The following is a 53872-nucleotide window of genomic DNA, read 5'->3' as shown; positions in this document are numbered from 1 at the left end:
GTTGTTGTTGTTTTTGTTTAAAGTAGGATTATTATCGGTATAAAATGGCTTCACTCTGTGGCTCAGTTCAGACATGACCTAACTATTCAATATACTGTGGTATCTCTGGTTATGAACTTAATTCATTCTGGAGGTCCGTTCTTAACCTGAAACTGTTCTTAACCTGAGGTACTTTAGCTAATGGGGCCTCCCACTGCCGCTGTGCAGTCACCATGCGATTTCTGTTCTCATCCTGAGGTAAAGTTCTTAACCCGAGGTGCTACTTCTGGGTTAGTGGAGTCTGTAACCCGAAGTGTTTGTAACCCGAGGTACCACTGTATTTTGAAGTGCTTCCTGAGCTTTCTCTTTCCCCCTGCCATTTTTTTTTTTTTTTTGCTAACCATCATTTGCTAGAATATCAGGACTGATGAACCATATTAGACCCACAATCGCCCCACCCATGAGGCAAGGTGAAGCAGATGCCTTAGGCAGCAGAAGTACAAGAGGTACCACCTGCCCCACAGCCTCCGCTGCTGGAATGCATCCCCCTCTCACTGAATTGGCAAGAGGGGAGTATTTTGGTGGCAGTGGAAGTGGTGGGGCAAGTAAGGGGTGGGAAACAGTGGGAAGAGCAGGGGCAGCAAATTCCTGTTTCACCTCAGATGGCGAAACGGGATGGGCCACCCCTGATTAGCCCCATGCTTCCAAGCCCAATTTGAATACGGTTTCCAAACCATGCTGTGGAAGACACGATCTGTAGTTTGCCAATTTGTGACAACTTGTGGTTAGCAAAAGCGAACCAGTAATGGAAGGAACCTGTACACGAAAGGGTAAGAAGTAGTGTGGGAGCCCAGGGGGGCATTCCCAAGAGCAAAACTATAGTTTTGCATTACGTCAAGCATACTAGCTGCGCTTCTGCTAGGTAGAGGTTAACAGAGAAAGTTTCCTTCCTGTTATGTGCACACAACAAAGCTGGGCTACCCTTCATACCATGCTCAGTATAGTGCAGAATCCTTTTATATAGGCGCACTCTCCTAGCACCCTTGCCTATTGTACTTGAGGCGCTAGAACTGAGATAGGTGATACCCCATCCCACCTGCCACAGACAGATATTGCTCTGTAGGGCCCACAGCACCAAACAGACGTAATCTTCTCAAAGAACCATACGGAAGAAAAGCAGGGACTTTGAAGTAGGCCATCAACAGTTGGTACTTGGCAGTGGACTGATCTTCCCCACCACTGGATTTCTATGTGAATTACTAATTGTTTCTAATCTTGCATCTGTACATACTTATTGGAATGTATCATTTTCATGCAATTTGGGTCCACTTTCCTCTTCTTTGTAGGTGGTGCATTTCCTCTTTTTCTAGCAAATTCTAAGTGTCCAGCCTATTTTCTCCTCCACCCCATGGCCAAAAGTGAAAACCCAGTGGGAGCACCAAAGCGAGGCTTGGCAGAGAAACAGTCAGGCCCAAGGGGCTTAGAAAACAGCAATGCTTCATCTCAAAAATTAGAAACACTGGTCCTCAATCCTGCCTGGAAGTTGCACTCTCCAATAAGCAAGGCCTCCTTAACAAACTACATACTCAGATACACACTACTGTGCCGTGTCTCAGTCCTAGAAGAAAACAGATCCCAGTGCTAAACCCTTGATTCACTTTAAGCAAAAACTTCCTGGAATTGCTACTGTCTGCCTGTCATCCTTCCCATTAGCTTCAGGGTAGGGAGAATCCAACATTAGACTTCGCCCTGCTATGTGGAGGAAGAAGCAGCTTTTATAGTGCCCTTCATTTCGTTCTCCTTCTGCTGCCCCAACTCTGTGAATCATGGGGGAGCAGTCGTCAGCACACTCATTGTGGCAGCCAGCTGCAGCTTAGAACAGGAGACTCCACTCCATCACAGCCAGAAGTTATGCATGTAAGGAAGAGCCCTATAAAAAGAGGATAATAGAATCGTAGAATTGGAAGGGACCTCGAGAGTAACCTAGTCCAACTCCCGCCCCTGTGGCTGATGAAGGATACTCATTGCTACTGCACCCCTGAAATGTCAGGGGGCCCATCCAGTCTTCACTTTAAAACCTCTAACAAAAATAGAGTCCAATGCATCCTGAGGCCGTCTGTCCCACTGTCAAACAGGCTTGAGCTGCCAGGAAGTTCTTCCTAATGCTAAGCTGAAATCCACTTGCAATTTGAACCCACTGATTCAGGCCCTACCCTGTGGAGCAACAGAATGCAATAGCAATGGCTTCTTCACCTGGCTGGTTTCTAACACACCCAAACATGCTTAGCATGGCAACCTGGCTATTTGTCAGAAGAGCATCCCTCTCTCTCTCTCTGTCTCTCTCACACACATTTATGCTCATTGAAATTTTTGAGAATGAACAAAAACACAAGAGAACAAACAAACAAATGGCCGTGCATGATAAACTGACAGAGAAAGGAAAGAAGCAAAGTGAATACTTGCAGAAAGGCCATCCATTTGCCTCCCTGCAATCCACAGTGAAGTAATTATAGTTATGGCATTAACACTCCTTATATGCAGAGAAGTCATTACAGATGATTTATCTTGAATAAGAGCACCAGCACTATTTAGCATGTATAAGAGGCCTCCCAAATGTTTTGCATGCACACTGTATTCAACTTTACTTTTATTAGCCCTGGTTTCCCCATAGGAGAAACTGGTCACTGAGCCAACACTGGAACAGGACATCATTGTATTTTATCTTTGGGGGGGGTGCATGAATGTACATGCATGGTGAGGGCAGAGGAAGACAATTCAAAGAGATATTTGTGTGTGTGTGTGTGTGAGAGAGAGAGAGAGAGAGAGAGAGAGAGAGAGAGAGAGGTACCTCAGGTTACACATGCTTCAGGTTACATACACTTCAGGTTACAGAGACTCTGCTAACCCAGAAATATTACCTCGGGTTAAGAACTTTGCTTCAGGATGAGAACAAAAATCATGTTCCGGCAGCACTGTGGCAGCAGGAGGCCCTATTAGCTAAAGTGGTGCTTCAGGTTAAGAACGGTTTCAGGTTAAGAACGAACCTCCGGAACGAATTAAGTACTTAACCCAAGGTACCATTGTAGGTTCCTTCAGTCTTGTAAGATTTGGTGAAATGGCAGCTGGTCTCTGGGGAACAAACAGGCTTTCCTCCTCAAGGCTTAAAGACCTCAAATCCAGCTTACTGCTGCCAGGTCAGATTTTGAGTGAAGAAGGGGAAAACATGCACACATACATTCAATATTATTGGGAGAACTCCAGGATGCCACAGCAAAGCCTCAAGATATGAAGAAGCAACCATCCCAGGAACACGCAGCCCTCTGCCTACTAGCCTGGAGTTGCCTAGAGTTTACCTTGAGTGAAGCTCTGGAATCCTTGACCACCATCCCTGCAGAGGAAGCTGGTGTAAAGAAATTTCTTAGAGATGCTGGAAATGGGACCATTGTTCAAGGCAACCTTTCAGGTACTCTGAAACGTCTTGTGTTTAAGTGTGTGTTTGTGTCCTCAGATCTTCAGCCAAAAGTCACATCTTGTGTGTCTAATACACTCAACTTGCTATCGAAAGGGTATTCTTCCTACCATCGCTCAAGGGGCTCATTACTAGGTCACTCATTACTTGCCCCTTGGCATCCCGGTTTAGCCACTCGCTCATATTAACTGCTACAAAAACCACAACGTTAACTCTTAAGCGTCACTGAGGATCAAAGCTATGGATTTTTTTCTCACAGACTCAATGCACACATATAAGTGGTATGAAGAATTTAACCTACTTTAGTGCATATAAATGTTGAGGGATGTGGTGGCAATTATTCTGTGCTAGTAAATGTAAAGTACAAGTGTGTCGTTTTGTAAGCATGGTGCAAATTCACTAGGAAGCACACTATGGCATCTTCAACTATCCTGTTGGAACAGGCAGAACTACCACATATGTTCTAGATGTTCTCTGAATCTCCTCTTTTTTGAGCAAAAATATTTCTTTTATACCATGCAAAAATCAGTGCATCATTACATCTTCTCCCCTCCTGGGGGGTGGGGATATTGGTAGTTTGATAAACTTTTCAGGAGGAGCAGAGCTGGTACCAAGGGGATAACATTATCTTAGGAGGAAAACTTAGGATTCGTTATTTCAGTTGTTTTCTCTGTAAGGCAATTGCAGGGAAAGGGGGCACTTGGTGGGGAATTGGTGAACAGGTCCCTCTCTCCCCCCTGCACTATACATACTATGTTTATTTATTTAAAAACTGTTTATTGAAGTGTTTTTGAAGGATTTTTAAAGATCAGCAAAGTATAATAGAATGGCATAACAAACTATAAAGGAGTAGGCACGAATATGTTGTCCCCATTAGAATGAAATCAACGCACAATGTAGAAACATGTCCAGTCCAAAATTGATGAGAGGTGTATATTTATATTGATGAATTGTTGTTAATGAATGCAATGAATGGAAACCATTACATGTTAAAGACATCTGATTTAGAGAAGCCATTGATCACATGGTCCTGGTACTTCACTTATGCCACTGAAGAACAGCCCAAAACCTTATTGAATTCTGCTGCCTCCAGTGTTATGAAGTATGTCTGGTTGAAAAGGCTTGTGATTGGGAGACAAATTATCTGTATTATTTTGTTAATATTGTATGCCTGAGTCCATCAGACTGCTCTACCACAAGCTTTGAGGTCCAAGTTTTCTCCAACTCCAAAGTGAGGGAAGTTTATGCTGTGAGCCTCCCTGGGATCTATGAGAATGGGGCAGTGAACAAATTTAATAAATAAACAAACAAACAAGCCTTAGAAGTAGCAGGTGCTTCTGGTGCACTAATTTTAATGTGGACTGAGATGAACTCTAGGCAAATTTACCTTCATGGCATATCTTTGCCAAATTTTCTTCTGGTCATCTTCAGAGATCTGGTTGTCTATGTCTCTTTCCCAAACTAACCATGGCCTCTCAGTAGAGACAAACAAGTAGCCTAGCAAAAGGATGTAAGTTTGAGAAACTAAGCATTTAGCCTTAGGTGAGCTGTTTACCAGCCAGCCAGTTCCATAGTTTTAGACTGCAATCCTACACACACTTACCTGGGAGCAAATTCTGTTGAACTTAGTGGGACTTACTTCTGAGTAGGCACAGAGAACTGTGTTGTCCCAGTTACACTGGATGCCAAATCCGTACTTACTGCTTAGTTTCCAGCCTGAAGGAATTTGCTAACCCTCTTATGAGCGCTGAACCATACTTACCCTCAAGAGGCAGCAAGTACAATAATGAAAAACCAGCATTTTCCTGGGAACACTTCAGACCTCACCATGTGCCCTGATTTCCTTCCCTTGCTTTAAAATGTGGTGTATGGAGAGAAGAGATGGAATGCACAAATGCAATACATCTGGTTTTGCTTGTCATAGTATGGACAGTTTGCACAGCTGTACAATACAAAACACCCACTTTTTTCAGGGAGTACCCTTCTTTCATACATACAGTTCAACATGAGAAGCACCAAGTTATAAGAGCCACTTTCCTTAGTCTGATTCAAAGACCTATCTAACCCAGCATAAAGTTTACCAGAGCAGCCAATCAGATACAGTGGTACCTCAAGTTACATACGCTTCAGGTTACATACACTTCAGGTTACAGACTCCGCTAACCCAGAAATAGTGCTTCAGGTTAAGAACTTTGCTTCAGGATGAGAACAGAAATCGTGCAGCAGCAGCGGTGCGGCGGCAGCAGGAGGCCCCATTAGCTAAAGTGGTGCTTCAGGTTAAGAACAGTTTCAGGTTAAGAACGGACCTCCGGAACGAATTAAGTACTTAACCCGAGGTACCACTGTACACAAGAGGGCAACAGCCCTCTCCCACTGTTGTTCCCCAGCTACCAGAATTCAAGGCACGCTGTCTCTGATCCTGGTGCTGGCATGTAGCCATCATGACTAGTGGTCACTGATAGCCTTATCCTCCATCAATTCACCCTCTTGTGATGCCATCACATTACAGCAGCTCCCATGCAGACAAAAGCTGCTGCTGCACAAGTCACTTTGCAGAACCTCATTTACAGACCTGAGCTGCCAATGCCATTGATTCATACAGATGTGTTCTTCAGATAACCCATATTTAGTTTCCCTGTGTCTGTTGCAGCTCAGTGCACAGCTCTCCTCCCTCCAAGCTATGGGTTTTATTATACCGAAGAAGGCTCTGGCAGCTCCCTGGGTTCAGTGGTCACATACTGGTGCAAAGAAGGCTATCAGCTTGTGGGCAAACGAAAACTGACCTGTTTGCTAGAAGGAAGCATCTTTTACTGGAGTCACCCCCCACCTCACTGTGAAGGTAAGCTACTGGTTAAACTTATTTCTGAATTGCTGGGCTTTGTATGAACAGAATATTGCGCTGTTCAAATGTGGATCAAGAAAGTATGCATCTTTTCAGATCAATCTCTCCTCAAAAATAAAGATTCTAAATGGAGAAACTAAGGAGTGAACTGGCAATATTCCAGGTGCCCTTCAGTTAATGCCATTTACAGTGACTCATAACAAGCATGCTTTGTTTTTGTCACCTTAGTGATCCCAAAGCCCCTGGACAAAGGTTTCCGGGTGGCAGTAATCGCCTCTCTCATCAGTGGAGTGATCATTATTACCATGTCAATCTCCTTCGCTGTTTGTTGTCTGCAAGACAGGATGTTGAGGGCAAAAGAACAAAGCAGTGACACCAGAAGAGGGTAAGTATTGACTAGATTCCGCCTGTAACCTCAGTCAGGCCCATTCACCACCATAATTAGGCCCTCACGTGAGAAATGACTCCACCACTAAGGCTGTTCGATGAGGAATGGCCAGATATCCAAGACTGAGCCAAACAAATTAAAGAAAGGAGTGCTGCATAGCCCTCAGTCTCCTTTCCATTCAGATTGGCAATGTTTTTATTAGAGCCCACTGAAAAATCTCTAGGCCGGTAATAGGTACAACTCTCTTATTAGACTTTATCAACCTATAGAGAGCGTGAATCGCCCATGTAGTTCCTGCCATCCTCTCCCTGACAACTGGTTGGGAAGTTGGGGTGCAACAACATATTGAGGGCCCCACATTGACTATTAGTGAGAGGGAGACATGTTTGTTTCTTAAGCATCTGCCTGTTCCACTGACTGCGCTGGGAAGATTATGTTTTCAGTGTGAAGTCTTTTAGCTCTGGAAACTGTGGCTATGGAAGTTGTATTCTGTCAGTAACTTTCCCCACGTGCATGCCAAGATCCTGTGAGAATATCGTACAGTGGTACCTCAGGTTAAGAACTTAATTCGTTCTGGAGGTCCTTATGAAACCTTAACCTGAGGTACCACTTTAGCTAATGGGGCCTCCAGCCACCGCTGCGCGATTTCTGTTCTCATCCTGAAGCAAAGTTCTTAACCTGAGGTACTATATCTGGGTTAGCGGAGACTGTAACCTGAAGCGTCTGTAATGCGAGGTACCACTGTACTTTGCCCCAAAGCAGCAAGATGTGAAGTAGCTATTCTTACACCACCCATTTTCCCCTCATCTGTGCCCTGCAGTCTCTCTAAGTAGGAAAACACAAATTTGTCAGGGGCAGGTGTGCGTACATATATATATATATTCTGATTGCTGACTTGGATATCTCTGGTTAGGTTCATTCATCCAACTCCTGATCCTCAATAGTTTATTAAAATTAACTCCCTTCCTCTCTCAAATGAGCAAAATTTGGCACAGATGGTTCTCTCCTTTCCGAATGACTGGGGCACCTCTTCCATATCTCCCCCATTAATTGTGCCCTTGCACCCTTTGATTGTTGCTTCTGAGGGAATCCACTGCTATCCCGTTCCGTTGGCATGTGCCCATAAGAAAGCTCTCCATACTTAAATTGGGTAAGCATTATGTGTATGTACATGTAATGGCATGGCATGGCAGGAATGCATGGGAACATTAGGAAAGATGGTGGCTGAAACTTGGCAGCTACAGGAGCTCAGGAAAGGGAGAAAGTCTGGGGATCAGATTGGCTTGTTGGGTTATTTGAAAAACAGTCCATTCGGCAAAAATAATATTTGTGGCAGGGAGTCGCAAGGGTGGTGGCTGATGAATTCAGCAGCCAACTAGCAGGTGTTTCCAGAGCCAAGCCCTCACTTACATTTTGAGGTCCAGCTTCATGAGCTATTTTACCACTCCAGTGATTCAAAGCAGTTTGATCAGTTGCAAGGGCCCCACATCCCCTCCTACACTTTTTCCAGACTTGGGGAGAGGAAGGGGCAGGGCTGGGCCCTCATCCAAGAACACGTATCTTTGGGTTTTGGGTAGACTGTGAAAAGCAAGTTCCCTTTCTGCAACCAACGAGGCTGGATCCAGTGCAATAGGCTTTCGGCAGGACATTTATTTAAGCATTTGTCCTGCGTATTATGGTGTGTATAGAATGAAGCTCCCTCTGGTGATGGAGAAATGGAGCCCAGTTTTAAAATGAGTCTCTACAATCTACATGTTTGCTCTTCTCAATCCCTTGCAAGATTTGCCATATGGATTAGGAGTATTAGAGCAGCACCACACTGCTCTTGGCTTCCTATCCCACCTTTATGGGCATAATAAATCCCACTAAGTACAATAGGACTTCCTTCTGAGAAAATATACATAGTCCTTGATGGTTATATGTTCCCTATGAGACAGCTATATAAATGTACAACCATCAAAATATATCATTCAAGTGCTTACCCTTTTCCCGAATACTATGCATGTATGCTCTAATAGACTCAGTCACTGTGCCAATATAACACCTCTGGTTCCTCCCTGTAGTTTGTTTGTAGTACTCACAGAGAAGGGTCTCATATTAACCAAACCCATCACATCTCTGGTAGAATGAGGTATTTGCAAAGGATATATATACAGAGAGAGAGTGTGTGTCATGGCAAGAATGTTGTGCTCTATTTTCTGTCATGGATGCTTTAGCTGAGAATCCTGTATTCCAGGGGGTTGTACTAAATGACCCTTGAGGTCCCTTCCAACTCCACAATTCTATGATTCTATGATTTCAGCAGCCTTAAAACACTAAGGGCAGTTGGTCAAATATATTTTTTTCTGCACTAGCACAAGATTCCCCGTTCTCCTTCCTCTGCACACACTCTGGAATCAGTGGTGGAGCTTCATATTCTGGCACGGGGGGGGGGGCATGGAGAGCAGGCGGGGGCATGGCTGGCGCGCATCCCAGGGGCGTGGCGCACATCCTGGGGGTGTGGTGCCCCATCTGTGGGGGCATGGTGCCCAGTGGGAGGGGAGCAGCAATGGCACCCCACCGGGATTGCGCTACCGGGGGTGTGACGCTCCCCCCGCATCCCTCTTCCTCCGCCAGTGTATGCACTGTCCTCAAATTTTCTCCAGGGGGGTTGGGGGGGGGGAGCTGTTCCTTTGTGCAAGGAGAAAACTTTGCACTGGGGGAATGTTCACTTTAGTGCTGTATTGAATATGACCGTAAGCCTGGGAGAATTCTAGATTCTGTTGTAGTTCCATTGCTACTCTCAATCACTTTTTCTCTTGCATTACAAAGTGTTACACCGTGAGAGGGGTGCATTTTATCGTATATTTCTCCTGCATCAAACTTCTTCTGAGTTACTGAGCAAATTACTAAGCTAGTGCTGCCATCTGCAGGCCAAGGGGTCAAATCTAAAACCTTCTCTAATTTGAAGATGGGTTAGCAGGAGCTGATGGGAAATGTGGTCCAAAACAGCAGGTAGGCCCTAGGCAGGTGAAGACAGGGCCAGGTGGTAGACAAATCGGCTTTATGCTGTTGTTTCCTGTACCACAAGAGGAGTAAACCAAAAGCCACACACTCCAAACTATAATCCCCACATTGAGAGTATGAAAGTCACCCCCCCATACATATGTGAATGCAGAATGACTAAACATCAGGAAGAGCTTTCTGACAGTAAGAGCTGTTTAACAGTGAAACAGACTCCCTCAGAATACGGTGGACTCACTTTCATTGGAGGTTTTAAGCAGAGGTTGGATGGCCATCTGTCAGGGATGCATTAGTTGAGATTCCTGCATTGCAGAGGGTTGGGTTTGATGACTCTTGGAATCCCTTCCAACTCTACGATTCTATGACAGAAACGGTGTAAAAGTGAAGGACTGGAATATGCTGTTGCCTAAGCACACAGCGTCAACTACTTGCTGTCAGACATGGTATAGATTTAAAGACTGCTTTTGTGTTTTTACTACATTTCATAATTTGGGGGTCTCCAAATACTTTCTCATTCACTGAAGGAACTCATAGCAAGGCCTGATGGAAGCCATTTCCCACCTAAAGGGAAAATGTGGGGGTGTTTGTTTGTTTGTTTGTTTAACAACTCTGTTGTTTACACCCACCAATCTGTCACTTCTTTCTAATTAATTGTAATTTTTTGGCATCTGCATTGCCTCTCGGTGCATCCAACATGGCGGCGAAGGTAGTTTCCGAGTAATTTCGCTTACCCTTATCAGAGTTTTTAAGTGGTTTTAAGCGGTTTTTATCCTCCCTTGTTTTTATCCGTGAGTTTTAATGATCTGCTGGCTGTGCTGGCTGTCTTTTAGTATCTTTTAGTACCCCGCTGCTTGTGTTATCTTTGTTTTCTTTTTATCTGGGTTGCTCTCACGCCGGACTTGCCGCCATGGTTGCCGCCGCCTCCCTAACTGGGAGAGATAAGTGAAAGGTTCTCCTGGGCATAAATCCTCTGCCCTGTCGTCCAGCTCTTTCCTTTAGCTTTTAGTTTATTGCATACTACGAAGTGAATTTTGCCCGACCGCTGGAACTGAGCTGTCTCAAAAATCCTAGGAACAAGGAAGAGGGGAAGGAAGAGGCTTGAATTAACTGCCTTACTGTGAGTAATTTTATGGCACCACTCTCCTGGAAGTGGTAGTATTCTTGTGAGGAAGACTAAAGGATTTAAGGAGCTCCCCAGCACAGTGCCCACGACGGTTCTCCTGCAAAATTGACTTATGGGTCATGGAAAACGTCCAAGAGACTCTGACGAGGCATTATCCTCTCCGAGGCCTAAGCAATTAAGAAAGGGTTCACCTAAAGGAGGGAGAGGCCCCAAGGAATGTACCTACTCAATAGCAACTCAAAATCGTTTCGATCCTCTAACCGCCCTTGAAACAACATCAGAAGATGAGGCCCCTGAGACGTTACAAATTGGAAACGCTAATGGTAACACAAATGGGGATGGTCCCTATCCGAAGGAGGAGTTGGTAGCCGAATCGGACTGCACAGGATGCGAGCAACTCCATCTAATAATTAGAACTCTAAACTGTATATTTAAGAGAATTGACGGTCTATCCTCTCAGCTGCATAGCCTTCAGCAAAAACTGGATGACCAGCCGGCACAGACAGCCCAAGATGGGGCAGTAGATGTTCCATTGCGCCGGCAGAAAGCTCCACCAAACACTGATTGTATGAAGAACTGCAAATACAATCTCAACCCCGCACTGAATCGCCAATCCCTGATTCTACATCCAAGGAAGATTTCCCTAACCTTCCGGGAAAGGGACCTAAGTTGGACAACGCTACATGGGTCTAAAGAGCACCTCAGATGGCTTCTAAAACTCGAGACATCACAAATAGATCTTTGTGCTGTGCTTCCCTTAGTCCGCCAGAACAGATATCAGAGAATAATGCTGGCTTTCCGCTCTGCAAAAATCCCCTCTCTTCTTATTCAGCAAAAAGTGTTTTTGAATAGTCTTGGCATTCTTCCAACGAGAGTTTTCATGGACTCCATAATTAGACCCCTCCTATCGGAGAGATTAATCAAGGAGACGATACAATCTTCCCATCCTGAACCACAAAAGAGGGCTGAGCTGTACACCTCATGTCAGGGCCAGTCCCATAGTACCCCCACTCCTACAACTAAACACTATGATTGTGCCAGTAACTCTTTGACACCCCAGGAGGAAAGAGAGCTTATCGCCTCCTTTGGAGAGTTACCAGCGAGGGAACAACAAGAAATTATAAATAGGCTGGACTCACTTAAACTTCAGCTCCTAAGTATCGCCTGCAACGGAGTTACTATGAATAATACCCACTCTAACTTAGCGGTGCCATGCCCCATGGAGGTGGAAACAACAATCCCCCAATATCCAGCATATAAGGTGCCATCGGCATTGGAGGGGAAGGTCTCACTGCTGGAGGCAGACTCTTCTCCCCCCCTTCACACTGGGAACTCATCCCTGCTTTTAATAGACTTATCTGTTCCCTCTGAGATTAACCGATCAAAGAATGAATCTCAGGATAACACTCCCCTGGATAAATCGTCACCCCTGCACCCCTCCATGCCAGACTTGGAATCAACATACATCGAAGACCATCCACGACCTGAGACGGTAGTGGCCACTCCAAGTCAGGCTTCTCCACCAAAAATCCAAAAATTACGTGAGGAAGACACTATAGTGTCGAGAGTCAACACAGAGTGGACTGAAGACCCAGCAGGACATATAAATCAAATGATCACAAGTGCTTCAGTTAGATCCCCAAAGAGGACGGCTCCAGCGGACTTGGCAGGAGCCTCTTCAGAGCCTAGTTGGGCCCGACAGCTAAAATTGCCAAATATTATCTCTACTCACCAGGATGCTAACTCTTTTCTGCCCCCCCAAAAGTCTGGCCCTTGCGACTTGATCGTGCCACAACCGGCTCGCACCAGAGCAAAAGACCCACCACAACCGGCGCGCACCAGAGCAAAAGACTCACCACACCAGGACGTCAACCCTCAGCAAAGGAAAATAACGGACTTCTTTAAGGGAGCGTCCTTGCTGCATAAGAGCTTCCCACAAGAATTTAAATGACGGTTAGCCGGACAACCCAAAAAACCACCAATATCGATCCTCTGTTGGAACATCGCTGGCTGGCGTAGGAAAAAATGTGACCCAGAATTCCAGTCGTACATCAATTCGTTTCATATCATTCTATTGCAAGAAACTTGGGAGGAGGGTGAAATTGTTATAAACGGATTCGACCTTCTATCTCTTCCAGCTTGCCCCTCCCAGAAAGGAGGACGGCCGAAAGGTGGTCTAGTAATTGGTATCTCACTGAAGCTGCATTTCAAATTTTCATTAGTTTTTACTGCTCCCCCCTATGTTTTATCCGGGTTGATGTCGGGGGGGGAAGTATCACTGCTAATCTCCAATGTCTACCTCCCGCCAGGGGGTTCGTCCCTTGAACTGCATGATAGATGGGAAATATTAGAAGATCATTTAGTATCATGCCGAGTTAAATATTCCAATAGCCAATCCTTAATTGGGGGTGACTTTAACGCACGCATAGCAGCAAATTGGGTCGATTTAACTAAAGCTAAATGGTGGTCTGCTCCATGCCTCGACAATTATGATTTGAGTCACGCCGTGAGGAGAACCTCAAAAGACTCTAAAGTAAACGAGGCGGGTGTACTTCTTTACCAAATGGCTATTCGCTTAAACCTAGTACCCCTGAATGGTTGCTGCCCTCCCGATATACCGGGGGAGTATACCCACCTAGGCATAAAATCAAACAGTGTACTAGATTACCTTTTAGCCTCGAGTGATCTGATGCCGAAAGCTCTCTCTTTTAAGATTGACAATATTCAGTTCAGTGACCACCTTCCACTTGCTGCTATGTTTGACCTAGACTGGCACGGGGACGAGTACAGTCATCCAACTCAATTAGACACTAACACAGAAAACCCAGAAGAGGGCATTAATATGGCATTACGAGTGAAGGGTATAAAGTGGTCTGTAACGCAGGCTCAAAAATATTCTCAATTTTTTCAGCAGGAGATCATACAAACCTATTCAGTCCTTGACATAACCTCATATGAACACGATCAAACTATTAATCTATTTGCCAATCTGTTGAATGACCTCACGTCATTCTTTACTGTCCCAACCCACCAGGTAAATCGGGCCCACTCCAAGACAGGTGCACTGTGGTTTAACCGTAATTGCAAAGAAGCCAAACAACATCTTTGTGCTATTTATAATGATTACAAATCCTCAGGGGCGACTATGCTTCCCAAGGAGTACTATCAGGCAAAATCAGCTTACAAATATGTGCAAAAAAAGGCCAAACAGGAATGGCAACTGAACCGCTGGCATGCACTTATAGCTGCCTCAAATACCCGTAATTCCCGAAAATTCTGGCTGTTGGTTAACAGAAAATCTAAAAGTTACCCACTAACCGTTATTCCTGCCCCAGTTTGGGAATCATTTCTAAGGAACTATTTTGCCTTACCAGACCTTAATATTAATAAAATCGATGGATTCTATGAGCAGCTCCCTCTTTGGCCACCCACTGACCCAGAAGAAATCCACGGACTCATTTCCAATCTCAAAGTTGGAAAAGCCCCCGGTCCCGACCTAGTCCCGGCGGAAGCTATAAAACTTCATGCACACTGGTGGGCAAAGGTCCTGGCCGTTACTTTTGATGCCGTAAACAACAGTGGGAAGGTTCCAAGAATATGGAAGGATGCGATTATTATTCCAATTCATAAAAAGGGCTCGACAGATGACCCGGGAAATTACAGGAATATCAGTTTATTGTCAGTAATTGGGAAAATATATGCACGGTTCTTGTTAACTAAGCTTACTAAGTGGGCCGAAGAGAACAACCTGATTGGGCCTGAACAGGCTGGTTTTAGACCGAATCAGTCTGCGGTTGATCATGTCTTAGTTTTATACCACCTTGCCCGGAAATATTCCGCCCCAAATAGAGGCCAACTTTGTGCAGCCTTTATTGATTTAAAGGCCGCTTTTGACAGCGTCCCCAGGGGATTACTTTGGGGAAAATTAGCACGATGGGGAATAGACAAAAGACTTTTGTGGCTAATAACTAAATTGCATGACGGATCAGCCGCAAGGGTGAGAATCACTCCGGCCGGCGACCTCTCAAATTCAGTAACCATCAATAGAGGTGTCCGTCAAGGATGTATCCTTGCTCCGACCCTTTTTAATCTATTTATAAGTGATATGAGGGCGCCTCTAATAGATTCTCAAGAAACAATCCATGCCCCCCGCCTTGCCCAATATCGTTGCCCCCTTCTACTCTACGCAGACGACGCAGTGATCCTATCTTTCTCAAGAGTAGGCCTTAGGAGGGCACTGAAAATTTTTGATGCTTACTGCAAATCAAATTTTCTTACAATTAATCATGCCAAGTCCAAAGTTCTAATTTTCACCAAGAGTCGAAAAACCTATAATTGGAGAATAGATGGAAAAGCCATTGACCAAGTCTTTAAATTTCAGTACTTGGGAGTCCTTCTCCAATACAGCATGGGCTGGAAGGTCCATCTGGCATATGTATTGAATAGAGCTAAAGCCCTTTCCTTTGCACTACTGCGTTTTTTCTTTTCAGATGGGGCTTTCCATATTCCATCAGTGTTAAAAGTTTTCAGGGCAAAGGTGATTGCAACAATAGCATATGCAATTCCAATATGGGGGTCCTTTGTTAATCTAACCCAATTGGAGGTAATCCAAAACCAGCTGCTAAGAAGGTTGCTAAAATTACCCAGGTGTGTAGGCAATACTGCTATACGTCTCGAACTAAATGTTACATCTCTAGAAACCACATTATGGAAATGCATCCTCTGTTACTGGTTGGCATTATGGCATAAACTTCCAAATCTCCACTTGATACAGTGTCTCTGGAGAGACGACTTCCCTAGCCCTTGGGCAAAAATAATACATGGGAAACTTGTGTCCTTAGGACTATCTCCATCTGAACTACTAAAATTGGACTTAATTTCTGCCAAGAGAATTATAACTCACAAATTAGAGGAGATGGATTTACAATTTAATATTGCGACAGGTGGTGGCACCTGTTCGCCGATAAACCTTGGCTTAACACCACCAACGAAGCTTCCATCTTATTTAACTACCTTATCTGTGGTGATGCACAGGTACGCCTTTATAAAGGCTAGATTCAACGTTTTCCCATCAAATGTGTTGGGTAACAGACTCTCCAATGGACAGATCTCACTCCTCTGTGACTGTAAAAGTGGATCTACAGAATCGTTATATCATATAATCTTCTGTTGTCCTATACATTCGGCTTCACGGTCCAAGTTTCTGGCCCCATATTTATCGAGAATAGCTGACAGACCTCAGGAGGCCCAAATAATATACTTATTAAACGACGAAGACTCAAGTAGATCCCTTGCAGTCGCTAGATACCTGATAAATGTCTTATTTCATAAGAGGAGAAATGGATCACTGTATGACTCTGACAGCTTAGCCAAACTTAAGAACCATCAATAAGTGCCAGAACTAAGACGCATACCCCCCAAAATCTGAGGGATTTGAATTGCGGTTGACATAGAGGGAGCTTATTGTGTATAGTTTACTAAATTGAAGTAAAATTGGTTTTATAGGGGTGTTTTAACTTGGAACTGTTTAAATTGTATTGTTTATGTTTATTTTGATGTATTGTTTTTAGATATGGGCCAATGGCCGTAATAAACCAATCAATCAATCAATCAATCAATTGGCATCTGCATTGTAGTTTTGCATTTGCCTGCGTGTGTTCAAATTCTACGGGGCAGAAAAATCTTACTCGTCATTTTGTGAAAGCAAACGCTAAAGTAGTATTGAAAAAGGGAACCCAGGGACCTTCTTCTGCAGCACACGTTGCCATATTGTTAAAACAGCACAAGCTTCCTCTGGTTTAGTAGAAGCGATAAAGATATACCTCATAACCCAAACAGACTTTTCTCTTTCAGGTGTACCACTGAGGGAAGGCATCCATTTGGGGGGGGGAGGGGGACCGGACTAGCAGGATTTTCCAAACAAAACTCCACTTTGAAAGAACCAATTAAATGTCCCACCACAAAAACCCCTCTTAGGAGCTTAATGCTGTTAAATAGACTCTGAAGCCTGATTACATTATAGCAAAGGGAAGGAAACCCTTTGTTTTCATTTATTCACTCTTCTCTTTTAACAAGAAGAACATTTCAGTGATGGTATTGATATCCAACTGAAGGAAAGGGCTAGAATCTGCAGGACAGGCACCTGAAAGACAGGATGCTGGACTACACAGGCCACTGGCCTGATCCAGTAACCTCTCCTGTCCTGAAATATATGTTGCCATTGTAAATGTAGTGAATACCTTGATAAACTAGGACAAATGTAGCACATTTTCTCATATTCCAGGCAACGACCGAGAAGGAAATTCAAAGTTGGGAGAGGAAACTCAGCTAAACAGGAGATGGGGAAAAGCAGGACTCGCTTTGGGAAAATGAAGCAGAATCGCAGGCTTCAATATCGCACCTCTGCCCTCTACAGTTGTGCATACCCTGGGGCTCTGGCAGGATGCAGTAACCAAGGATTCCAAAGGTATTCCATGCCTCTACCCTGCAGTCAATTCTTCCCCTTAGGATGGCCGTGGGCTCCACTTACAGAGCACAGCGGTCTATTTGGAGGGCTGGCAGTGAACCATCTGATGGGCTGTCTGGTCTCAACCTGGTTTAAGAATGAAGAACCATAGGAAGGAAGAACAGGAGCCAGCCCCTACACAGCAGTGCGCAAACAGGTCGCCTAGCCAGGCTTTCCTAGTATGGTGAGCTGGAGTGTGCGTGTGCATGCACACATGGACATTTTGTGCAAACATTGGCTGACTTTTGTGGGAGTGCATTTCATTTTAGTGGGGGGTGGGATGTAATATACAAGTGTTTACCCTATCTTGCCTAGAAGCTTACACTGCATTAGTGAAACTGCTCTGCATGTTGAAAGCTACTATCACCAATTAATGCTGTACTCACTCCCCTTCCTTTATCCACCACAAAGCATTACAATCCTAATAGAGTCCCTCTTAGATCTACTAAGGACTCCTTCACTCAGCCCAGGCCTGTCTCTACTGTATTTTCTCAAGTAGACAAGTTTAAACTATCTGACCTGCTGAAGTTTTTCAAACCTTGTCTTGTATTACCATATTGATGTAGAAAAGAAGTGCCAATTAAAATTTCAGAAAACAATCTTCGGCAGTTGTTCATTCTAGAGACTGACCATGAAGGAATCAAGTGATAGGATTATCAGGGGGTTGGACTCGATGGCCCTTGTGGTCTCTTCCAACTCTATGATTCTATGATTCTATTTTTCTATCTTGAAAGTAGGTGTTCTTCCTAGTCTTTGTCCAATATTTAAGATCCTTCCATAGGAGATATCAATGAGAATATTATTACTTTAATTCTATTCCAAATTATCAGAAGCAAGTTATGCCTTTGACTTTCTTTTCTCCAGACCATGGTTGGTATAACTCAAAGAAAATTCTTCTTCCATCTAAATCCAAGTGACTGTTCTTGCCTTATCCAAGAAATCATTGCTTAAAAGGATGGGTTGTTTGGTAACTAGTCCACAGCTGGAGCACTGCTAGCTGAGACAACTCTTTAATGTTTGACATAATTCAGTGCATGCTAAACTGTAACCAGATTTGTTAAACATTTCAGGGTTGTTTAAAAAAAGAGAGAGAGAAATATTTCCTTGCATATAGACACAGAAAGACAGATAGACAAGTTCTGTCTCAGTCTTGCCCAGAAGATGAAGAGGAGCATATTGGCTTAAACCTTCTATGACTGCTGAGGGCTCTTCAGTTATCATAACCCTCAAATTATATTGCAGAAGGCTACTTTTCTTGTAATTTCACCTATTCACTGTTCAGCTGTATTGCGAGGGACCTATTATACAGAAGGGTGCTCTCAGGAGGATTTGAGAGTCCCTGCCACAATAGCCAGGAAATCTTATGGGAACAGTGTTGATCCCTGTTTACCCACAGCACACAGACCAACAATATCAACAAATGGGGCACAGCTAAAAATATATAAAATCAGTTAAATCATGCCAAGCTCCCAATACTAAAAGCACTTCTTATTTTGAGCTACATAGCTGGAAAAGCAGCTATCTAGGATATGGCATGGCTTGATCCTCTTCTCTGTATGGCTTAACCAAGGTTTTGAATATGTAGGAGGGATTCACCAGATGAGAGTAAGGGGATCCTTCCAGATGTTGTAGGACTCCAACTCCCACCAGCCGCAGCTGGTACAGCCAAGGGCGAGGGATGATGAAAGGTGAAGTCCAACATCTGGAGGACTAAATCACAGTGCTGAGAACACCAAGCTGGCAGGTTCGATTCTCATATGGGACAGATGCATATTCCTGCATTGCAGGACTAGATGATCCGCAGGGTCCTTTCCAACTCAACAATTCTATGATCCACACAGCAGGTGATTCAAATGTCCTTCTAAGCAGCAAATGACACTTTCACAGACTGGAGAGAGTGAAATTCATAATGTCACAAAAGCATGATCATTATTTTCCAGTGGCCCTTTAGTCTTAGAACATTTTGTTCAGAGTGATTTTGATTACTGCCCAACACCTCTCACCATCTCTTTTACTGTGTTCCATTTCTAATAGGAGCCAGGAGAATCTGCAGAAATGGGCACCGCAAAGCTTATGCTCCGAAATCCACATCTTCCCGCAGGTTGTTCTGAAGCCAGGAACTGCCCCATCTGCCTCGATGTTTGTTCATTTGCTTCAGAAACCAGGAGACGCCCCCTTGAATGTGAAACCTTGCCATCGCAATCTCCCCCAAGCCTTGCCTTCTGTTTATTACAGAAGATCTGAAGGACTGAACCCTTTGAATAAGACAGCACTTTGGAATCCGAGATAAATCGCTTTGTAATGAACCAACAGCAATGCACTCATGGAAGTCTGTGGGAACTGACTTCTTGCTCTTTTATGGCATACATAGCCCATTTATGAAACCTGTCATTATAGGTCAGTTTATGTAAAACACAATAGAGAAAATATGTATAATCTGAAGCATGCAACCCTATGATATAGGCTGCTTGTTCAAAATTGAAACATACTACTGAAAATGTACCATCTATTTGGGTAACAGTGGGAGCTCTAAAAAGGAAAATGAGTTTTAACATTTATTTTATTTCAAGGCATAGGTTCATAGTACTATTACTTAGTAAAGTGTTTCTTCTGTAGCCAGGTGGATAACTTGACAGAATAAAGCCACAACCTTTTATGTCATCTCTAGTCTTATTCACTGAGGAAGTAGGAAACAGATCGAATGTTATTTCTCCACAGAATACATGACTAGATCTACAGAATTCCTATACAAAGTGATTTATTGAGAAGTAATACCACGGGGCAGTATGCAACTAAATACTTCTCCTAGTGCAAGCACGTCTGACTGGGCAATGGAAGTTCATCTTCTCCTTCCCCTATGTACCCCCTAAATATGTACAGTGGTACCTTGGAAGTCAAATGGAATCTGTTCCGGAACTCCGTTTGGAAAACATTGGCTCCTGCAGCCAATTGGAAGCTGCGTCGGACGTTCGGGTTTCAAAGAACGTTCACAAACCGGAAGACTCACTTCCAGGTTTGTGACATTCAGGAGCCCAAACAGTGAACTCGCAAGGCATTTGGGATCCAAGGTACAACTGTACTGGAGACCGGATTTATGGGGTCTATAGCTGCCCTGTTTAGCTTGATACCACTCCATGGTTTAGTAAAACAGGTGACTGCAAGCCATATGACAAATACAAGATGTGTCTAAGTTCAGATTTGTGACCAGCAACAGGTTAAGTGGTATTATTACGCCTCAGTTGCTAGTTTCTCTTGATATCTGGCTTCTCATAGTCACTTACATTATGCTGGGATTATGTTGTCTCACCAGGGGCATACAAGTGAGGCCACTCCTAGGGATCCTGACAACATTGCTGCAGATATGCATCAGCATCTGGGCTGCCCCACAGAATTGTCACCACCAAGGGAACTCTGAGACTGATTAGTACTTTATCTTCTGCCTTCCTCCTCCCAAAAATGAATGTAAAAACTGGGGCTCAAGGGTGCTACAAAATACCAAAATGCTGCCAAACCTTGTAATTCCATACTCCCATAAAATGGGGCATGTCATTGATTTCCTCTCCCCACCCTCAGCAAAACAACATAACTAGCCAAGTAAACCATAAAAAGAAACCAGGGAGGGGTGTCTACAAATTTGCACAAAAACAGATAGCTGTGTTGGTCTATTGGAGGCAAAACCAAAAGACACAGAAGCTACCTTATTTAGGATCAACCAAAATATCAAACTCACAAGCAGTATTTCAAGTTCTCCAGATCTCTTATTCAGGCAGGAATTTTAAATAAAAGGTGACAGGCTGGGGAGTAGAAAATGTAGGGCAAATTCTTAAGGCCCAAAGTCATAAGATGGGGACAGGAAAAGATGCACAGGAAGATTAGTTTCTGCTATGTATTGATTCAGGCTGCACCAAGGACAACTGGGAGAAAGTGGTAGTAATGACTGTTGCCCAGTGACATTTCACTAAAAGCAGAAACGTAACTGGTATAAGAATTAGCGTGGTACCTTGCTACATCCTCAAGGAAAGTCCCTATTGAGATCATCTGCTAAAGAAGGGGTGGGGACATTATCACCCTCTAAATGTTGGTGAACAACAACTCCCATCATCCCTGAGACTTTATATACTGCTTAATCATTAGCATTCCTAAGCAGTGCACATGAAAATGAACCATACACAAAACAAATTCACCCCCAAACCAGCAAAAACCTGAACACTTATGATGCCTGCTGTAAAAAGAAAGTCTTTGTTACATGCCTGAAGTGCAGTAAGGAGCGTGTCTTTCTAATCTCAGTAGGGAGAGGCTGCCAAAGGCTTTCACTGACAACGCTCAATGTTTGCTGTGTTGTGCTTACTGGGGCTAAATGGAGTTTTAGTTCAGCAACATTAGGAGGGCCAAAAGTATCCCACTCCTGAACTAGAGATCACTTAAAACCAGAGATGGTAATAATGGTAACGTATTTATATTCAAGATGATGGATCTGACAGGGTACATTTGCTACAGTTAGAAAAATTGCATTTGAGACACACAGTCCAAGACATCCCTATTGCTGGCGAATACAGCACCTCACTAGCGGCAAGCTCAGAGCAAGTTTAAACACAGAGAGAATCCAGGCGTGTGTAGAGCCTTCCTTTCACACACTTCAACTGGCAGGGGAGAAGGCGATTTTCAACAGCAACTTGGAACTTATCTACATTTGCAGAATGCAAGCTATATACAACACATGAAGCAACCTTTTGTGAGGAGTCACATCTACACAAAGTGACTAAGCATTTGCCTTAGGGAGCAAAAATTATCTAGGATGCAACTGAATAGGTCCCTGCATGTCAACCCTTTCAGACACAGAATTTGAAATTCTGAAATTCACATTATATTAATGCAATAGAATGTTTATCATTTATGTTAACGCATTTTACTTGGTTACTTTTTAATCTCGGGACCCAGAAAACAACTCGTACCAAACCATGCATTGCGAGCAACAAGTGGAATTGTAGGACTTGGTTAAATACCTATATTTTCCAGAGTGATGTAGAATCCATTCATCATCTACTGAATGTACCACCATCTTTCTATAATTGTTAGGAAGAGAATGTAAACTGAACAGGAGAACTAAAACAGGTGTCATCCATTCCTTTCAAATCTATATATAGATATGCATCAAAGTCGGAGGAGAAGATGTACATCCTAAATTTATGCATAAAGCAATAAACAAAAGCAGGGGCCCAAAAATAATAATTCTGGTAATACCAAGCAAGTCAATTGGTGTGTAAATCAACTGCAGCTAAACAAACATGGAAGTTGTTATACACAGTATGTATCAAATGCTTATGCATTCATTATGCAAGGATTATTTTATATAAACTCGGTTTTCTATTAAATTCTGTTGTCAGTGCTAGTTCATTAGTAAGCTAAGATTACATGGCTTTTTCTAAGCATCTTCAATGGCTCTATGGCTGCAAGCACAAGTGACCATACTGGATAAAATGTTTTGGAATTCATGTAAAGAAAACTTGCTTTGAATATCCAGTATATTTGCTAATTTTATAGATAGTAGCTTATATCAAAGCTTGAATAGGAAAGACTGTATGTGCACATTCACACACACACAAATTTTAAGTGCCCAAATGCTTCACACATTCTCAGTAGTCTTTACAACAGGCTGAGAACTTTGAGAATTATCCCCATTATAGAAGATGGAATCAGATGCGAATGCCTAACAGCTTGTTTTAAGTCCACACAAAGTGTTTCGTGGCTGAAAATCTGATCTGAACCAGACTTTCTTTAACTTGTGGCCTGTGCTATTCAACACTGTACATGCACAGAGATAGAATACTGCATTCATGAAAAATGTTCATAAAAATGAATGTCATTACAAAAGTTAGACCTATAAATTGTGTAGACCAAATTAAAAATGTAAACAACAGAAATGCCTGGGTTTTAAATGTTAACTTTTCCCAAAAAGGCACACAATATGCAAATCTTATTTGCACACGGTGAGTACATACCAACTTTAAACTTTGCCATAGAGGTGGATGATGGTGGGATGTCCTACAGAGCTCTAACTATGCTCTATGGGGCATGCCATCCTGATATAAAACAATATATTCCTCATAACAGAAAGGCTGGGCTTACTCCAAGGTAAGATTTCAGTCTTTAGTGAGAGTTAAGTGGGTGCCTAAATGCAAGATGTATATTTTTATGTAGGATTATCAGACACATATGCAATCTCACTTTAGAATCTATGGATTAAAACAATACATAAAACTGCTTCACTCTTGCTTTCTCCTGGGGTGAAACTGGAAGCATAAAACATGGTTTATTTGGCCTTGAAACAAGCTATATAGATTCCTTGTGCTGCCTTCAAGTCCTTCCCCTTCCATCCTGCTTTCTGGGTTTGGAGAGAACCCTTTAAACAGAATTTCCTGGTTTGGAAGTTGTGGTTTAAGCAGCCTACATTATCAGACCAGGATTATGTCTGAACCAGGCTGCTGTGATGGAAGGCATTATTTTATTGTTTACAGCACAAAGGGCACACTGATTTTCTGAGCTCAAATAACGAGAAATTGAACTTTCTCCTGAATATATTAACCCTATTTCTCAGTGTATTTTAAATGCATATGTGCAGTTCCATGTAATAATCAACAGTCAGCAGTGTGTGAAAAGTGGGAATATACAGAACATAGTCTAGTAAGTATTTTTGGTCTATGTAAGCCCCCATATGCAATATACACTAAACAATTTTGTAATCTGCTTTGGAAATTCCCCTAAATTTAAAAACTCTGGAGACAGCATTGCCAAAAAGCAGGGTGTTAACTGAGGAAAATACAGTAAAGCTGGGCAAGATATGGCACAGAAAAGCTAACGTTGGCACTAGGGCAGAAAGAGCAACAGTCCAATGGGGCATGCACAGAGAGCATGTTTTCTGCCAAACCCATCACATGAACTGACAAAAATGAGCACAAAATCAAAGAAGGAGAACTCACAAAAAGCTGTCATCAAGTTTTCTGTTTTATTTAAGATTTTAGTTTTAATTCTGAAGAAAGAGGTACATTTCCTTGTTTTTAGTTTTAGAGTCAGGTTATAACCATGTTTAATTTTATCTGTTTCTCTTTTCCTGTCTTTCAATACTGCACAAACGTCCAGAAACTACAAGGTTAAGTAAAAGCTGCAGGCAGAGGTCGTCAAAGGTTGCGCTCCTGATGGTGATCATGTGGCCCCAATGCAGTGCTATCCCAGAGTGCCTTAATCAGGTGATTTTTTTTTTAAATAAAGAAAAGAAAAAAAAGAAAGAGAGACTGACAAGGAGACAGAAAGACTGAAGTAAATATCACTCGTGTTTCAGCTGCTTATAATTATATCATGTATATGCTAGGTATTAAATCTGTGAATATTTTTAAAACATTACGTTTACTTGAAATCTAAAGCCAAAATTTTAAAATATCCCTCTGTTAAACCACTTCTTAGGAACAAGGCAACATGTCAGTTTATTTCAACAGGCAAACTGTCCTTCAACCCACTTCATGACAAATCTTACTGACAATTCTGTCCCACCCTCCCAAACAGAGGGTGGGGGGCTATCTCCCTGCATACTGACACACAGAATGCAAAATAAATGCCAGGCCACTGGTTTTTTCCCTATACCTTGAATCTCTCATTTATATTAAACTGCTTTTACATCGCTGCATTTGATTCTGAATTTTATATTATTTCCCCCTACTTGACATTTTCTGCTAGGCTAAAGTAATTCCGTGCAAAAGATTTATGAAAATAATATTTTCCTTTTTATGCACTTTTGATTTCTCTCTCTCTTTTTTCTTTGTGTGTTTAAAGAAATTTCATCAGTGTATTTCAAACACTGGCTTAGCAGAATCTTAAAATAAAATAAAATAAAGAGATATGGTTATGACCCTGTGATTGCATTGCATTTGGAGGCTGGTGGGGAAGAGTTTTGATCAGGAACTGGATTCTTCAGAAAGAAAGAGGTTGAGGAGGGACCATGGGTGGGTGTAGGAAGTCTGGGTGGGGTAATTCCTGCATTTCTAATGTTTTTGAACTTTTCCTAATGACGATCCAGCGCTGAGCTCTGTAGTAGATCTGTGGGGGTTTTACTGGGGGGTCTGAAAGCTGTCTGGAAGCCTGGGGGAGGAGAGTGAAAACTGGCGGGGTTTGAAGGTGGGGAGTACGGATTCCAACTGGCTCTGTGCAGAGGAATCTGTGTGCTGAAGGGGTTACTGTGGGGGGTCTGTGTCGGGGCAGCACTGGGGCCATCCATCTCTGTGAGAGCCTGAAGAGATTTTAGCCAGTGTGGTGGATTGTCGTCTTGAAGGGTGTCTAAACTGTTTCCAGCGGAGGCTGGGATACCTAGGAAGAAGAGAAAACATAGGAGGAGAAAGAGGTTAAGTTAGAGCAAGCAAGAACTTCAAATGTGAAGTAGGTCAGCTTAAACCTAACCAATGGCAATGGTAAGAAAACATTATTAGTTGGTACAAAGGACTGTTATAACAGTGTTCCAGACAAAACAGTAGTTGAGCTTTCACAAGAAACATTTGCCCCTTGGAGAACTTTTCACACTTTCTACAACATTCGTCCAGAGATTTATTCACAATCTAGCTCTACCAGATACCATATGCTCCTCTACCTTTTTCCAAATCATGCTTTAGCCTTTAAAAGGGAAACACAAATAGCCTTATAAGAGAGCTTTATAAACAAGTGGAGTATGTTCCTTTTTAATGAAAAAGAGTCCAGTTAATGTATCAGTGCCTAAGGAATTTCATTGCACAGAACTGGCAAGCCATTAGATCACAGGGCAACCTACTAAAGTCTAAAGATGGGAAGACGCTGAACATGCAACAGATATTGGGATGGAGGGGGCTAATGCCTGGTTTCCCCCCCAAAAAAGATGCTTGAACCTCTAGAAAGTTTGGTGGATGGAAGCTGGAAGAGACCACCGCATAGAGTTGCTTTTTCTTTCTTTCTTTCGAAAAAAAGGCATTGATTAATTTGTGCAAAATATGCACTTGGTAATTCTCAGTGGAGCTGAAGGAGCGAGAAATTGTTACCTGTGATGATTGCGGGGTCCATCCAGCTGCCAGGGCTGTCCCAATTCAGGCTGTCGGTGGTGGCAGTGTTGGATGTTGGTACACTGTGGTTGGCGTTGGAGGGGGAAGTAGCATTGGGCAGTCCACCAAAGTTGATGTTAATGTTCGGTAGAAGTGCCCTTAGCCCGTCCTGCCATTCCTTCATATTTAAACTCTCTACAGAACTGTTGTTGTCTGGGAGATTTATCAACAAAAAAGAAAAAAGAAAATGAAAGATAGAAAATAAAAAGCTGAAGTTAGAAACAGATGCTGTTTTTAGTGAAAGATGGTGGTTCTCTAAGCATTTAACACTGATTCCCTATCAAGAGAATGGGGCAATGATGATAAATCAAGATGAAGCTTGAATGTTGGGCTGCCACAGTACGCACTATTACTTAAGCATGTGATGGAGAAAAACCTTAGTCCTTCCCCATGAAAATCAGGGTTGAAACCACAATGGTTAAAACACACTGATTTTCATTACTAGCAAGAAAAAACACAACATCTTCAGATGAAAGCTCCCATTGTCCAATGACAAGATCTCTTTAGATTTACCAAAGAAGTTCTAACAGCTTCCTACTGAAGAAGATGCAAGACAATGCTACAGAATCTGAACAGGGTTAGAGAATTGTGCAAACTTTATACATCACTTGTATTTTGTCAGAGGTAGGGAGAACCTGTTTTAGCACAGAGACTCTGAAGAAAAAGGAAATCCCTAAGTCTTTTCAGATGAATTCCAACCTGCTCTGAAGTTATGAACGACACACTAAAGAACCACACTCATATACATGACTACTGGCTTCAGTCTCTCTAAGGGAAGAGAAATGACCAGTACTAAATCGTTACTCTACTAATATTAGAAATATTAGGAATATTTGTATGGCATTCTTTGAACTCCAGTCAAACACACAACTAAGACTTCAAGTCTTAGAGAATTCATAACCGGGAGATATGACTAGTTCACATTTACAAAGGACCAGGCAAAGTTTATGGAGAATAGGCCTATCAACAGTTGCTAGTTGTGATAACTAAATGGCACTTTGATGTCCAGTGGCAGTACCCCTCTGAGTATTAGATCCTGGAAGCATTAGATTCAGAGGTAACTAGGTAGACACTGTTAACAAAAGAATGCTTGACTACATGAATCCTAGGACACAGCAGCTTATTCCCATTATAAAATTATGTTTTTAAAAAATGTTGATTACACATCCAAATTCTATAAAAGGTTAAACAACAAAAAAGTTAAGCTGGACATGACACGTGTACTTAGAAAAACAGAATGTTGAATTTTTTTTGCAATATGATCCTTTGATTTGTGAATTTCCATACAGAGCCTAAGATGGTCATCTATTGTTCAACTACCATTAATTCCCAATTTATTTGAGCTTTCTTGTTCTGCTGATCTCTGTAGGTATGTTATTTCAGTTCTATATTTAAACACCTACAAGTGACTGAGATGGGTTTCATCTGCTGGTGATTCCCCTTTGGCCTGAAGGCTCCAGCACCACCTCCTGTGCTGTTCTGGAGGGTTCTCCAACCACATGGAGCAGGTGGGGTTTTTTTGTTTTTTGGAGGACACAAGGGGAAGCAGGCAACTGAAAAGTCATCTCCCCCTCTTCCACTAGAGGAAATGTCTCGTGAGTGGGACTCTGCTTAGGTAGTGGGTCTTGCAGGCATTTGCCAAGTCTGGATCCAAACCAGAATTTGAAAATAAAATAAATGCTGCAACTGTTTTTAAGTTGTCATATTTGTTTGGATACTTAAAGTGACAAATCCTCATCTTTGGTAAGAAAGATTGTTTTGGGAGGGGAATACAAAGTAGGGATTAATTACTTGACAATACTTTCTAGAACTAGTAATCCAGAGTCACCTTTCTTCTCTTGTGAACAGCATTTGGACAGAGTATACAGCCTTTCTATAACTGATTGAAAATCCTCAAGAATCATTAGACAGATTTCAATCTATATCTGTAAAAAGGCCCACTATTAAGAGCATTTACCCAAGCTATGTCTGACAAGAAGACTGTCTATATTCCTTTTTTAGGGGGGTCTAACTATGTACCGATGAGCACATGCTCATGAAGGCCTTTCCAGATATACAGTTGAGCTGATCTGAAATGGGAGTCAAGAGAGAAATGGGGAAAAGAGCAAACAAGCAAGAGGAGCAATGTTTATCACTCACCGCCCATTGAAGTTACAACTATTGCAGCCTTCAAATCACAAACCAAGGGTATATAACTGCCCTTCCTCAAGAAGCAAACTTTAAAAGCAAAACCTGAAGGGTGACGTGGGGTAGATGGAAACCCTTTGTGAAAATGACCACAGTTTGGAGTCATATCAATTGCAAAATAAGTGAAAATGGTCTGCCATAGGCGGAGGAACAAATTACTGCATGGACAGTAATTTATTTAAATGGGGACAATATTTAACCAAGAAGTTACCCTGGAGGCTGTTCAAGTCATGGGAAAGAAGAAGTGGACTACCAAGCACTGAAAGGCAAACAGCACCCATCTCAGAGAGTGAAATAATTTGGGTTGCTCCATATTTGTTGTTAGTAAACCAATGAAAGCTATTTTAGCTTAGTATCAGTGTGTAAGAGTAAGCACAAAAATTGTGACCTCTCAGCTACCACTGCACAGGAACTGTTGTGTGAAACAGGTGGTCTACACTACTTATCACTTCAGGGCTAAACAAAAGCAGTAAGATTGTCCTCAACTACTGACAAATACTTCTTAAATACTGACAAGTGCTCAAAGAAGTCTCTAGGCTTTGAGAGGTGCACTGTGCACTCAACTAGGTATCTGGTGTAGATATAATACTCCCAGTTTGCTATCTACCATTAACTAAATAAGGAGTGGGAAGGCAGGTTCTGTCTCCCCTCTTCACCCTTTCCTTCTGGAGCATGAATTTCCTTTGTCCTTCCCCTGCTAACCTTAACCACATTAATTCAGCAGAAACATTAATTGCTACACGGGAATATGGTTTCAGGCTCAGAATTTAGCTTACTGAGAACCTTGGCTTCTTTGTTTTTACGACAAGGGTTGGAGCATATGTGATAAATGACTTGTGAAATCTCAGAAGCCAAATATAGTATTATGGTTTTTTTTTTTTTTCTACACCTCTTCACAAAGGAGCCCAGGGTGACAATATGGCTGCATAATATTTCTAGTGAGGTAGAATGGGGGCTTGAGGGCTCCTCGCTGGTCCTGGCCTCTCCTCCATGGTTAGGAGCAGATAAATGATAGAAACGAAACAAGGTGAAAGGGAAATGCATAATAGAGGTTGTAGAATTCAGAAAGGGTTACTCTAGTTCAGCAACTTTTTTCTTCTTAAGTATTTAAGACAGGCCTCCCCAAACCCCCTGACCACTGGTCCTGTTACTGTAGCTAGGGATGATGGGAGTTGTAGTCCCAAAACAGCTGGAGGACTGAGTTTGGGAATGCCTGATTTAAGAGTACATATAGCCCTGTGCTCGAGTACTCTGGGATTGGCTAACTCAGGCACAGTCTTCCTTGAAATCTCAACTACACAAGAGATAGTGTTATCACGGCTTCCTTCCCACAAAGACCTACATGCAGTTGGAATACAGGTGTCAGTAGGATATTAAGGTGAGGGACTTCCACATATTGTTGGACTCAAACCGGCCAAGCAGTCAGGGATGGTGGGACTGTCTTCTGTTAACCTGTTCTGCGTAATACTAAGAAACTGTCATAAGGAAAGGCCATACTGCCTATATGGAATAGCTTTTGTTTATCAGCCAAGTTCAATATTGCAAAAGGCAAAAAATACATAGTGAGGCTTTGGTATTATTCAAATATATTTTATTAACCTGCATTCCAAGTACTGAACTAAAAAAATATTTAACTGGATTATCTTTGACTTTAAGCAATATTGTCCTTAAATATTAACTCTGCCCCCAGTGTTTGTTCTTCCCCTTCTCCTGAGGTAAGTAAAGAGAAAGAGGGTATTCAGATTTTAGTAAGAGGGGAGTTATATTCCTTTATAAACCAGAATGGAATCTGAGCCACAATGCAGAATAGGTGCTATTTAGGGCAGCTCAACTTTTAAACAGGACAAAGTACTGTCAATTTTGTATTTACTCTTATGAAATGGGTGTGATGTGAGAAATGTGTAATCCACAAGTGCATGGTGTGATACTACTTTGTCACTTTCGCAAATGCTAAGCAAAAATGTTTTTTTCTAGCAGCATCTCTGTAATTTGTCACTTGTTCAGAAGTCATCTATGCTACAGGAATACTGCATGAATTTCAGGCAGAGGCACACCACCAACTTTCAAAAAATGTATCTGCTATAAAGTGATGAATATAAGAAAAGGCAATGGGCTGGATTAAGGAATCCTTGCTAATATGATCGCAGAACAAGTTTACTAATAGAAAGTAGCTGCTGACACACAAAATGGTGGTGTTCCAACACCACAACAACATGGTTTATTGTGACATGAATGAGCCAGAAAAGTCTTGGAAAACATTTACCTTTAACTAGTCACAAATTCCTAATTCATCTGAACCAAGGAATACCGGTTTAATACAAACTATGGTCAGTTGCAAAACCACCCAATTTCAAACCATGGGTTATGATGCTAGCTTATTTAAATTATAGTTACTTTAAATAGAAGAGACAGAGGATAAATACTTTAATGAATGAAATCCATTTTTGCATCAATGAAAACACAAAGAAATGAAAGACGGCAAATGTTTTGTTTCCTTGTAAATAAGGCTTAAGGAAGAAATGTACAATCTTGAAAATGAATATTAGTACCTGAACTACAATAAGTGAAATCAAATCTTATTATTGAAATATTTAAAAACTAAATGGTCCCGTGTTTTAACAAACTGTTCTTGATCGAGTAGTTAAGAGATTAAGCTGATGCATTTAATTAAATGAAGATTAGCAACAGTGTTTTTTATATTGTTATAAAATTGACATTCTTCAACTGAAGTGTATGGGCCATATTTAACCAAGTCATTCTCAGAGTAGACTGACATGGATATGACTAACTTAAGTCCACTGATTTCAGTAGGTCTGAGTATGGCTTAATCTGATACCATCCTATTTACAGAATCCTTAAATTTCCTTTGACTAATTCTATCTTTAATAAACATTATTCAAACATAATCTGCACCAATATATTTATATTTCAATATTAATTACCATGTAGCCTCACCTTATTCATGTTTTCTCATTAGTCTATGATCAAAAAGGCTTACTCCAAGTGAGCAGAAGAATCATTACTGAAAGTTAATTATTTTCTGAGTGGCCATCCCCTAAACTTGCACATTAAATGGAAATTCTGCTCTTTACCCCCAAGAAATAAATAAATAAGGCAAACAACCCACTTTTATTTGAATATAGTAGAAGATGCTAAGCGATACGGCAACATGCAAGTCAAGCAATTTTACTTGGAAAGCTTCCCTGTTCGTTCCTCAGCTGTGGTGAATAAAAGAAGAAATAAGAACTATGGCAGAAATTTATAGGAGAAAGCTAAATATTGCAAAAGAGCATTTTCAACCATGATCAAAATATTAGTCAAAGCATCTTTTAAAGAAATGTATGCTCCTCATGAGGCTGTCAGCAGCTTGGAACTGGCACAAAATCCCAATCCTGAAGCATTAATACAAATACACTGATCTTCAACTGGTGTGTTGGGAGACACCAGTAAGGTGTGGACTGATCCGAGGTAGGTTGCAACAGAAGCACAACCATCATGCAAATATATGGTAAAAAATTAAGTAATGGATCCCAAAATGCATGTTTGAATTAAAAATAGATCCTGGGTTTAAAAGGGTTGAAGATCTAAGATACTAGACTCATATTTATCTCACAGGTAGCAATTCTGCTTTTCCACCACTAGATGGAGATGAAAACCCAGACATGAGGTGATACATTATGACATACCGAAATCCAGCAGACTGGAGCAGTCTAGTTCAAATAAATTCAAACACAGATTCATAGGAGAATGGACTTTAGTAAACCCTTCTCTAGCACACATTCAGGACTTCTGAATACACGACATACTATCAAACTCTCTCTGATAGTTTCGATAGTTCGAAGCTCTTCATTGTCAGATGCTTTATACCAAAGCCAGATGGTGGGACACAGTAATCCTGCAACACCTAAGACTTAATTCTAAGAAACAGCAAATTAGGTGGCTAATCTGTGTCTCAACTGTACATTTCAGACAGCAGATATAAGCTTGCTGAAACAACTGCTCCTCCATGCAAAAAAAGTCCCTGCACACAAAACTAGGCGCCAGAGAGATAGGCTCTAAGTCAGCCTTCTCCCCGAAAGGCTAGTTTCCTATGCATATCAATTTTCCATGGGGGAATCTTACCTCCCCGCCCCACCTCTCCCCCACCCCCATCATGCACAATCAGAGGTAATGAAGAACAGACACAGGTTTATCACAATCCATCACCAACATTTATACTCCATCCAAAGCCAGCTAAACATATGAAGGGGACCTAGGGGAAGTGGCTATAGTGTCCCCTGCAATGGCCATACCCTTGATGGACTTATTGACAGGGATGTCCAGAGTTGCAGCAGAGGCATCAACAGCAGTGGTGGCTCAGAGAGGAGAACCAGGTATGCAATGTGAAGCTGTTATTGTGCATTTCTCTACGACCCCAATGTACCGTGTTTTTTGCTCTATAACTCACTTTTTCCCTCCTAAAAAGGGGAAATGTGTGTGCGTCTTATGGAGCGAATGCAGGCTGCGCAGCTATGCCAGAAGCCAGAACAGCAAGAGGGATTGCTGCTTTCACTGTGCAGCGATCTCTCTTGCTGTTCTGGCTTCTGAGATTCAGAATATTTTTTTTCTTGTTTTCCTCCTCCAAAAACTAGATGTGTCTTGTGGTCTGGTGCGTCTTATAGAGCGAAAAATATGGTAGTATTGCTCCAGAGAGCTGCTATATGGGACACAAAACAGACAGCTCATTTGTTCTTCTAGACTGCTAGCCACTCCACCAGAGCAAGCAAATCTTTAAAGGGTCCCTATACAGCCCAGGTGGGCCATTTAAGCATTCCTCTCCCTCCATTCCGCTCTGTGGTGAGAGGAGTTATGAACAACTGCAGTAAGTCAGGAAGCTGTCTGTTTAATCCCTTCCCAAAGTCCCTGACATAGCATCACTGGGAATCAACACAGTATCAGGGGCACGGGAAAGCAATTAAACTGGCTCCTTTGCTGCAACTGCTCAGAGCTCCTTAGCACTGAAAAGCAAAGGATGAGTGGAATTATGAGTCTGCTTAGTTAAGAACTTTTCCTTGCTGCTTGGTGCAGATAGAAGTAGAGTGACTGCAGAGAGCGCTGAAGTCTATTTTAATTCCTCACCCATTTTCCTGTTATGGCATTATTCTGAAGCAATACTACTTTGAGCGCGCTGACAGTATATAGCCATTGCTCCAGCTCCTCAGCAGTGCAGAATGGCAAAACGGAATAACTTTGCCTAGCCCAGAGCAGCAGTGGACTCAGCTGGGGCCCTTTGGGCTCCAGCATCTGACTGACAACATCATGTGCTGATGCCAGGCCCAACTTTCTATAAAATATTCAAGGCACTTAACCATCTCATCTGCTATCTGAAGTCTATAATTCACCTGTGCAGTGTATTGCCAGTGGGAATATAGAAGTCTTTTTTAAAAATAAAATGAAAAAAATATATGCTAAAGGGGCTGTGATCTCGTGGTCTACCTGCAGTAAGTTAGAATGTGTACACCGCTCAATAAGCCTTAGCTTATTTTAAGATTCAGCTGTAAAGTATTCCTCCAAGTTAAAATGATTATCGTCATCTCTTAAAGCATCTATTTTTATCTTGTGAATCACACTGAGGTCCTTTGATGAAAGACGGTATATAAATCTAATAAATAATAATAAAATATAATAAAATAAAAATAACCCAAGAGCTTTGGAAAGGAAGCATCACAACAGAAGCTGTTACTACTGGTGGAAGTTAACACTAGTTAGCAATGCCTTATTCAAACTGACTTCTGTAAAAATGAGAAATATAGGAGTACACCGGTCTGGCACACAGTGAAAAGACCGAAAGGGTTCTGGTTCATTCACACTCCCTATGCATACTACCTCTGATGGCTCTAGATTCACCATGTAAACTGGCCAGCTGCCAATTTCTGCAGAGGCTAAAATTTTCATTTCACACTCATGGCCAGCGTTATGCTTCGTTCCACACTTCCTGACAATGCACATGTAACTTTTCCAGTTGTTTAACCATAGTCAATTGGTATGAATAGGGTAAGAGATCATGCTCTCCTTTGTCTCCTACCTTCTGGAGGAAGACTGAGCCCCACCTTTTATTGCTGCTGAGTAAGTATTCCTGCAAAGAGGGGAATGCAGCTCATGATAAGTGATTCTAGGAACAGTTTTGTTTAGCCATGGTTAAACCATCAGGAACATCCTGTGTCCATAGGCTCCTACTCTCGACTAGTTTTCTCCTCTAGAGCTTAAGTTCTACTGAGTTTTACAATGCTTGCTCTGTGCACTGAGTAGTTTCAGTTAAAAACATTCCAGAAACAATTACATTTCAAACACTCTTCCACCCAATGATCCTGGGGTTAGATGGTGTTTAACACCTGATGTCTTCACCCTACAGACCAGGGCTGACTACTCAGCCAAGAACATACCATTATTAAACATACCAAGAACACATCATACCATTAAATATGGTACATACCATACTGTACATGGAAACTCCTTTGATAATAAGCAGGTTTTGCATGGCCAGTTATTTTGTAGGACTAAGACTATGAACCAATGAACGGGAAGTGACTGGTCCAAAGGAAAGGAAAATCTAGTATGACGCCCTATATTCTGCCATGCCCAGGGAGAGCCAGGGGCCGTAGTATAGGACTTGCTTTGCATGCAGAAGGTTCAATCCCCAACATCTCAAGGAACTCAGACTGCAGAGCTGAGAAAACACTGCCCTGGAGAGATGTTGCTGCTAATACTGAATGAGATAAACCAGCAGTATAGAGCAAAGTGGTATGCTCACATAGAGAAAAGGGTTTTAGTACTCAGTAGGTTCTGGTTTTTGCATCTGGGAGAGCTTTAAAGTTTTTTTTTCTGGAATAACTGAATAATTTAAAAATATTTCCCTTCAATATTACTATTTCAATGACAACTAATGTACTGAAAAAGCTTCATAGGGGTTTTCAAATACATCAACATAGGAAAAAAGGACAAGGCACCGGAAGTCCAGCACTGGCAGTTTGTGCAATCTTTTCAAACAAAACAATCTTTACAAACGAAACAAAAAATGTATCTTAGCAATATAAATCCCCTCAGCAGTTATGCAGACAAAGGAGACTTTTAATGTAAAGTACATTCGTACTAGATTCTGAAAGCTGCTCCACAAGTTACACTGTAGAAAACACAACACCTGTTTTCTACTGCTATGTACGTGTAGCAAGCAGCCATCACCATTTTTGGATAGCTATTCTGCATTTCATGGCTCTCTTTTTGAAGTGTTTTGCCCTTCATTTCTCATGGTAAATGTAGACATTTAATTCTGGGACCTGTTCCCAGGTAGTCTTTCAGCTTTATATTTGGTAAGAACTTCATTAGATAACAAAAGCATTTTGACATCTAAAATGATAAAAAAGACAATTCAATTCTGTAAGTTACTCTACAGTGTAACATAGCTAAACAGTCCAATACTGCTTACCTGTGTCACCTTTCACTTTAAACTAGGATGAATAAAACACAACATGATGCTGGGTTACAGGAAGATATCCCAATAGGTAAGAGCGTCACAATAAAAGCTTACATGGCTCCGGAACCAAACTCCTCCATGGTATTATAGCAACCTGAATGTACTGACATGAGCAGACCTTTGAAATGGGGTTTGAGTTTAGTTTAGCAAAAGTGTAAAGTACATGCTCTAGATGTAGAAAGCCCCAAATCTGATATTCTAGCTCTCTACTTCAGAATTTGTCAGGCAGCTGGATAGTGGGACACTTCTCCAGCACCCAACAGAGCAGATCTACAACCTAGGTGCCCCGTAGAACTAACCCGACCAAAGCTGAATTCAGATGTACACTTCTCTTTCAGTGAGTGATGCACAAAATACTGTTAATTCTCTTAGACTCACATTTCAGCATCATTTTGGGTAAGATTATCAAATAAGGAAATCCTCCTTACTATATATTTCTCTATGAAACCGAGTCACACAACTGAAACCCAGGAAAATCCCCTAAAAGCCCCTAAGCATCATCAAGACAAAATAAAGATGCCATTTCATATTCATATAGAAAGTGTCTTCACTTGTGAGCTTGAGCAATCAATCAATCAATCAATCAATCAATCATGCCATTGTAATTTTCCTTTGTTAGACTATCTCCTTATAAATCTTAATATCAGCAATGTTGACATCTAATAATATTGAAGTAGCTATGAACTGTCAACTCATATGGAATTTGGTATTTATACAGCATAAGCAGCAGCAATTAACAAGGTCTGAAAAGATATGCCGAGGAAAGTGCAAAGGCCTTGAATGCAGATATCTTTATATACACATACTTTCCTGGGATTGGGCAGTCTGTCCAAAACGCAACTGTGGCCCATTGACTGCCCATCTCTAGTTTAGGATTTAGTTATACTGAAGTTCAAATGAATAATCTGAGATACTGCTGTATATGTACAAGACTTGGAAACGATACAGGTTGCTTAATATAAAAAAGCAGCTTAGAGAACAGGAAAAGCAAAGCATCTCACTTAAAAAACCAAAATGCACTGGAGCAGAAATAAATATTTTCTCATTCCACGGTTTAGTTGCATCATCACAATTACTCTGTAAACCAATGAACATACCCTTAAATATGTCATTCTGTTTTTATGTTGTGTTTTACATTTATTACGATTCAAACTGAAGAGTTTCAAAAAAAGGGAAGAGTTTCGGGGGGTGGAATTAACATTCCCTGCAAATTCTAAATTAAGGTTGTGATCCAAGTCAAATATGGACAGGATATATATATATATATATATATTTGCTTTCGTAGATTTTCACGGGTACAGGAATGCAGGTTTTGGTGTCCTCGGGTGTCTTCCCGTGTAAAAATTGGGGTGTCTAGGCGACGTTTCGACGAGGTCTCACTCGTCATCTTCAGGCTGGTGCTTTCGGCTTCTTGTTACTGGAACAGAGCGGGATCTCAATGTTTGAGTTCCTATAAATACTGTAGAGGGGGTGTGGTGTCTAGCCTCCAATGTTCTGGGCAGAGAGGAAGTTCCCAGGCTAGTGTGCCTTTTCTTCTTTTGTTCCTTAATTACTTGAGAGATACCTTGAGTGATTTCTTGAGTGATATCCTGAGTACCACTTAGGTGGGTCATTAGGTGTGGATTAGTTGCTAAAGTCTTTGTGTCTTGACCTCTTGAACTTTGTGAAGAGTTTTCCTGAGAAGATGGCTGTATTGCACTTAGTTGTGCTTTGGCTTGGCTTCGTGTATAGGGGCGAGCTGTGGTTTTGTGGCTTGTGTCAGCCAGATCTGTGTAGGGATTGCAGGGGGGTGCAGCATCCGGAGGTGCCACCATGGATTGGCTACTGGATGGTGTCAGTAATTCATCTGTGGAGAGGGTCTGGGTTTGGGTCTGGTGTGGTTGATTGGTGTTGGCGTTCTGTGTGCCTCTGGATCTGGTGTCAGTTTTTGTGGAGAGGGCTAATTTCCAGATGTCTGGCAAGCGGGATGTGTCGTCACGCTTGTTCATGTTGTGAGGGTGTTTCTCTATCTCGATGGCTTCCATGATTATTCTCTTGTGGTGATGTTCCGTGTTAAAGAGCAATTTGGAATCTGCAAAATTAATTTCGTGTCCTGTTTCTTTCATGTGTTGGAAAAGAGAGGAAGTTTTTTCTTCTTTTTTGACGGCATTCTTGTGTTCTGCGATACGTGCATTTATTCGTCTGTTTGTTTGTCCAATGTACGTGGCTGGGCAGACTTTGCAGGGTATTTCATAGATCCCTTGGTTTTCCAACTGGATTTTATCCTTGGGGTTTCTGAGGATATTGGCTATTTTTTGGTTGGTGCAAAAGGCTGTTTTGATATTGTGTTTATGGAGGATTTTGCTAATTTTATCTGTAGTGCCCTTGATATAAGGAAGGAGGGCCATGCCATTGTTTTCTTCTGTGTCTTGGTTTTTGGGGGGTGTTTCCTTTTGGATTAGCTTCGTAATCCTGTTTTGCTGGTATCCATTGGCAATTAACACATTTGAGAGATTCTGTAACTCAGTTGTCAAGTGGTCTTTGTCAGCCAGGCGTTTGGTTCTGGAGATGAGAGTCTTGGCTACGGAGTTTATTTGTGCAGGGTGGTGGTGTGATTGTGCATGTAAGTAGCGGTTGGTGTGTGTTTTTTTCTGGTAGATAGTGTGTCCTAGGGAGCCATCAGGTTTTTTGTAGATTAGGACGTCAAGGAAGGGAAGTTGGTTGTTGGCTTCTATTTCCATAGTGAATTGTATTTTGGGGTGTAAGTTGTTGAGATGTGTGAGGAAGCTATCCAGTTTTTCCTTCCCGTGTGGCCAAATTACAAAGGTGTCGTCAACATATCTGAGCCAAAGTTTGGGTTTGTGTTCTGACTTGTCTAAAGCATTGGTTTCAAAGTGTTCCATGTACAGGTTTGCGATGACCGGTGAGAGGGGTGATCCCATAGGTGCTCCTTCTATCTGTTTGTATCTTTGTCCAAAACCAAGGGATCTATGAAATACCCTGCAAAGTCTGCCCAGCCACGTACATTGGACAAACAAACAGACGAATAAATGCACGTATCGCAGAACACAAGAATGCCGTCAAAAAAGAAGAAAAAACTTCCTCTCTTTTCCAACACATGAAAGAAACAGGACACGAAATTAATTTTGCAGATTCCAAATTGCTCTTTAACACGGAACATCACCACAAGAGAATAATCATGGAAGCCATCGAGATAGAGAAACACCCTCACAACATGAACAAGCGTGACGACACATCCCGCTTGCCAGACATCTGGAAATTAGCCCTCTCCACAAAAACTGACACCAGATCCAGAGGCACACAGAACGCCAACACCAATCAACCACACCAGACCCAAACCCAGACCCTCTCCACAGATGAATTACTGACACCATCCAGTAGCCAATCCATGGTGGCACCTCCGGATGCTGCACCCCCCTGCAATCCCTACACAGATCTGGCTGACACAAGCCACAAAACCACAGCTCGCCCCTATACACGAAGCCAAGCCAAAGCACAACTAAGTGCAATACAGCCATCTTCTCAGGAAAACTCTTCACAAAGTTCAAGAGGTCAAGACACAAAGACTTTAGCAACTAATCCACACCTAATGACCCACCTAAGTGGTACTCAGGATATCACTCAAGAAATCACTCAAGGTATCTCTCAAGTAATTAAGGAACAAAAGAAGAAAAGGCACACTAGCCTGGGAACTTCCTCTCTGCCCAGAACATTGGAGGCTAGACACCACACCCCCTCTACAGTATTTATAGGAACTCAAACATTGAGATCCCGCTCTGTTCCAGTAACAAGAAGCCGAAAGCACCAGCCTGAAGATGACGAGTGAGACCTCGTCGAAACGTCGCCTAGACACCCCAATTTTTACACGGGAAGACACCCGAGGACACCAAAACCTGCATATATATATATATATACACACACACACACACACACACACACCCCAACCACATACGTTGTGTGCTACAAATGCTGTTAGAGCATTTAAACTTTAAGTGTGTGTTAGAGCATTTAAACTTTAAGTGTGTTTAGAAACAAGTTACGTGCTTTGGCATGAGAGCAACTGAAATGGGACCTTGGAGAAATTCTGGAGAGATCTTATAAATACATCCAAACTTTGCAGAAATGGTTTTTAAGTAAAGCAAGGGGGTACTTGAAAGGGAAACTTAGAAAGTAAGTCAATTGTGCATGCAGCTCTGGATCATGACCGAAGCCTTCAGGGACTTGTCAATAAAGTGGCCCAAACACTACTGTGTGCTTAGTAACAATTATTAAGCCATTATGTAGAGCAGCGGACCACTGCGCTCTGTAAGCAAAGATTGGAATCCAGATTCCGCTTTTCATAAGGTCAGATAAACAGAACATGGACTATAAAGAATAGAACACAGAATTTAGCTTTTGCTTTTTTCACTATTGGGAGGTAATCAATTCCCATTTTTATACCTTACATTTGATAGAAATATAGCAGAGTAAAATGAGTGATCTCTCCATTAACATCTCTATGTGCTGGTAACTAGATTTACTAGCTAGTTCTATTCTAAAGCTCTGCTGTAATATCTTAATTTTTAAGCATTGCTCTTGATCTACAATGCCCCCAAAGTGACAGGACTTTCTTGACAGGTACTGCCACATTCATAAGATAACGACACATATATACCAGCAAATAAATCAACATTCTGTGGGAGGAAACAGGAAAGTCGTGAGAATAAAAGATCCTCACAGATTGCCCTCTTGTGGGCCAGCTATTTGTTTGAGCACAGTAATTTCCATAACAGCAATAATTAAATTAAATGTTTGCTAAGTATACTGGCAATGGAGAAATGGCAGAAACAGACAAGAGCGAGCATGACAAGGTATCAACACAAAAGGTCATAAAATGAACAGGTATGACGGTGATGATCCTCATGAACTATCATACTAAAGATAAAACTATGTGCCTAGGGAAGCCCTCTTCTTGTTCAGCTCAGAATTCTAATGCTTTAATTTTACTTAGACTCTTTGAACACAATAATCAGATTTTCACTTTTATTTTAATTTGACAGAAATGATGACAGAAGATAAGGAAAAAAGGGAAATAAAATATATTTCTGTAAGAACTTGGGCCTCATCTTCACCAGAGTTCTTTCTTTCTCCCTACCTACTTGGTCCCTCAATGGAAATGAAATCAAGAAAGCCTGCTGGAGTATCTAATATTTGCAATAAATTCGGATCCTAAGAATATGTTAAAGATGCAAATGCAAAGCATGGCAATGTGGATCACCTTAAAGTCTTTGAATAGAATAATCTTGTGTTAACTTGACAGGAAATGAACTAATTAACAGAGATTAATAGTCTAATGTAAAATGAATGCAAGGTCTAGCGCATATACTTTACTGGACAATACATGACAGACCCAGCTCACCTTTGGAGATCCAAACGATATGCCAGCATCCCCTCTATTACTAGAGGTCATGACTTACAATGGCACTGTGGCTATAACCTGCTGCAATGTCTTCTGCAAACATCCAACCCTGCACATATGTAGCTTACACTGAGGTTGGAACATGACCACCAGGCTATTAACAGATGTTAACTAGGAAGGCTTCCAGTCAAGTGTCAGAACTCAGAAAAGAAGCTTGAAAAATATGAACCAGAAAAACAAAATGACTCTAGTGGACATTGCTGAGTTTCAGTCACTGGAAACCAAGTTCATTTCTAATCTGTTAATAGGCAAGCTATTCCATTGAAGGTCCCTGAAGTGTAGTAAAGCAAGCTCACAATAACATAAGAGTTATACATTGAGACCAAATACATGGGCCAGCTGCTTTGACATCTAAAAAGTGATCAACACATTCCCTCCTTGTCCTTTTGTGTTGTATCATTCGGATTGTAAGCCTGTGGGCAGCAAATGCCTTGCTTGTTACTCTGGGAGCTTTTACGGCTGAAGAGCGGGGTACAAATGTGTTATACATATGAATATTTAAAAAAAAGATAGAACTATAAAACACTATGTTATATATATATATATATATATATATATATATATATATATATATATATATATATGCAGGTTTTGGTGTCCTCGGGTGTCTTCCCGTGTAAAAGTTGGGGTGTCTAGGCGACGTTTCGACGAGGTCTCACTCGTCATCTTCAGGCTGGTGCTTTCGGCTTCTTGTTACTGGAACAGAGCGGGATCTCAATGTTTGAGTTCCTATAAATACTGTAGAGGGGGTGTGGTGTCTAGCCTCCAATGTGGTGTCTAGCCTCCAACATTGGAGGCTAGACACCACACCCCCTCTACAGTATTTATAGGAACTCAAACATTGAGATCCCGCTCTGTTCCAGTAACAAGAAGCCGAAAGCACCAGCCTGAAGATGACGAGTGAGACCTCGTCGAAACGTCGCCTAGACACCCCAACTTTTACACGGGAAGACACCCGAGGACACCAAAACCTGCATTCCTGTACCCGTGAAAATCTACGAAAGCAAATATATATATATATACACACACACACACACACACACACACACACACATAATACAAACTGACAAAACAAAACAAAACACCCAATACTTCCTTTAGTTATTCCTTTGGAAGAAAAGCTGCACTCAAGAACAAGAAGGAAGTCGCATCATATTCTACACGAGGAGCTCCATAGGGTTGAGTTGCAAGACTGATGCCATTTAATTATCTTCTGAAGCAGTCCACACATTTCACAAAAGTCAATGATGATATAACACTGGAAGAGCCTAGAAACATAATGGGCTAATTTTCTGGGAAGGTGGTGCCAAAGGTTGTGGCAGAGCAACTCCCAAGTATTCCTGAATGATACTGATTATCTGGATTCACTTCAATGTGTCCCCTGCTTCTAAGACTGAATTGTCCTGATTTATGGTCTTTATCAAGAGAAGGACAGAGAAGTGTGACCCTTATTACTCTTACTAGATCTCTCCATGGCTTTGACACCATTGAGCAGGATGAGTATCAAAAGGCATTATATCACAATGGTTTCGTTCCTACCTGCATGGTCAAATCCAGAAATGAACTGGGGAGTGGGGGGAGAGTGATTTTGGCCTCCTAGCACTTATGCAATAGGATTCCACCAGGCACTGCTTTGTCCCTGGAGGGCAGGGTTTGCATTCAGAGCCAGTGTGGTGTAGTGGTTAAGAGCGGTAGACTCGTAATCTGGGGAACCGGGTCTGTGTCTCCGCTCCTCCACATGCAGCTGCTGGGTGACCTTGGGCCAGTCACACTTCTCTGAAGTCTCTCAGCCCCACTCACCTCACAGAGTGTTTGTTGTGGGGGAGGAAGGGAAAGGAGAATGTTAGCCGCTTTGAGACTCCTTAGGGTAGTGATAAAGCGGGATATCAAATCCAAACTCCTCCTCTTCTTCTTCTTCCCTTTGATGGAGCAGGCACATAGATTGGAGGGACAGCTGAATACATCTTTGTCAACCAAAGGTTTCCTTTTTTGCTTGGAGGGCTTTTTACCAGCTTCACCCGGTCAGCTACAGCCATATCTAGATGGGGATAACCTGGCCATAATAGACCATGCACTCAAGACTAGATTACTGAAATGCATTCTATGTGGGGCCACCCTTGGGATTGATCCAGAAGCTCCAGCTGGGGCAGAATACAGCACCTAAGATAGTTGATGTGAAGAGATGATGGGCAACATGTAATACTGCTGCTAAAATATCTGCTCTGGCTGCCCATGTTACAGGGCAAGGCTCAAGCCTCATATTAGTATAGAAGGCCCTGTACAACTTGGATTCTGAGTACTTTAAGGGCTGCCATGGTTCTTATATGCCAGTTTGATCATTGAGATCTGGAGGAATGATGTTAGTTGTCCCCCATGTTTCAATAGTTCGACTGCTTTTCATGAGACGTTGGGTATCTAGTGCTGTTGCTCCCCCACTGGAGAATTCTCTTCCAGCAGATGTGGCAGGCAGCCTCACTTCTAAGATTCAGACATCTCTTGAAGATTTTTATGTGTTGCCAGTCCTATTCAATGGTTTACACTTTTAAGATGAGGCACTCATTTTTACAAATATTCTGTATTGCTGTTAATTGTATTTTATCTCTTTTGTAGATCCTCTTGTACACCCCACTGAAATTTTGCATGTGAGTGGTATATAAATATTTTAAATAAATAAAATTAATATGTAATGTAACAACATTGAGAGTCCACTAGCACATACTATGCAACTTGCCAACATAAAATTCAACAGCAAATTCAAAAAAAAATTCTTCTTTCTGCATATTGACCCTGAATTAGCAGGTAAAATCCCCACACTAATATAAAAAACCCCTGCAACTCTTAATTATATTATGACTTAATTTAGATAACATATTCAGTGTATTTGGCCTTGTAATCAAGTTTAGCACTGCTGAAAACAGTATTTTCACTGGGAAATACTGTTCCTATGATTTAAAAAGAAGTCAATAATTACTAAAATATTTGTTAAACTATCTGAAGATAGCTTTCTCACATTGATGGCTAAGTCAGTGAAGCCTGATGTCCACCATTTGTAAATAAAAGATATTAGTTAAAAAAGTAAGTACCTCAAAGACCAATCTAAAAGCCAAGAAAGATTTTTCATCCAATAAGAAAGGTGCAAAATTCAGGAGAAGGGCAAAGCAAAAAATATTTCATGCATATTATGCCTCAGAAAGCTAGAAGCTCTGTCAGAGATGACATAATTATTTAAGGACATCTATCTTCTCCTAAAATGGGGCGCATAAATGGAAAACTAATAGGCACATACATCATAAAGCCAAAACATTTCTTCAAGAGAGTCAAGGGGAAGGTTAATACAATATGCAGAAAGTTAAGATATTGAAAGCTGCCAGAATGCTCATTAGAGACAATGTTTTCAACATCAAAATATCCATAACCTAACAAGGAACGGTAACTAGTCACAACTTCCAAGTTGTGTTAGCAATTACTACACTTAATTGTAAATCCCAGGCTTTTCATTTTTTGATAAACTTTTCACATGCACGCAGAAAGAGATTAATGCTTTTCAGCACAAGGTTTTATGCCATACAACCAACTGGCCTGTCCCTGGTACAACTTACTGCAGAAGCTTTATATTTCATAATATTAGTTGAATTGTTTTAGTCTTCTAGCATCCCTAAAGCAGCTATGACCACTACTACAATAAAGAGCTTCAAAGATCTATTTTTGAATCAAGCCTCTGAATAGCACAGGCTAAGAATCTAAGTAAGTAAATTAGCAAACACTGTTTTCTGTAGGTTGTGTTCAGAGTTCCTCAAGAGTTTGTGTGGTGTAGTCAAAGCATTGCAGTAGGTTCAAATCCTTACTCATCTGTGAAGCTCACTTAACCAGTCTTCCTCAGCCCACAGAGTTGTTGCAAGGAAAAACATGGGAGTGAAAGAAACAAATTTTACAAGTAGCATAATGTTTACTAAATCAAAGGGGTAGGAAACATATTTCATTCAGCTACACTACAACACTCTACTTCAGAATATACCACGTATTTAGAAGGTGGTTTTGACTCATTGCTCTCAAACTTTTTTCTCAGGACCACAACTTTCAAAATAAAAAATTGCTCATGCCACACTGATTTTTTTTATTGATAAGAAATAAATTGGAGAACAAAAAGAAGCAACTCCTGGCAGTGCTTGATTTTGAAAAGGTATCTATCCATAGTCTGCAAACAAACAAACAAACAAACAAACAAACAAACAAACAAACAAACAAATGATACTATACTCCACGATACTACACTGAAATGGTTAAGTGTTTCTTTGATTGCCCTTGAATCTTCCTGCAACCCTTGCCATCTTCTCTGGCCACACCAGTGTGATGTGCCACACCCTTTGAGAACCACTGCTCTAGAGTTCTCTTCTACTGAAGAGCAGGAAATGGATTTTTCAGGCTAGGCCAGAGTTCAGAGACTTCACACATTCAAACACCACTTCCACACTAACACAGCTGATTGTTAAGTTCAGTGATGGCCCCTTTTATCTAATGGAATATGAATGGGAGGGTCCTTAGCGGACATCTTTTCTGGGTCACATAGAGAATCTAAAATGCTTCTCTGCATGTTTTTATATCCTGACATAATTACTAGCTTTTTCCATGTTCAAACTATATATCTAAGCAAGAGTCAAAGCTAAGACTAAAGTGCCAAAGAAATGCTTTTGTAACCAGAATGAAGAGACAGGTGTTGTGACCATGTTACAGATTTTATGATAAGCTGCAAATCCTATGGATTCCCAAAATACTAACATCCCAAGGAGAAGACCACTGCAAGTTATGATGGAAGGAATAGGTTACTTGAAGTTTGCTCTAAAATTCCAAAAGGTATTATCATGAAGTGATGCTTGCTATGCCACAAAGGCTTGCGTGTGTCAGCTACGAAGTACACTCTTCCAGTGAGAAACAATAATGCCAGCTGGAGTGAAATGTTACAAAAATGAAGGGCAAGGGATTAAAGTGAATGGTATAGGTGTCAGATGGCTTCATATACAGGATCATAAAGAATATTTTTCACACAATTTTAAATTTACTGGCTCATCAATGTAAGATTTCAGATACAATTGAAGATGATAGAGTTCAAATGGCAATGGAGAGAAAAGATATAGCTATTGCATTGGCAGCACACTGGTTGATAAATTCCCTCCCCAGTGAAGTTCATCTGGTGCCTACATTGTTGTTTTTCAGACATCCGGTTGGGGCATTTTTATTCTCTCAGGCATTTTAAATTATTAAAAAAAAGAGAGATTTGAGTGAAAAGGAAACTGAATTTTAATCACTTTAACCGAGTTATCCATTCTGCTGACTTTGGAAAGTGCAAGGACCCCAGGATATATATTGTATGAAAGCAGTATACAAAAACTTCAAAAAATAAATTAAAAAATAGCTTTTTCCTGCCATACATGCCAAGCATCATGAACCGGGACTGAAGAATTCATTTTTTTAAAAAAGTTAAAATGTAATCTACTTATGCAATTAAGTAAACTATATATTTAAAATAAAGATCAACTCCACAGCATGATCAAGACTGTCAATGTAAATCATAAAATCACTTTTGAAATAAGGATGATTGGACATACGATACTCCACTTTCCTTATAAAGCTCATTATAAGGCTAAATTCCAAGCTAAACATTTCATTTCCAAAATGCATAAAAACACATTTCCATCATGATAGTTACATTATCAATTCCAGTACCAAATACCATCAACCCCTTCTCGCTACTCTGATTTAGAGAAGCTGAAGGCATGAAGAAGGCTCACTGATGCTTTCTCAGCGCACTTACCTGCTATAGGGATCCCTCCTAGACCTGTGCTGTGTTGCGGTGGGAGGTTTAAGTCCAAGAAATTACTATTTGAAGGGGGATTTGCTGTGTGGTTCAAGTGCATGATGTTATTGCGTGGGAAGGCCATCCAAGGATAGCGAGCGGCTTGGCCTGGAAAACTGAAGGAGTTGTAAACTGCTCGATGCTGTTGAAATTGCGGGAACCTCTGTGGCAAGACTGAAAATGTGCTATTGAGAGAGTTGGCATTTGCGGGCGCAGCAGGATGAAGAAATCCAGAGCCTGACCCTTTGGCGGTTGTAGTGTGTGGGGAAGGGTTCTGGAGAGACGTGGGCGAGAGGGAGGGTTGGTCTTGGACCGACAGTTCCTTCTCGATCAGGTCTGCTAAGGCTTTGCGGGTGATATCAAAGGGATCAAACCCCAAGTCATCTTCTTGCTGTTTGGAAGAACCAAATCCAAACGCCGCTTGCCAGTCTGTAGACGAGGATACTGGGATGGTTTCTGTGGGATTTAAAACAGGTTATTAAAGACAAAGTTGCATTTTCCCAGCTTAATATGAGTTAAAATACTGACCCGATTTCCCTTTCCAATAATTGGTTATTCTCATTCCTATGGCAGTTTTCCCCAGCCTGGTACTCTCCAGGTGTTTTGGATTATAATTCCCATTGGTCCTTGGAGTTGTAGTCCAAAATATCTGGAGAGTAACAGGTTGGGAAATCCTCTTCTAGGGGCAACTGGTTTTTAGATTAAAGCCTACAATATCCTTTATGTTCTAGTGGTGTACAGTTAGCAAGAAAGCAACTTTCTTTATCTTTGCATTTTTCTTCCCTATACAGTGGTACCCCACAAGATGAACGCATCAGAAGACGAAAAACTCGCTAGACGAAGGAGTTTTTCATTTTCTTAGCCGCTTCGCAAGACGCATTTCCCTATGGGCTTGCTTCGCAAAATGAAGCTTGCCCCGCAAGCTCCGGGGATAGTGGGGAAGCGCGCGCGCCTTTCCCTCTCTCCCCGGACCCCTTTTGAACCAAGGGGCGGCAACGGGGAGAAGCGATTCTCCCCGCTGCCCCTTCCCTTGCTTTAAAACAATCAATTGATTGATTTTCAATGCATTCCTATGGGAAACCGTGCTTCGCAAGACGAAAAACTCGCAAGAAGAAAAAACATGCGGAACGAACGAGGCACCACTGTAGTTCTAAACTGATCCTCTACTTGGGATTTTCACATTTCTGTCTCACCTGAAAAGCTGCTCCCGAAGGTAACAAGCTCCTTCAGAAAATTGAGGTGGAGGCTGTGTGGGCCTACTATGGAAGTTGCTGAAAAATCTGGCAAAAGCACCTCATGGTTTTCAAGATCCAACCCTATGAATTTCCCATCCACCTTCTGCAACACATTACAGTAGCACTTCTTCATCTTTTAAATGTAAGAAGCCACTCTTTCCACTGCATATATTTCTTGCTAGAGGCTAGATAATACAAGAGATATCCTACATGACGAAACTTGATTGAGAAGCACTGTTCAGTTACTAATGAAAATGTCTCACTGCTTGTAATTTTAAGCAAAATGTTCTTATTGGTCTCATTGCTCATTAGCATCAATGACCATATGCATACAAGCACAAAGTATGATTTATGTAAGGTTTTCTTTATTTTGAATCTTTATTTTGAATCTACATTTCCACCAGCTATGAAAAAAGTAAAGCACTTTACAAAATAATAATTGTAACATATTCACAAGTTCTTTAAACTGGAGTACTGAGCAGCACAGTCAAGTTCATGCTAAACTATAAGTAAATGTAAGAGCCTGAAGATATTATTTCAAGCTACTGCGTGCATGGGTTGTCTAACTAATACTATACCTGATGTGAAGAGGCTCTGTGGCTCTGGTGCCATCGGCCAGTCATTTGAAGTCTGTGGGGAGCTGGGAAATGGAGGGAGTCCACTTGGAATAGGGTTGGGGTGCCGGAAGTTGTCCGAGAAGAGAGACTGTGACTCTGTTATAGCCCCTTCAAAGGGAGACCGTGCACTGTGATTGGATGAACTGATGGGGATGACTGAATTGGATTTTGATAAGCCGGGTGGTGGTGAAGGTGTGTCACTATTTGATATCTAAAAAGAAAAAGAAAACAGTTTTACAATTGTATAGTAAAAACAGTTTCTTCTTTTAACAACCATTTGGTCATTTCCAAATAACATGTGTTTTTACAGCTAGTATAAAGTTTTAATCAAGCAACCAACTTATGCAGCTGATAGGCAGGAAGGTATATTTAAGATTATGGCAAATAAATATTTCAACAGACAATATAGTCCTTTTGCAAATATAAGGGTATGCAGTTAACAAGAGTTAAAAAGCGTTGGTTCTCAAATCTTACCTGCTGCGAGTTATCACAGTTTCCTATACTGAGAGAATCTGAAGGTTTGTCGATAGTGCTAGAGAGAAAGAAAAACTATTAGGCAAATGTATAAGACACAGCCTGATGGCCTGAAACTGTAGGAATAAATTTAAAAAGTAATTTTAGAAAACCTAGTTCATGGAGATAACTGACAACAAGCTGATTAGCTCCATCTTGCACATTCTGCTTGTTCATTGGTACTCAGTGTAACCTCACAGCAATCAAAGTTTGTCTATTGCCCCTACTATCAGCCCCCGACATTAAACTGGTGTCCATGAAGCAGGCGCCATATCTATTTATAAGAGCTTTGTGCTCAACTTGAGATTGATGGAGCTCAGAGGACTCCCCAATTTAGATTTCAGTACACTGAGTTGTAAAGAGAGGAGAGACATTAAAGAAAGAGAAGAGGCAAAAGGAATAAAGGTAAAAGAGAAAATGAATGAACCAATAATATTATTCACCACAGCAGAAAAGCTCACTTCTCCTTTGTGCTGCTTCAGTTTCAAGACAATCAGAATGCTGTCACAACCTCTCACTTAAACACAAGAGGAGACAAAACTGAAGCTCCAGCCGCTCATGCATCCACTCACCCAAAATCAGAACCGCAGAGCAACAGGAAGAGCCAGGAAAGGACAAGACAAAACTTGGAATAAGATCAGCAATTACAAAAACCATGAAAAGAATGAGTTGAGGAAGGAATGGTGACAGCAGGACAAGGAGAGATACCAGATCAGGTGCTGTCAAAAGCTAAGTGAGTGAAGGGGATCAGGCCAGGCATGCATGATGGAAGGTGCACTGGCTGGGTTCAGGCTGCAAATGTATGCTAGCACAACCTGCAGTATTAAGTAAGGCTAACATTTGAGACACTAGAAGACACCAAGATGCTAGAAAATGAATTGGCTGATATGGCAGTTCAACTGGAATATAATATACTGTCACTATTTGTTGACAAACCCAGCAGGTGTTGCAGTAAGCCACTGGACATCAACTGATGGACAAATGCAAATATTCAGAAACTATCTGCCTGCTATGTGACCTTAAGACTGAAAGTGTCTCACAGCCAATGACCAAAGCATCTGGGTTACACAAGTGAGCTTCCTCAGTGGTTCAAATGTGAAATTGCTGATCTTCTAATATAAATATGTAATTTGTCCCTAAAATCAGCCTCCATACTAGAGGACTGGAAACTGCTCAATGTAGCTAGCACCTATTGTTTTAAAAGAATCCAGCTAGGACTTGGAACTTTATAGGCAGCTTAACTTAACATCTAGTCTAGTAAAACTGGTGGGCAGAATTATTAAAAAATGAATTACCAAACATGCAGAAGAGCAAGTCAGGCTGAAGCAAAAGCAGCATGGCTTCCACAAGGGTATGTCCTGTCTCACCAACCCATTAAAGTTCTTTGAGGGTGTCAACAAGCATGTAAGTAGAGGTATCCAAGTTGACATTGTATACTTGAGACTCTCAAAAAGCTTTTGATAAATTCTCTCACCAAAAGAACCTAGAACAAGTTTAGCAGTCATGGGAAAAGAAGACAGGTCCTCTTATGGATGAGCAACTGGTTAAGTAACAGAAAGCAGGAATAAATAAGACGGTTGTTCCTCTATAGGGAATGCAAAAATCAGTACTGTAACCAGTGCTTTTTAACTTGTTCATAAATGACCTGGAGTTAGGGGCAAGTACAGAAGTAACCTGGTTTGCTGATGACACTAAGTTGTTCAGAGTATTAAAAACAAAGAAATTGCAAGGAGATCCAAAAAGGTATATTGAAACTAGGTGAAGGTGCATTAAAATGGGAAATGTTGTTTGATGTGAGCAAGTGTAAAGTGATGCATAGTGGAGCAAAAACCCCTAACTTTACATATACACTTATGAGGTCCAAACTGGTTGTGACTGATCAGGAAGGAGATCTTGGGGTCAAACTGGATAGCTCAATTAAGATGTCAACCAAGTGAGCATCTATTAAAATAGTCATATATAAAACAATATATATATTTTCTTTTTCTGCACTAGTTAAACATAAAAAATTCAAACACCCTAAAACATAAGATTGATAAGCAAAGACATTCGAATTAATTACAATATTTGACAAAACAAGACCAATTTCCTCTCCTTTTTTCTCAAACTTGTTAGTTTTGCCCCAAGTGCATATTCCCACACTTGCTCTATCCAATCTCCTGCATATGGTATACTTTGCAGCCTCCAGTACTTTGTGTAAAGTGCTCTGGCTGCAGACACCATAATCCCTTATGCAACTGAATGACAACATAATCCTAACAGTTTAAAAGGTAACAAAGAAAAAAGAGGGAGCGTCAAGCAGGCAAGTAAATCATTTGCTGATTTTATCTCAGCCATTGAGTGTAAATGAGCAGAATCACTTCCTGCTTTTAAGATTGATACTTGTAAGGTGTGACCCTGAATTTAGTGATCTATTCAAAGCTATACTGGTCATTCCTAATTCTAAGCACATAGACATATGTCTGTTTTCACGTGTCTGTGGATGATATTGGACTGGATAACCAAGACTATATACAGTCTCATCTGAATCAATTACAGAGGCAGGAAGTCAACATAAGAAAGTATTCTAAAAAGAATTTATGTTTGTTAAGTCATACAAACTCAAAAATCAAACAACCACTATACTCCAGCTATAGCCTACATTTTAGAGGTTTTGGCAGAACACTACTCTTTCAATATCTGTTGAATTATCTTAAGTCCACAGGCAAAGAGGGAAACATATAAATGTATATATTACATTGTTTCAGCCTACTTAACACTATATATATATTTTAAGCAAAGCATGGAGTAAAACTAGGTGAAACAGATTGTTTTTTCTTTGTGTAAAACTATTTAACACTCATAATGAACTGAAACTTTTAAATTAATTATTCAAACACAAAACTTAATTATTTCTTAATTATTTTCTCATTATTAGAAATATTGCAGTCTTTCAGGCCTGCGGCCAGAAACACAGCTGTCTCATAGAAGTTTCCAGATGTTCAAAACCCCTTTACTAATTAATAGGCTTGAGTTCTTGTTAAGTCTGTGATAGCATGCCTCTGAAAATCTTGATATCTGGATTAGACCTATGATCCACTTAGAGGAAGCGCTGAATATGGTTTCAAAAGTACCAAATCAGCCCATTTTAGGCATAAGACTAGCCACAGGCGAAGGCTGGAACCAAAAGATTCTTAAGGTAAGAGTAAAAAGCTCTTCCACTCACGGAGGAAAGGTTGCCAATTTTTTATTTCAACTGTAGTCCTTTTGTACCATGTTAAATCTTGCTCTGAAATGTTTTTTAACCTTCAGGAGTGGTTGTGGGATGGTGGTGGAGGAAGATGAGACAGTAGTGGGGAAAGATGAGAAAGTCCTATTCACTGTGTGGACTTTTAGATCCTGGTCAGCTGAACCAGTACTACAGATGTGTAGAACATTTTCAGATCATTTTTTCAGGCTCATAACTAAACAAGAGCCTAAGAGATGCTTAGCTTCATATAAAGCATTACTACAACATTTCAATAGTGCTATGGTAATCCACAATGGAATATCTAAAGCAGATATCTTCTCAGCAGGACAGCTTCAAAATTAGGTAATGGGATGTTTTTCTAAATAGAAAAGCTCTTCTATTGACATTCTACTTCCAAAAGTGCTGATGTCTGCAATGATTTCTAGTGATGAAGTCTGAAATATTAGGTCAATGTTAGAACAAGAATACAAGGTATTCAGTGAGTTACCCTATTTCCTAATAAGCTTCTTAGGCCCAGCTCATACATTACTGGTGCAACATGGAAGTAACCTCCTGTGTTCTGGTGCCTCATTAACACTAGAACACTAGAAGAAGAAACAATGGAGTCAGGCAACTTATATGACCAGTTTCCCACACCTCAACCTATTACAGGTGGGAAACTAGAGCCTAAGAAAGCAGTTTCCACACTGCAACACTACACATCAGTATTCCCAATTCAAAAGCATAATATGCTGTGCTATGCAACTTGCATTTTTAATCCAACTTGTTAAAAGCCCCACAATGATGCTTATGATGTAAGGAACATATTGCAGTATTAAACACAAATTCAAGTAGTCTTAGTAGTCTAAAG

General features: G+C 41.3%; 2 protein-coding genes across 4 annotated transcripts; one reads left to right on the top strand and one right to left on the bottom strand.

The window, feature by feature from the left end:
- The first annotated feature begins 3069 nt into the window (after window positions 1-3069).
- On the top strand, window positions 3070-19937 carry LOC310837150 (sushi domain-containing protein 3-like). 2 transcript variants are annotated; one of them, XM_083757297.1, is made up of 5 exons: window positions 3070-3442; window positions 6099-6287; window positions 6519-6675; window positions 17088-17270; window positions 19344-19937. In XM_083757297.1, exons 1-5 carry the CDS (start codon window positions 3265-3267, stop codon window positions 19597-19599), a joined length of 963 nt encoding a protein of 320 aa, XP_083613423.1. In that variant the 5' UTR covers window positions 3070-3264; the 3' UTR covers window positions 19600-19937. The 2 variants fall into 2 exon arrangements, with proteins under 2 accessions (XP_083613423.1, XP_083613424.1); XM_083757298.1 differs by lacking the exon at window positions 17088-17270.
- Window positions 19938-24293: 4356 nt separating this feature from the next.
- LOC310837151 (CCR4-NOT transcription complex subunit 4-like) lies at window positions 24294-49878 on the bottom strand. Of its 2 annotated transcripts, none has more exons than XM_083757299.1 (5): window positions 49755-49878; window positions 49242-49491; window positions 47387-47884; window positions 26363-26575; window positions 24294-25664 (listed from the first exon to the last, which is right to left on the bottom strand). In XM_083757299.1, exons 2-5 carry the CDS (start codon window positions 49273-49275, stop codon window positions 25363-25365), a joined length of 1047 nt encoding a protein of 348 aa, XP_083613425.1. In that variant the 5' UTR covers window positions 49276-49491; window positions 49755-49878; the 3' UTR covers window positions 24294-25362. The 2 variants fall into 2 exon arrangements, with proteins under 2 accessions (XP_083613425.1, XP_083613426.1); XM_083757300.1 differs by having other exon boundaries at window positions 24294-24544.
- Between the last annotated feature and the right edge of the window lie 3994 nt (window positions 49879-53872).

Source organism: Podarcis gaigeae, assembly GCF_964106915.1.
Source record: "Podarcis gaigeae genome assembly, contig: HAP1_SCAFFOLD_152, whole genome shotgun sequence".
Lineage (NCBI taxonomy): Eukaryota > Metazoa > Chordata > Lepidosauria > Squamata > Lacertidae > Podarcis > Podarcis gaigeae.
This window is presented reverse-complemented; position numbering and strand designations above follow the sequence as displayed.

What these genes read in the sequence shown, in the direction of transcription:
- LOC310837150 (XM_083757297.1), top strand. Translation starts at nt 3,265, where the DNA reads ATGAAGAAGCAACCATCCCAGGAACACGCAGCCCTCTGCCTACTAGCC. An exon ending in TGTTCAAGGCAACCTTTCAG is followed by an intron (nt 3,443 to 6,098) that starts GTACTCTGAAAC and finishes TGTCTGTTGCAG; the next exon opens with CTCAGTGCACAGCTCTCCTC. An exon ending in AGCAGTGACACCAGAAGAGG is followed by an intron (nt 6,676 to 17,087) that starts GTAAGTATTGAC and finishes CTCATATTCCAG; the next exon opens with GCAACGACCGAGAAGGAAAT.
- LOC310837151 (XM_083757299.1), bottom strand. Translation starts at nt 49,275, where the DNA reads ATGGCACCAGAGCCACAGAGCCTCTTCACATCAG. An exon ending in ACAGAGCCTCTTCACATCAG is followed by an intron (nt 47,885 to 49,241) that starts GTATAGTATTAG and finishes TAAATCCCACAG; the next exon opens with AAACCATCCCAGTATCCTCG. An exon ending in GGACCCCGCAATCATCACAG is followed by an intron (nt 25,665 to 26,362) that starts GTAACAATTTCT and finishes TCTTCTTCCTAG; the next exon opens with GTATCCCAGCCTCCGCTGGA.